Raw genomic sequence first — 72,089 nt, forward strand, 5'->3', positions numbered from 1 at the left:
ACCTGCCAAGAAGTTGGCCATTCAAGAGGGAGACACCTGCAGCACCTGGCTCATTGATAAGGAGTTTGACTAGGCCTTTGTAGTATTGGCCTCAGAGAGTTTTACATTTTTAAATTATTTGTCAACATTTAGAAATTGGGGGTTTTCCTATAAAAAGCCAAGATTCTTGCTTTCCTTGAAAAATTAGAAGAATCGGCAATATTTGGCCAGGGTCTGTCATGGTGACAGCAGGAGTGCAGTTGTCTCTTTAGATGGGGCACAGGCTCTCCAGTTCACCACGTTCCCACCCAGATTGACGTTACTCACTGGTGTCGCAGGCATGGGCTTGTTGGCGTTTTAGCTGACCATCCTGGTTCAGAGGATGCCCTGGAGAGGCCACCTTTGCTCCTTGTACCCTCCTTCTTCTCACTTCCGAGAGCCGATTACAGCCTCTGATTATGCCACCTTCAACAGGTGAAACCCAAGGGTGCCTGGCATAGGTGAACCACTGCATGTGAACAACAACAAAGACAGTATTTCTTGAGTGTTTCTTCTGGAATGACCTCTGTTTTTGGCATTTATCAAGGATTCCTTATTTAACCTTCACAACAATAATCTTATACAGTAGGAATTATTATGACACTTTAAAAAAGTTTATAGGAATATAGTTGATTTACAATTTTGTGTTAGTTTCAGGTGTACAGCAAAAGTGAATCAGTTATACATATACATAGATCCACTCTTTCCCCATATAATGCCACTCGCTTTTGAGAAGAGAAAATTGGAGCATAGAATGATTAGTATAACTTGTCCAAAATGATACAGTTAATAAGTAGAAGACCTGGGGTTTGAATAAGGGGAACATACTCTTAACCACTCTTAACCATACCTTTCATAAAACATTGTTTTATGTAAGTGACATAATTAAGTTTTAAAAAACATTTTATTGGGCTTCCCTGGTGGCGCAGTGGTTGAGAGTCCGCCTGCCGATGCAGGGGACACGGGTTCGTGCCCCGGTCCGGGAAGATCCCACATGCCGCAGAGCGGCTGGGCCCGTGAGCCATGGCTGCTGAGCCTGTGCGTCCGGAGCCTGTGCTCCTCAACGGGAGAGGCCACAACAGTGAGAGGTCTGCGTACCGCAAAAAGCAAACAAACAAAAAACCATTTTATTTTGTACTAACCTTAGACTTACGGAGAAGATGAAAAAAATACAAAGAATTTCCTTATATTCCTCACCCTGCTCCCCCTAATGTTAACATCTTAAATAACCACAGTACAATTATCAAGTACAGGAAATTAACATTGTTAACTACAGATCTTTTTCTAATTTTACCAGTTTTAACACAGGTGTTTTTCCCTGTTTGTTCCAAAGTCCTATTCATGATCTCACATTGTGTCTCCTTGTTATTTCTCCTTTGTCTTTTCTAGTTTATAACAGTTCTATAGTTTTTACTTGGCTTTCATGACCCTGACACTTTTGAGGATTACTGGTTAGCTATTTTGTAGAATGCCCCTCAATTTGGGTATGTCTGATATTTTCTCATGATTGGAATAAGACATGCATTATTTTGGCAAGAATACCAAAAAAGTGTGTGCTTCTCAGTGTATCATATCAAGGAGTTTATGATGTTGATTGTCTTATTGCTGGTAATGCACCTTCGTCACTGGGATAACTTGGTATCTGCTAGGTTTCTCTACCGTAAAGTTACTATTTTTCCCTTTGCAGTTGATAAGTTTCTTGGGGAAAATAATTTGAAATTACATAGACCCCTTTTCTCCTCAAACTTTTGTCCACTAATTTTGGCATCTTTTAGTTGATCTTATCTGCAATAATGTGCTTCTTTTGCTTTTAATAAAATAATTACAAAATAAATAGACAATATTGGAAGCTTATAGCAAGGATCATGATTTTAATGCAAAACGTTTGGAGGTGACTTCTCTGCTTAATAATCAATATTGCCTTTTGGTTTTATAATGGAGTTGATATCCTAACTTCACATGAGTGAATTTTGTGACTTTGAACAAGCCCTAACCATTCGGAATCTCAGTTTCCTTATTGTTAACAGGGACAACAAAGTGTTGTTGCATGGATAGAAAGTCATAAGAGTGGACGCTCTAGTCAGACTGGCTGGGCTAGAAGCCTGACACTGTTACTCATGAACTGTATGATTTTCAGTAGATTATATAACCTGGCTATGCCTCATTTCCTCCTAGAGCCAATGGAGGGTTAAATAAGATAATTGACGTCCAGCGCTCACTTATCACAGTGCCTGGCACATTGTAAGTGATCACTACATATTTGTTGAATTTGAATTTGGTATATTTAACCATTAACCTTAGAAGTAATACTTGTTAAGGATTGTACAGGGTCTAAGACTTTATTCAGCTTGCAAGCTAATACAGGTTACTCTGCCACAGCTTCATGGATGCTAACAAAAGTCACAATACTCCTGGATCAGAGATGAAGGACTTATTACTCACAATACAGCAAGCAGCATGATCTTTTTGTCTTCATTGGCTCCCCTTTACTTCCAAATCCCTTGGGGGTGATGTGGCATGACCCAGGTGGGTGCTGTACAGAGTGGGTTTGCTTCACAGCTGAGAAATCCTGAGTTCAGGGAACCTTTATCTTTTTTATCTTTTTTTTTTAACATCTTTATTGGAGTATAATTGCTTTACAATATTGTGTTAGTTTCTGCTGTATATCAAAGTGAATCAGCTTTATACTGGACAGCCAACAAACCTCTCGCTCCTGAGGGAGATACTATATTTTCTCAGGTTGTTTACTGTATAAATATCCTTGATAAGTTAGTTCAGAACAAAAGATGTCAGTGCCTCTGCTCAAAAGACGTGCAGAAATGGGAGAGACACGTGAGAACTGTCTCCCCAAAACACAGTAATAGTGCTTCCTTTGGAAAAGAGCAAATTGATCTATAGGGATTTTTACCAGGGTCCCAAAAATTAGTCTACCCAGTTAATTTCATAACTCCCCCTGGTTTCTTAAGATGCTTTATTTCTTTTACCACTGTCTTTCAGCTTCTGGAGAGCTTTCCAGCGTATAAATCCTAATTAATGCTTTTTTCCTTCTAAATAGGCAACATGAGATTCCAACCACTGATTCTTGTCTGATTCTTAATTGTGTCTCAGAGCAACCAGCTCCCGAATCAGTATTCTTTCCTGTGTATTTGGAGGAAAATGATCTTCTCTGTATAATTGGGATGGTGGGTGGCTATGAGCTTTCTCTCTAGTAAGGGCAGGGGGATGCCTGTGGAAGTACACTATGCCCTTCAACCATGCCCCGGCTGACTCCATCTTTGTCTCTTTTCTGCTTTTTACAGTGAAAGCTTTCTAAATGTCACATCTGTTTCTAATCATGTCCTTTGGTCTTTCACTGTATGATCAACTCAGCAACCTGACTTGTAAAGGGATCCAGACTATTTTGCAAGACAACCAACATATGTTAAAGAAAATTGGCCTTTTAATATTCCAATTGCAAAACAAACAAACACATAAGAAACGTTTTCTTCACTGTTTATATGAAAGAATGAACTGCTCTTTTATGACAAAGGGTTTACTGCCTGACTTAATCACAAAGAAAGATGTTTAAAGCAATATATTATGCCTTTTAGAAAGAAAATATTTTAAAAATTCTGAAACACTTTATGTAGAGAAAATCACCTAGCAGATACCTATTATCTCTGACAAAGATTAAACACATATTAACATTTTGACATATTTGTTTCGGCTCTCTCTTAAAAAAAAAAAAAAAAAAGGAAAGAAAGAAACATAGTTAACTCCAACCCTCTTCCTTCCTTTTTTTTCAAAGGGGTAATGTCTATTTTGTGTGTTTTTAAAATGATCATAATTGATATATTGGAAGTATCCTTTTGCTAAATGCTTTTAACATTCAGCATTATATTTTTGGCATTTACCTCTGAGGACTTTTTGATCTAGTTTATTCATTTTAAGTGATTTAATATCATCTTAGGAACTCAACTCTTATCAGATTTTCTGGGTTTAAAATCTGAGTCTACTATTAACTAAGCATATGAAGTTGAGCAGTTTACATAATCTTCAATTTATATAGTCTTCATTTCTCATATGTCATATGGGAATAATAACATCAATATCACTGAATTGTAATAAAGATTAAGGAGGTCATGCAGTTAGTGTATAGAATAGAATGGTATAATAAGTTTGCTAGAGCTGCCATAACAAAATACTACAGACTGTGTGATTTAAACAGTGGAAGTTTACTTTCCCACAATTATGGAAGCTGGAAGCCCAAGATCAAGATACCTGCAGGTTTGGTTTCTTATGAGGCAGGAGGCTGTCTTCTCTGTGTCCTCACATGGTCTTTTCTCTGTGCACAGGTATCCCTGGTGTCTCTTTGTGTGTCCAACTTTCTTCTTCCTGTAGGGACACCAGTCAGATTAGATTAAGGCCCAACCTAACAGGCTTATTCTAACTTAACCACCTCTTTAAAGGCCCTATGTCCAAATACAATCACATTCTGAGGTACTGGGTGTTAGGGCTTCAACATATGAATCTGAGAGGGATGAAATTCAGCCCATAACATATAGGTATTATTAGTGTTATTTTTTTTATTTTTTATTTTTTCGGGTATGTGGGCCTCTCACTGACGTGGCCTCTCCCATTGCGGAGCACAGGCTCCGGACACGCAGGCTCAGCGGCCATGGCTCACGGGCCCAGCCGCTCCGCAGCATGTGGGATCCTCCCAGACCAGGGCATGAACCCGTGTCCCCTGCATCGGCAGGTGGACTCCCAACCACTGCGCCACCAGGGAAGCCCTACTGTTATTATTTTATGTTACACAAATGCTCCTCCATTTGTATCCATCTCCCTACTGTCACCACTAAGAAAGAGTTGGGATTCCACTTTTGGACAATTCCAAAAAGTTCTGCAATAAACATCTTTGTACAAGTCTCTTTGGACATGTGTAAGATAGTTTTATTGTTGCTGTTGTTTTTGTTTTTTAGGATAGAAATCCAGAAGCAGAATTTCTCAGTTATAGAGTATATGAGTCTTTTTAACATGTATTGTCAAATAACTCTCCAAAGTGATGGTATTAATGAATGATTCTATCAATAAGGTTTAGGTATCTCTCTTCTCCAAATCCTTGCCAACATTAAGTGTTACCAGATTTATTAACTTTTGTAAATCTTAATACTCTAAATTAATATCTCATTGTTTTAATTTGTATTTTAAATTCATTTATTAAGGATTTTAAATCATTTATTAATTTTGTTAATCTGAATTCTAGTAAATAATATTTGAATGTCTATTATAAGCCTGTAATTCAGCTTCCCTGCTCCCTATGAGCCAAAAGTTTATATTCTTTGCCTATTTTTCTGTTGGATTGTCTTTATATAAATTTGTAAGATCTATTCATATATTCTGAATAATAATTATTGGTTAGTTATATGTGTTGTGAATATATGTTTTGAGTCCTTAGATTGATTTTTCATTTTATGGTGTCTTTTGTCATATGAAAGGTTTTAATCTAAACGCAGTGAATTTTCTTAATCTTCTCATTATGGTTTGCAGTTTTTTTTTGTCTTAAGAAATCTTTTCCTACCACAGTTCAGCAGGATGCTATCCAGTCTTTATATGCAGCTAAATGAATCCTACTTCATTATTTTCCTTCTTCCATTTTGTCTTAGTTACTTTGGCCATCTATTCTTCTGTATGAATTTTATGATCAGTTTGTTAAGTTCTCTGAAAATTCTTGTTTGGATTTTGATAATAGTGAAGTTTATGACTCTGAATGTATAGATTACTTAGAATGAAAGTTACTGTTTTATGTAGAATTTTTTCAAGGTTTGTATTTTCAAAAATGAGTTAGGGGGTCTTTTCAATTTTTTATTATTCTCTGGAATAGTTTATGAGATATAGCTTATTTGTTTCTTGAAAGCTCTATAGACATTATCTATAAAATAGATTCAGCTTGTTTGTTTATCTATTTTATTATAATTAGTTTTTTGATCTATTATATTAAGTTACTTTAAAGAAACTTCATTCATTTTTCTCAGTTTTGTTTGTTATATTCATCTAAGAAGTTGTCCAATATTTAAGTTTTAAAATGATTGGTATTACTCTGTTATGATTTTCAGAATCTGTATCAATAGCTACTTTTACTTTTATTCCTAATAATTTTTTTTAGTGCATTCTCTCTCTTTTTAAATAAACCTTGCCAAAAGTTTGTCTATTTTGTAAGTCCTTTAAAAAGAAGCTTTTGGTTTTGTTTTTAAATTACCTCTCATATGGGATATAAAGTTACATTTTGGTCCTATGACTTAGAACATATCAATAATAAAATTCTTGGCAAATAGTTAACCCTTTAACAGACTATATTATAAAGATTTGTTCAATGAATTTTAAGGACTATCCACCTTTGCTATGTTTTTACTCACAACATTTTTGACACCAAACATGTATGGGTTGTTGTCACACCAAACACTTCTCCAACTCTTCAGACACCAACTGGGTGTCCTACAATGCAATTCACTTCTGACACTAACTACCCAGAATTAGTATCCACTTCAGATGCCCGTGCCAAGTATTGGGCCACCAGCTTACTCACATTTCTGTCTTATTTGGTTACAAAGTTGTGGGTTATCACAGATCCCTCCTTCTTAGATTTGATAGTTTGCTAGAAAGGCTCACAGAACTCAGGAAAGTGCTTTACTTGCTATTACTAGGACTATAAAAGATACAGCTCAGGAACAGCCAAAGGGAAGATGCCTAGAGCAAAATATGGGGTTGGGGATCTTCCTTGTTCTCTTGAGGCACATCACCCTCTCAGCACCTCAATGTGTTTACCAACCTGGAAGCTCTCTGAACCCACCATTTAGGGATTTTTATGGAGGTTTCATTACGTAGGTGTGATTGGCCATTGGTGATTAACTTGGTCTTCAGCCTCTCTCTCCTCCCCAGAGGCTGGGAAATAGAGCTGAAAACTCCAACCCTATAGTCATCCCTTGGTCTTTCTGGCAGCTAGCCCATATCCTGAAGCCATCTAGGAGCCCCTAGCAACCAGTTACCTCATTAGCATAAATCCAGGAGGGGCTGAAAGGGGTTAATCATGAATAACAAAAGATTCTCCTCTTACCCTTATCACTCAAGAAACTCCAAGGGTCCCAGAAACTCTTGTGCCTGGACAAAGATTAAACATACATTTCTTATATCACACTATCTCACTATCATATGTTAAAAATTGGTCTAGGTATCAGGGCTTTGGGGAATTCGTGGTCTTGCCCTGATGGCTGATCATCTAATGGAGTGATAGTCACATATATTAATAATGGTAATATTATGTGAAAAATGCTGAAACAACTCTTGTTTCCCTCTTCCCCTAAAGTTCTCTGTGTCAGTGAATGGCATTGTAATCTGCTCCATTGCTCCGGCCAAAATACTTGAAGTGATCTTTGATCCTCCCTTTGACTCTCTCTTTCACACTTTGTATTTGTCCAGCAACAAATCTTATTATGTTCTATATTCAAAATATATTCTGAACCTGACCACTTCCTACCACTCCACTGCTATTACTCCCAAGCCACCATCATCTCTCCCCTGAACTATTGAAACAATTTCATAATTGGTCTTCCTGATTCCACACTTGCCATTGAAGTCTATTCCCAGTAGAGCAGCAGAGGGATTCTTTAAAAAAAAACAGATCATTAATTTCTTGATTAAACCCTTCCAGCTGCTTCCCTAAATATGTAGAATAAACTCAAAATCCTTACCATGCTCTATGAGGCCCATCTCAGTCTGTCTCTTGGCCTCTTCCCTGCCTTTACATCCCCTCACTCTTCCCCTTGCTCACTCCATTTCAGCTACATTCATCTACTTGTTCCTGAATACATCAAGCATGTTCCTTTATGGACTTGGCACTGGGGTTCTCTTTTATTAGAATAATCACTCTCTACTCAACCAGTCTTACCCCCTCAGTTTATTCAGATCTTCTCCAAGTGTCATAGAATCAAGAAGTCTTCCTTGACAACCCTATTGGGGGTATCCTGACCCCATTATGCCCTTACCCTGATTTAATTTTCTTCGTAGCATTTATCTGACATTAGGTGGATTGTTTGTTTGTTTGCTTGTTTTTTCTGTCATAGGAATGTAAGTGCCATAAGGGTAGGTCTTTGTCAGTTTTGTTGCTGTGGTGTTTGCATGCCTCATAATTTCCTATTTCAATCACTATCCTACTTTCTTAGGTAACAATTCTTTCTTTCTTTCTTTCTTTCTTTTCTTATTGAAGTATAATTGACTTACAATATTATATTGGTTTCAGGTGTGCAATATAGTGATTAGATATTTTTATACATTACAATATAAACACCACTTTAAGTCTGACAGGTTATCATCTGTCACCATACAAAGTTATTACAATATTATTGATTATATTCCATCTGCTATACATTACATCCCCATGACTTATTTACTTAATAGATGGAAATTTGGACCTCTTAATCTCCCTCACCTATTTCAGTCATTCTCCCAATTGCCTCCCCTATGGCAGTTTGTTCTCTGTATCTCTGAGTATGTTCCTGTTTTGTTACGTTATGTTTATTCATTTGTTTTATTTTTTAGATTCCACATATAAGTAAAATCATATGGTATTTGTCTTTCTCTGTCTGACTTATTTCACGTAACATAATATCCTCTAGGTCCATCCATGTTGTCATAAATGGCAATATTTCATTCTAGTCTTATGGCTGAGTAGTATTCCAATATATTATTATTATACTATATTATATATTATTCCTATATAATATGATCTTCCTATATACAGATAATCTTCTTTATCTAGAAGATATCTTCTTTATCTTTATCTTTTGATGAACACTTAGGTTCCCGCCGTATCTTAGTTATTATAAATAATGCTGCAAAGGACATATGGGTTCATATATCTTTTTGAATTAGCGTTTTTGTTTTCTTAGGATAAACACCCAAAATTTCAATTGCTGGATCTTATGGCAGTTCTAGTTTTAATTTTTTGAGGAACCTCCTTACTGTTTGCTTAGTTGCTGCCCCAATTTACATTCCAACCAACAGTGCACAGAGGTTCCCTTTTCTCCACATCCTTGCCAACATTTGTTTTTGTCTTTTTGATAAGAGTCATTCTGACAGTGTGAGGTGATAACTCATTGTGTTTTTTATTTGCACTTCCCTGATGATTAATAATGTTGAGCATCTTTTCATGTGCCTGTTGGCCATCTATATGTCTTTTTAGGGAAAATGTCTATTCAGGTCCTCTGTTTTTTAAAATTGGGTTGCTTATTTTTGGATGTTGAGTTGTATGAGTTCTTTGTTTATTTTGGATATTAACCCCTTATCAGATATATTGTTTGCAGATATCTTCACCCATTCAATAAGTAGGCAACCATTTCATTTGGTTCATAGTTTCCTTCCTGGAAAAAGTTTTTTTAGTTTGATGTAATCCCATTTGATCATTTATGCTTTTGTTTCCCTTGCCTGAGGAGACTATTCAAAAAAAGTTAAGACTGATGTCCAGTAGTTTACTGCCTATGTCTTCCTCTAGAAGTTTTATGATTTCAGGTCTTATGTTTAAGGTTTTAACCCATTTCGAGTTTATTTTGGTATATGATGTGAGAAAGTAGTCCAGTGTGATTCTTTTGCATGTAATTTTTCTAATACCATTTATTGAAGATGCTGTCTTTCCCCAATTGCATTCTCTTGCATCCTTTGATGCAGATTAATTGACACCTAAGTGTGACTTCATTTCTGGGATCTCTATTCTGTCCCACTGATCTGTTTTTGTACCAGTACCATACTGTTTTTTTTTTTTTTTTTTTTTTTTTTTTTGCTGTACGCGGGCCTCTCACTGCTGTGGCCTCTCCCGTTGCGGAGCACAGGCTCCGGACACACAGGCTCCGCGGCCATGGCTCGCGGGCCCAGCCGCTCCGCGGCACGTGGGATCTTCCGGGATCGGGGCGCGAACCCGTGTCCCCTGCATCGGCAGGCGGACTCTCAACCACTGCGCCACCAGGGAAGCCCACCATACTGTTTTGATTTCTATAGCTTTGTAGTGTACTTTGAAATCAGGGAGCATGATGTCTCCAGCTTTGTTCTTCTTTCTCAAGATTTTGACGATTTCATGCCTTTTGTGGTTCCATACAAATGTTAGAATTATTTGTTCCATTTCTGTGAAAAATGCCATTAGTATTTTGAATCTATAGATTGCCTTGGGTAGTATGGTAATTTTAACACAATTAATTCTTCCACTCTGTGAGCATCATATACATTTCCATTTGTTTATGTTGTCTTCAATTTCTTTCATCAGTTTCTTGTAGCTTTTAGAATACAGATCTTTTAACTCCTTAGTTAGATTTATCCCTAGGTATTTTATTCTTCTGATGCAATTGCAAATGGGATTGGTTTTCTGATTTATCTTTCTGATAGTTTGTTGTTAGTGTATAGAAATGAAACTGATATCTGTATATTAATTTTTTATCCTGCAGCTTTACTGAACTCATTTATTAGTTCTAATTGTTTTTCATCTTCAGGGTTTTTTATATATAGTATCATGTCACCTGAAAATAGTGACAGCTTTACTTCTTCCTTTCAAATGTGGATTCCATTTATTTCTTTTTCTTCTCTGATTGTTATGCCTAGTACTTTTCAATACTATGTTGAATAAAAGTAGTGAAAGTGGGCATGCTTGTCTCATTCCTGATCTTAGAGGAAAAATTTTCAGCTTTTCACTACTCAGTATGATGTTAGCTGTGTGTTTGTCATATATGGCCTTTATTATGTTGAGGTGTGATCCCTCCATGCACACTGTTGAGAATTTTTGTCATAAATTGATGTTGAATTTTGTCAAATGATTTTTCTGCCTCTATTTCAATTATCAAATAATTTTTATTTTTCAATTTGTTAATGTGGTATATCACATTGATTGATTGATGGTTCAAGAATATTGGACCACCCTTGCATCCTTGGAATAAATCCCAGTTAATCATGGTATATGATCCTTTTAATGTATTGTTGAATTGTTTGCTAATATTTTGTTGAGAATTTTTGCATCTATTTTCATCAGTGATATTTGCCTATTATTTTCTTTTTTTGTGTGTGTGGTGTCTTTGGTTTTGGTATCAGAGTGATGCTGGCCTGGTAGAATGAGTTTGGAAGTGTTTCTTCTTCTTCAATTTTTTGGAATAGTTTGAGAAGGATAGATGTTAACTTTTCTTTAAATGTTCGGTAGAATTCACCTGGGAAGCAAATAGTCCTGGACTTCTGTTTGTTGGGAGTTTTTAAATTGCTGATTCAATTTCCTTACTGGTAATTTGTCTATTCATATTTTCTATTTTTTTCTAATTTAGCCTTGGGAGATTGTACATTTCTAGGAATTTATCTGTTTCTTCTAGGTTGTCCATTTTATCAGTGTGTCATTGTTCATGGCAATCTCATATGATCCTTTGTATTTCTGTGGTATCAGTTGTAACTTGTCTTTCATTTCTCTTTTTATTTACTTGGGCTCTCTTTTTTCTGATGAGTATGGTGAAAGGTTTATCAAATTTATTTCTCTCTTCAAAGAAGCAGCTCGTAGTTTCATTCATCTTTTCTATTGTTTTATTAGTCTCTATTTCATTTATTTCCACTCTGATCTTTATTCCTTTTTTCCTTCTATTAATTTTGGGTTTTGTTCATTACTTTTACTAGTTCCTTTAGGTGTAAGGTTAGGTTTTATTTGAGATTTTTCTTGTACCCTGAGATTAGACTTTTACACTTTTATAGAAGCTGTAATTTCCTTTTTAAAACTTGTTAGCTTGGCCCAAAGATTTTGGATCATTGTATTTCCATTTGCATTTGTTTCCAGGTATTTTTTGATTTCTTCAGTGACTCATTGGTAGTTTAGTAGCATATTGTCTAGCCTCCATGTACTTGTGTTTTTTGTAGGTTTTTTCCTTGTAGTTGATTTCTAGTCTCATACCATTGTGGTTGAAAAAATGCTTGATATGATTTCAATCTTAAATTTAATTGAGACTTGTTTTGTGGCCTAGTATGTGATCTATCCTGGAGAATGTTCCATGTGCACTTGAAAAGAATGTGTATTCTGCTGCTTTTGGATGGAATGTTCTATATACATCTATTATGTTCATCTGGTCTCATGTGTCATTTAAGGCCAGTGGTTCCTTATTGATATTCTACCTTGACGATCTGTCCATTGATGTAAATGGAATGTTAAAGTCTCCTACTATTATTGTGTTACTGTTAATTTCTCCCTTTATTTCTGTTCATTTGCTTTATGTATTTAAGTCCTTCTGTATTGGGTACATATATATTTACAATTGTTATATCTTCTTGTTGGATTGATCTCTTTATCATTATGTAATATCTTTTTTGTCTTTAGCTAAAGTCATTGTTTGCAAGTCTGTCTTGTGTGATACAAGTACTGCTACCCTGGCTTTCTTTTCATTTTCATTTGTATTAAATACCTTTTTCCATCCCCTTACTTTTAGTCTGTGTGTGTTATCATTTCTGAAGTAAGTCTCTTGTAGGCAGCATATATATGGGTCTTGTTCTTGTATCCATTTAGCCACTCTATGTCTTTTTTTTTCACTTTTGATTGGTGCATTTAGCCCATTAACATTTAAAGTGGTTATTGATATGTATGTACTCATTGCCATTTTGTTGATTCTGCTCTGGTCATTTTTGTAGTTCTCTTCATTTCTTCTTCTTTTTCTCTTTTCTCTTGTGATTTGATGACTATCTTTAGCATTATGGTTAGATTCCTTTCTCTTATTTTGTGTACATACCTATTATATATTTGGGTTTGTGGTTACCTAAAGTTCATATATAACATTATTTTAGGTTCTTATATAACATATATATGATATTTTTAGGTTGCTGATCTCTTAAGTTCAAATGCATTCTAATAACCTTGTGTTTTTACTCCCCCCTCCCCTATGTTAATGTTTTTTACATCATATTTTACATCTTATTTGGTGTATCCCTTAACTACTTATTGTGTCTATATAGATTATTTTACTACTTTTGTATTTTAACCTTCCTACTAGCTTTATAAGTGGTTGATCTATTATCTTTATGTTTGCCTTTACTGATGAAAATTTCTTTTCATAATTTTCATATTTCTAGTTGTGGTCTTCTTTACTGCTTAGAGAAGTCTCTTTAACATTCCTTGTAAATCCTGTTTACTGGTGCTGAATTCTTTTACCTTGTGCTTGTCTGTAAACTCTGTATATCTCCTTCAAATCTGAATGATAGCTTTGCCCCATATTCTTAGGTGTAGGTTTTTTTCCTTTTATTACTTTGAATGTATCATGCCACTCTCTTCTGGCCTGAAAACTTTCTGCTGAAAAGTCAGTTAATGATTTTTTGGGTGTTCCCTTGTATATAAGTAGTTGCTTTTCTCTTGTTGCTTTTAAGATTCTCTTTTTATTCTTAATTTTTGTCATTTTAGTTATAATGTGTCTTGGTGTGGACCTCTTCGAGTTCATCTTGTCTGAGATTCTCTGTGCTTCCTAGACCTGGATGTCTGTTTCCTTTCCCAGGTTGGGGAAGTTTTCAGCTATTATTTCTTCAAATACATTCTCTGCCCCTTTCTCTCTCTCTTCTCCTTTTGGACTCCTATAAATGTGGATGTTAATATGCTCAATGTTGTCCCAGAGGTCTCTTAAATTATCCTGATTTTTAGATATTCTTTTTTCTGTTCACTTGAATAATTTATCCTACTCTGTCTTTCAGTTCACTGTTCTGTTCCTCTATATCATCCAACCTACTGTTGACTCCTCCTAGCATATTTTTTATTTCAGTTATAGTATTCTTCAGTTCTCTTTGGTTATCCTTTGTTAGAAAGAGTTCATCCATTTGTCCAAGTTCATTGAGCATCTTTATAATTATTACCTGGAATTCTTTTTTGGCTTATCTCCACTTTGCTTATCTCTTCTTCTTGGGTTTTGCCTTGTTCCTTCGTTTGGAACATATTTCTCTGTCTCCTCATTTTGCCTAAATCTCTGTGTTTATTTCTCTATATTAAGTAAGTTGGTTACATTTCCTGATCTTAGAGAAGTGGCTTTATGTAGGAGACATACAATGGGGCCCAGCATCCCACTCCTCTTGAGTCCCCAGAGTTATATGCTCCAGAGATGCCCTCTATGTGGGCTGTGTGGGCCCTTCTTTTGTGGCAGGGCTGACTACTGTGGGTGTACTGGTAGGCAGGACTGGTCCCCAGCCTGATTGGCTGCCTGGTTCTGTCTTGTGTGGTGGCTGCTGGGCCACTGGTGGGTGGGTTTTGGTTCCTGTGCAGCTGGCTGCTCAGTCCATGGGGTTCCAGGACTGGTGCTGACCCACTGGTGAGCAGGTAAGCCCTTGGCATTTATGGGCTAGAGGGAGGGCTCCAAAGTGGCCATTGTCAGTACCTGTGTCCTTGTGGTAGAATGGGCTAACCAAAATGGCTGCCTCAAGTGTCTGTGTTCCGAGGGGAAGTCCCACTTGCCTCCTGCCTCTCTGGGAGGCTCTCCAAGATCAGCAAATGGACAGGCCCAGGTTCCTTTCAAATTAGTGCATCTGTTCTGGGACTCAGAGTATGTGAACTTTTGTGCACACTCTTTAAGAGTGGATTCTCTGTTTCCTACAGCCCTCTGGCTCTCCTGTATGCAAGCCTGACTGGCTTTCAAGGGGCTCATCTTCTTATTGAAACCCCCGCTCCCCAAGTCTGGGGAAATCAATGTGGAGCTCAGACTCCTTGCTCCTTGGGGAGAAACTTTGTAATTGTGATTATCCTGCCATTTGTGGGTCACCTACCAGGATATTGGTCTTGACTATACCATGTCTCTGCCCCTCTTACCTATCTCATTGTAATTCCTTCTTTATATCTGGAGTTGTGAAAAGTATTTTCTGTTAGTCTTCAGGTCATTCTCATAGAAAGTTGCTCTGCAAGTAGAGTTGTAATTTTGGTGTGCTTGTTGGAAGAAGTGAGCTCAGGGTCTTCCTACTCTTACATCTTGACCATGCCTTCCTAGGTAAGAATTTCATGTAAGTTTTCTCTTTTCAAACCTGCAGCATATGTCTATCCTTTTCCCCCACTCTTTTCTTCATGACCTTGCTTCTAGTTTCATTGAGAAAGTAGAACTTTTGCATATTTTCACCATAGCATCTCCCATCCAGCCATACATTTTTTCCTTTAATATAGATGTACATTCATGATTTTCTCAAAGGTGAGCCCTTCTCCTTGTGCACTGGATCCATCCCCTTCTACCTACTCAGTGACTTGCCTCTAGGATTACACTCTCTCCTGAATCACTAATACATCTCCCTCCCCCTGACCTGGATCTTACTATCAGGATATAAACATGGTGTTAGATGTTTCATCTTAAAAAAATAATCCTCCCTTTACTCCACATCCCCCTCCAGCTACCTCCTCATTTCTTTGCTTCCCATATAGTAAAACTATATACTTGCTCCTAACTTTCTCTTCTTTGGAAAAGCAATTTGAAAATAAAACTAAGATATTCAGTTTTAGTGGATCTTGGGTGAACTCAGAAAATTGCACTGTATGTTTTTTTTTTTTTTTTTTTTTTTTGTGGTATGTGGGCCTTTCACTGTTGTGGCCTCTCCCATTGCGGAGCACAGGCTCCGGACACACAGGCTCAGCGGCCATGGCTCACGGGCCCAGCCACTCTACGGCATGTGGGATCTTCCTGGAGTGGGACATGAACCTGTGTCCCCTGCATCGGCAGGCGGGCTCTCAGCTACTGCACCACCAGGGAAGCCCACATTGTATGTTTTTAAGACTCCCTTGGTGAGTGTGTTCAGGATTGAGAACTATTAATTTAAGTTTTTGTGTTAGGAACTATTCCTAACTGAAGATGACTATAAATGAAAATTAAACTCTCCAATTTTACTGTCAGTAGAACAAAGCGTTTGATTTATAAGACATATAATTTACCAGAAACATGGTCATGATGGAAAAAGTAATATACCGGAAAAAGTAATATACCTTTCTATTATTTCCCTGTTTATTTGACTGTCATGGAAATCTGGGATGAGTAACAGGAAATCGTAACATTAATTTTGTCTCTATAGGCTTATGCTTGCCTTTTCTGGCCTTATTGATGTGGGAAGCAGGCAGCATATGATGTGGGAGGAAGAGGTGAAAAGGGTGTAGGAAAATTATGATTTTTCTACTCACTAACAGTATTTTCCAGACGTAGATGAATAAGAACCATACATATTCTAGTAAAATTTTCATAATATTTAACACCCTGCCTTTCATGTGGTAGTTGTTCAGCACATATGTATTGAATAAGTAAAAACAGGAAGTTGATCTTGTCCAGCTAAATCTCCGTGTTTGCTATTCTCGAGGCTCTTAGGAAGTCCATGACATCTAGCCAAAGATGGCTAAAACGCAAGATAAATCTTACACTCTAGTTCCTTAGTATAATTATTCATCCATTCATTCACTCACTCCAAAAATAGTTATTGAGTGCCTTTCACATACTGGGCACTGGGATTGGTGCTGTGGATGCAGATTTGGTGTCTACCCATAGACATTTAACTTAGTGTGATTATAGTCCAGGCAAATAGTTTGATGCCACTGGTCTCTGGCTATGTGGTTTTATGAAAATCATTTCCTTGGTCTGTGCCTCAGTGTCTCCATGAAAAAAGAATAGACGTTTCCATGGATTGTAATGAGGATTAAATGAAAAGTCATATAAAACATTGTTCATAAACCATGAAGGGTAGCATAAAGCTTTACTTATTACTGTAACAGTTCACACCCTACATTTTAAAAAAGTAAATTGGGAGAAGAGCAAATTTACAGTGAAGTTAAATTGTTTTGCTGTCAAATAAGGCTTGAAAACTGCTAGTTGTCACTCTTCCCCTGTCAGAGGGGTCTTTTTAGGCTTTCTGCTATTAAAACTGATTGTTGTGAATGAAAGGCCTACTTCCTACTTCAACCATCAAGTGCAAGGGCCCTTACCTGCTACTGATCAAGTCTGCCTTGCTGGGCTAACAGTGCTCTGGGAGCAGTGTGTTGTTTGTGGGGCTCTTCAAACCTCAGGTGCTCTGCTGGATGTGGATAGCTCCCAAGCACAATAAGCTGGCAATCAAACATTGTCTTTAATCACCAGATTTCTTTGGGTTGGGCCTCCTCTCTGGTGTCAAGCTCCCAGTGGCAAACTGCTTAATTAAACTCCCCCAGAAAATCAGAAACATTATGAACTGCTGTCTACCACAAAGGGACCATGTTTTTTAAATTTTTTATTTATTTAGTTTTTATCTATTTATTATTTTTTTTGCGGTATGCGGGCCTCTCACCATTGTGGCCTCTCCCATTGCAGAGCACAGGCTCTGGATGCACAAGCTCAGCGGCCATGGCTCACGGCCCCAGCCACTCTGTGGCATGTGGGATCCTCCCGGACCAGGGCACGAACCTGTGTCCCCTGCACCGGCAGGCGGACTCTCAACCACTGTGCCACCAGGGAAGCCCCCATGTTTTTTTTTAAAACAAACACTCTCGTATTGCCTTCAGAGAGGTTGATAACTTCAGAAATTAAAAGGATTATAGAGATATGGGATTCCTAAAGACCAGTTCTCAGCTTAGGCTTAGTCATGATGGCATTTACATCCATCTCATCAGCTGAATATCTTCATTTTAAAGGATTATCCTTTATTTTGTCATGAAATGACAGACTGATAGTGAGAATAGTATGGTAGCTTTCACACCACAGCCCCCAACACATATAATCTCTGAAATCACAGATTCTGGGAACCAGTTTCAAAGATGGGGCAAATGAAACTCTGTTGAAACTCAAGTGATATAATTTCCCTAAAATGACATAGTCCTTAAAGTACAAGTGTCAACCTTAGGTCTACTGATCAATAGTTTAGCGCAGGCTGAGGAAACAGAATTACATATAACAAGAAAAGTGGTTTTCACATGTTCGAGAAATCACTGCTTTCAGAGAAATTTGGCTAATGAAGAGCCAATGTGCCTTGCTGTAGTCTTGTATTTTGGCTGAAGGACAGTTTATGTAAGCCATCAGTGCCCATGCATTTTCCACTCATTCACCCTTAAAAAAAGCAAACAAACCAATATTGCCAGGAAAGGCTTTATAGCATATAGGGAAGGGAATTATAGATAAAGTTGGTACTTGTGACGTGTTAGGACTTGGACTCAATTCTGCTTTGTTATTGGCAATGTCAATGTCTTGAACAAGTCTCTATCTGTAAGCCCTTCTTGACCTGCTAAGCTTCATCCAAGGATAAAAAGAAAATATACAGATGAAAATGCTTGGTAAACTGTATTATGTTCTACAGATTGAAAAAGTGATTATTGATGGTAATAACTAAAAGTTTCTATCTTTCATTTGATAATAGGTCTAGCCTTGAAGAGGGTTAAAGAGACTCTGAAGTCATGTATGGATATATGTTGGCAGGAGAAAGAGCAGGCCACACTTGCATGGACCTCAGAGTGAGCACCTCCTTAAATTTTGCACCTTAGGCATCTTCTTGCCCACCCTGTTCCCAGCCCTGTGTTTCCTTGGGGGAGATGGCTCTCTGCAGCTGAGGGCAAGTCCCAGAGAAGGATTTAGCTCAGAGCTGTCAGCTGCCAACATTTCTAGAAGATGAGGGAATATGTGCTTTAGTCTTAGAAGGGGGAATCCGGGCAGCACACAGCAGCAGCACTAAACCACTGTGGTAAGGTTTTGGCAGTCTCTTGTAAAATTGAAACACACCTACCCCATGACCCTGTAAGTCCATTGTTAGGTATATTTCCATGAGCAATGAAAGTAAATGTCTGCAAAAATACTCGTACAAGAATATCCATAGCAGCTCCAAATTGGAAACAACCCTTTTGTCTAGACAGGTAAATGGAGTCTCAGCAATGAATGAATTTCATGGTTAAGAGTCTCAAAGACTATGCTAAGCCAAAAATGTGGGTAAAAAATAGTACATTATGTATAATTCAATTTATATGAAGTTCTAAAACAGGCAAAAACTAATTTATTAAAGAAACTAAATTTTAGAATGGCTCTCTCTGACATGGGAGATTGCCTGGTGAAAGGGCATGTGGGGTCTTGCTGGGCAATGGAAATGTTCTATATTTTGATAGAAATGTCAGTTATACAGGTGTACACATTTGTCAAAACTCACCCTATTATGCATTTAGTATTGTACATTTACTAAATATAAATCAAACCTAAAAAGGAACCCTCATTTATTTTTGTCTACTTGGGAAAATGCAAATTTTTAAGGCTTAGGAGCTGGTCAAGATGTTACTATTCACATGAAGATAATTTTAAAGCATTTCTCACACTATTAGAGCATAGGCATCACAGAGAGCTACTGACTTCAGATAAAAATAAATATTGACTACAGAGAGAATAGGGCACATAGACCAGAAGGAAATGATATTGCAGGACCAGGAAATAAAGAAGGATACTGTCCCTAGGGTAAGTAACCAGTGTTAGACATTTTAGAGGATGTCTCTGTATGGCACCTTATCTCCTAAAGTACATTGATACCAATTTGGTAGTTAAACTTTGAGCAATTGTAGATGATCACAGAAATTAGAAGTCTGCTTAAATAGTAGTAAAGGTCTTGATACCAAAAGTGACACCTTGGTGCAATAAAGTGCTGTAGAACTTGGTCAATGCATATAAAGGAATTCAGAACAGGTTGGATGATGGACTCTTTGGCTCTAAGTCAGGTCGTTTTTAAACCAATTCAATTATTACTTTCGTTTGTAATATGTCATATGTATCGATAATTGTTCTTAAATTAACTGCATAGAAAACAACATATAGTTCTATTCAATAATGTAATTTGGTCACTCTCAAAGAAATCCACTTCAGGGAGTAATCCCAGGAATGTCACTGATAAATAAACCCTATTGATTGTTTTAATAAAGTTGGAGGACAAAATCACATAAACAGATTCCCTTATAGAATATCATTTAACATGGCCTATTTATGCCTGAATGTATTCATTGGTATTGCCTTGTGTTTTAAAATTTTAATTTAATAAAGTCAAAACCAACCAAAATGAGAATGTTATATAAAATGTCCCAAATTTCATCGAGTTCTCATCCCACAGATTGTCCTAGTTTATTTCCTGCTGTTAGTGCCTCTGAGAGTTCTTCTCACAGTAACCATGACTGTTTGTATTTTCTATGGCTAATTTGGGTGAGGGAAGGGAGAGGGAGATGATTTGTCTAAAAGCTTCGTACAAAAATATGCCCCAACTTTAATAAGCATCAGAGTTCTGATTGCTCAACGGTCTGCTCCATTTGAAAAAAATCACCCTTTCATAATTTTTTTTTCTTGCTAATTATGTCAGAAATTTTGATTTTCTTTCCCTTCATTAATTCATTCAAACTTTAATACTTGAAACACTTATTGAGAATCTATTACAGGCCAACATATCAGTATTTGATGCTGGTATGATATAAAGAAAAATAAGTCATCATTGATTGAATTCAAGGCCTTTACATCCTATTAGAGGAGAGAAATCCAAACACAAGGAAGTTAACACAATGTTAATTTATTTGAACACATTTTTGCTAAGGTTACTTTGGAAAATAATGTTGAAGTGGAAAGCACAAAAAGTAAATTTTGGTGTAAGTTGGAAATGGCCTGATGTAAAGCTTAACACCCACATCATTCATTCTTTCATTTCAATCTCCAGTTAATTAGTAGCATGGATTATTTATGATTTAACATTTACCCCTCTTTCACCCTCAATCTTTTCTTGCAGCTCTCCTAACTAGTTCTGAAAAATAGAACACATACTCAAATCAAAGGATTTTGCTACTAAGTTTGATGAACTGGAAACACTGTTATTTTCATGTTTGGCCCATAAAGTTGGCAAAATCTTTTATCCACATGTCATGAAATCTCAGATTACCTGTGGCTCTCCACCCAATTTATGGAGAGTGACACTGAGGGCATTTTCCCATCAATCTTCATCTATGCTAGAGTTACTTTCTTGATACAGAGATCCCATCATTTCTGGTGCTCCATCTTCTGTCTTTAAGGAATCCAGTTTCTTTATCAGTAGCTGCTGGTCTGCCTTTCATTGCCTGAGTGTGCCTGTATTACTTATTCTGAAATTCTCAGGTTGCATACTCTGAGACTCTCCCTTACTTAACCAGAGAGGGAAAGTTTATTTCTTTAAGCTCTCAATTTTCATTGTTCTTTCTTTCTCTTGGATGTCTCCCAGTTTATGCCTTTACTTTCAGGCATAGTGTTATTATTAGCCTCCAGTGGAGGCATTTCTTTCACCCCAGTCTGCTGATTTATTGTACCTTCAATTCTTTCCATAGCATATATGATAAAAATAATAATTGCAATCAATCAGGTTCAGGCTATGTGCCAGGAATTGGCCAGTTGTTCTACATACAATATATGTAGCTTTACCAGTAATCCTGCAAAGTAGGCATAACATTATCCTGCTCTAACAGTAAGGAAATGAGACTCAGAGAGGTTTAAATAACTTGTCACAAAGTGAGCAAATAGTGAACCTAGACTGAAACCCAGATCTCTTGACTCCAGATGTTAGACTTTTTCCCAGGTTACCATTCTGCTTTTTCCTGGGGAACAGTGCCAGGAACTTGTTAGGTATTTAATAGCTGTTTGTTACATTAATGCATAAAAGAACATGTGGAATTACCTATATACTTTTTTGCTAGAATGAAATGCTAAAAGTATTTATAATTAGTATAATAGACTAGTTCACTGGTCATAAGCAACTAGAGAAACTGAACAATATACGTGATTCTTCTGCTTTCAGACATTGGACAACATGGAATTGTGCTTCATGAGAGAAGATAAACAAATGAGGTTAACCCCACAATCATTTCAGCTTTCAGACTGGAGGCATTCTCTGAAATGTGGGACAGGGAGGGGAACCCAAGCAAAGCTTCACAGGTTCATTGAATTGAAGAAACAGATAGATGTTTGAGGGAGGGCTAAGTGACTTGAATTGCAGGGCTGAGTACCATAGAGGAGGGAAGTAAGCCCAGAAAGAGATCCAGTAAAATGCACAGGGGTCCTTTTGAGTCTGGCTGAATACTATCCTGTGCATGTGTAGAGTGAGACTCTCTGAGATCAAGCAAAGAAAAAGTATCTGGCAAAAACTATGTACCAAGGAGGTATAAGCCAAACAATTCATAGAGCCCTCAAAGGGCTGGGAGTTCTAAATGCCAGAGTGCAGAGACCTTATTGAATATCTAGGCCATTCTGTAGAGACCCAAGAAGGTTTATGCCGTAGTAACTGAGTACTCTTCACTTGCCCTAACAAAGTTTAAAAATAAAGTTTGAAAGTGTCAAGTTGATTCACAAACAAATTAAATGCCTGACAACACAAACTTTCACACTCTTTAAAGGGGGACAATAAGAGCCAAATATTTAATAATGTAAGGCTTATAGTGTCCAGCATCCAATACAATTTTAATAGATGTGCAAAGTAACAAAAAATGGCACCCATAACTGGAAGAAAAGTCAATCTGTAGAAATAAGCCCAGAAGTTAAAGAAATGATGGAATTAGCAGACAAAGACTCTAAAACTATTATAAATATTTTCAAGGGTTTAAAGAATAATAGAAATATGCAAGTCAAGAAATAAAAGATATAAAGAGAATTAAGTGGAAATTTGAGAGATGAAAAATGAAATATTGTAAATAAAATATCTAATGAATGGGCTTAATAACAGAATAAGAGATTAGCAAGCCTGAAACTATTCAAGTGAGAGAACATAGAGAAAAGAGCCATAAGAAATAAAATAAACAGAGATTCAGTGACATTGAGAAAGCATAAAGTAATTTAATACTCATGTAACTAGGGACCCTGACAATATGGTAAGTGGTGGTGGAAATATTATTTAAAGAAATAAATGTCGAAATTTTTCCAATAATTTCAACAGGGTAAACACACATGAATGGAAAAACCACCAAGGCACATGCTAGTCAAATTGCTGAAAACTGGCAATAAAGAGAAAATAAAAGCAGCCAGAGGAAAAGACACATTATATACAAAAATAGAATGACTATCAAATTCTTGTCAGGAACAATGCAAGACAGAAGACAATGGAACAATTTCTTTAATATGCTAAAAGAAAAAAAAAGTTGTCAAACTAAATTTCTATATCCAGGAAAAAAATATCCTCATAAATGGAAAGCAATGAGACTTCTGGTACCTGGTCTGATATGTAAAGATCTTGAAAGTCATTACTCCCATTTTATAAGAAAAAAGCTGAACAAACTGAAAATCAACAACTTGTCTTAGACTGATGAGAGAATTGAGGTCACAAGGTAAGCTGCCACCCTGAAAATTTGGAGAGATAGGTGAATACAAATAATCCAGCTTACTGGGAGAAGCAGCCCAGGAGCAGAAGCCTGTTGCTGGAGCCTGTACCACTTACCACCATGTTAATTGGGCTACTGTGTAATAAAAGAGGATTACAGCTAAAAGAATTGCAAGCCTCAGACCCTATTTAAGAAGGAGTCTCTGAGGAAATCCAAAACAAGGGAGACAGAAACAGACATCAGAGGAAATTTTAGCCTTTGATATCTACAGCTACAACAAATATTAAACACAGTCTAACTCCTAGCCAGATACACATTAAACCTCACACTGAAGGCCTACTTATTTCATTTCTTTTTACTTGATCCATCATGTCTGGTTATCAACAAAAAATTAGAAGAGACATTAAAAGGCAAAAAACACAGTAAGAAGAGAAAAAGCAAATACCAGAACCAGACTCAGCTATGGCAGAGATTTTCAAATGATCAGATTGGAAATTTAAAAATAATTATGATTAAAATATTACGGGCTCTAATGGAGAGAGTAAACAACTTGCAAAATTGAAAAGCAAAATAAATTTATTTATTTATTTATTTTTGGCTGCCTTGGGTCTTCATTACTGTGTGCAGGCTTTCTCTAGTTGTGGTGAGCGGGGGCTACTCTTTGTTGCCATGCACAGACTTATTGCAGTGGCTTCTCTTTGTTGCAGAGCACAGGCTCTAGGCGCATGGGCTTCTGTAGTTGTGGCATGTGGGCCCAGTAGTTGTGGCTCACGGCTGTAGAGTGCAAGCTCAGTAGTTGTGGCACAGGGGCTTAGTTGCTCCACGGCATGTGGGATCTTCCTGGACCAGGGCTTGAACCCATGTCCCCTGCATTGGCAGGCAGATTCTTAACCACTGCGCCACCAGGGAAGCCCCCATTCTTTTTTTTTTAAAGTTTATTTATTTATTTTTTTATTGGGTTATAGTTGCTTTACAATGTTGTGTTAGTTTCTGCTGAACAACGAAGTGAATCAGTTATATGTATATATATATCTCCTCCCTCTTGGACATTCCCCCATGCCACCCATCTAGGTCATCACAGAGCACTGAGCTGAGCTCCCTGTGCTACACAGAAGGTTCCCACTAGCTACCTATTTACCCATGGTAGTGTATATATGTCAATCCTAGTCTCCCAATTCATCCCACCCTCTCCTTCCAGTCCTGTGTCTACATGTCCATTCTCTATGTTTACATCTCTATTCCTGCCCTGGAAATAGGTTCATCTGTACCATTTTTTTAGATTCCACATATACGTGTTAATATATGATATTTGTTTTTCTCTTTCTGACTTATTCACTCTATATGACAGACTCTAGGTCCATCCACATCTTTACAAATGACCCAATTTCATTCCTTTTTATGGCTAAGTAATATTCCATTGTATGTATGTACCACATCTTTATCTATTCCTCTGTTGATGGACATTTAGGTTGTTTCCATGTCCTGACTATTGTAAATAAAGCTGTAATGAACACTGGGGTACATGACTCTTTTTGAATTATGGTTTTCTCAGGGTATATGCCCAGCAGTGGGATTGCTGGGTCATATGGTAGTTCTATTTTTAGTTTTTTAAGGAATCTCCATACTGTTCTCCATAGTGGCTGTATCAATTTACATTCCCACCAACAGTGCAGGAGGGTTCCCATTTTACCACACCCTCTCCAGCATTTATTGTTTGTGGATTTTTTGATGATGGCCATTCTGACTGGTATGAGTTGATACCTCATTGTAGTTTTGATTTGCATTTCTCTAATGATTAGTGATGTTGAGCATCTTTTCATGTGCCTCTTGGCCATCTGCATGTCTTCTTTGGAGAAATGTCTATTTAGGTCTTCCACCCATTTTTTGATTGGGCGTTTTTTTGTTTGTTTGTTTTTGATATTGAACTGCATGAGCTGCTTGTATATTTTGGAGATTAATCCTTTGTCAATTGCTTCATTTGCAAATAGTTTCTCCCATTCTGAGGGTTGTCTTTTTGTCTTGTTTACAGTTTCCTTTGCTGTGCAAAAGCTTTTAAGTTTCATTAGGTCCCATTTGTTTATTTTTTTCCATTTGTTTATTTTTGTTTTTATTTTCATTACTGTAGGAGGTGGGTCAAAAAATCTTGCTGTGATTTATGTCAAAGAGTGTTTTTCCTAAGTTTTCCTTTGAGAGTTTTATAGTGTCCAGTCTTACATTTAGGTCTTTAATCCATTTTGAGTTTATTTTTGTGTGTGGTGTTAGGGAGTGTTCTAATTTCATTCTTTTCCATGTAGCTGTCCAGTTTTCCCAACACCACTTATTGAAGAGACTGTCTTTTCTCCATTGTATATTCTTTCCTCCTTTGTCATAGATTAGGTGACCATAGGTGCGTGGGTTTATCTCTGGGCTTTCTATCCTGTACCATTGATCTATATTTCTGTTTTTGTGCCAGTACCATACTGTCTTGATTACTGTAGCTTTGTAGTATAGTCTGAAGTCAGGGAGCCTGATTCCTCCAGCTCCATTTTTCTTTCTTAGGATTGCTTTGGCTCTTTGGGGTCATTTGTGTTTCCATACAAATTGTAAAATTTTTGTTCTAATTATTTGAAAAATTCCATTGTAATTTGATAGGGATTATATTGAATCTGTATATTTATTTGGGTGGTATAGTCATTTTCACGATATTGATTCTTCCAATCCAGGAACATGGTATATGTCTCCATCTGTTTCCATCATTTTTGATTTCTTTCATCAGTGTTTTATAGTTTTCTGTGTACAGGTCTTTTGCCTCCTTAGGTAGGTTTATTCTTAGGTATTTTATTCTTTTTGTTGCAATGGTAAATGGGATTGTTTCCTTAATTTCTCTTTCTGATCTTTCATTGTTAGTGTACAGGAATGCAAGAGATTTCTGTGTATTAATTTTGTATCCTGCAACTTTAGCAAATTCATTGATTTTCATATGACAGAATATGTTACTTGCAGGCCTGCATGATGAAAAATGTTAGAGGGAGTTCAGTCTGAAGGCAGATGATATCAGATGGAAACGGAGGCCTACAAGATGAAAGAACAGCATTGGAAATGCTGGGTAAGTAGAAAATATTTTTTTCCCATTAAAAAAATCATCTTTAAGAGAACACTGATTATTTAAAATAAAAAATGTAATAGTGTATTGTGAAGTTTTAATGTATGCAAAGGTAAAATATGAGTATCACAAAATAAGGGAGAAGGAGAAGTGAAAATACAGTTGACCCCTGAATAACACAGGCTTGAACTGTGCAGGTCCACTTATAAACAAATTGTTTTCAATAGTAAATACTGTGGTACTGCATGATCTACTGTTGACTGAATCCATGAATGCAGAATAGTAGATATGGAGGAACCAAGGATACGTAGTTTATAAAGTCATATATTTATTGAATGTCAAAGTCACAGTTATCTAAATTGAGGATAGTGTTTACCATTTCCTCTCATTTTTCAGGGCTAGTTCTAGAAGGTGCTACACCAAGATTTAGGAGGGCTGACCATGATGGGAAATAACAATATGTGAGCTTTGAGTCTCTCCATTGGAGTGCTTGTCAAGAGCAAAGGAATGGAGATAAATATCAAACATGAAATAAATGACCCATTATAGAAGCAAAGATTGAAGCAGCTTTATCTATGTTTTTTCTTGCATTTGATGTGTGTTTGTGTGTATGTGTGTGTTTGTGTGTGTATATACCAATTCTTTCTCTTTTTTTTTGTTTTTCCCTTACTTTTAATATTTTATAATGTTTTATATGATGAGTATCGGTGGTAGTTGCCTTTCTATTTAGTTTTGACGTTACTGAATTTCCATGGAACTGACTCATGAATATGGTAGTTGACAAGGCTTTTACTTGTCTGTTTTTTGAAAAAGATGAGAGGGTATTTGTATTAGAAAGAGGTTCATCATATTAGGTAGAATCATGATTCTGCTATTGATGGAAGTTGAATATGACTAAAAGGGTGAGAGTGGATCTGGGTGGCTGAAGGGTTGAATTAAGCTGATCATTTGCCTTTTGCTGTCACCTCCCTCCCACATTTCTCATGCCCAGGTTTGTACCACAGCAGACCAGACTTCTGCAAGTTACACTTGACCAACTCCCTTGATGGCTGGCTTCCCTGTCTATTTAACCAGTGGGAGGAATTAGACTGTAAAACAGGGGTAGAAATGGAGAAAGGAGGAAGGTATGGAGGAAGGTCATTGTTCTCCTGTTTCTGTTTCTGGTGTTCTCTCTGGGAGAAATGGGTGTCTATGTCCTGCAGCGGCCTTTAGTAGATCTAGCAGAAGTAGATCTGGTGGGTGATTGCCGGTGACTGCCAGAGGTGAGGGGCTTCAGGGGTATAGGCATCAGGTGATCGGGTAGCGGCAGCTGTAGCAGCAGGAGCAGTGGCTGCCGGCTTGCTCAGCAGCTGCTCAGTCTGCAGTGAGTGCTCCTAGGCTCTGCTAATATCACCTCCTTCCTTCTGTGTCTCCAGCTCTGTAGGTGGTTGAAAGTAACCTCTGTCGTTATTTATCACTGCCCCCCACCCCGTGACTTCCTTTGCCTTCAAATGCTTTTGCAATGAGGTGCTTGTGTTACTCCCACCCTCTACCCATCACCCACTATTTGAAATCACTGGTATGGTTTTGATATTCCTGAGGAGACCCTGACTGATACAGGGGACATGAGACGTTTAAGCAGCATAGATCAACTCTAAAGAGTTTCCTAATATCTCCACAGCAGCATAGATCTACTACTCTGTGAGGTACTTAGCACACCCCTGTCTTTTTGGCCACACCTCCCCTACTCCAGCTTCCTCCCTCCCAGGTCTTTGAGTGGGTTCAAACAGATAACACATGCCTAGCATTGGGATGCATTTATTAGGTACTGAGATAGTTTATATAACATTAAACGTCCCTTCTAATCCTAATATTTTAGAACAGTGGTTTCCACCCTGTGGATCACTGTGAGAGGCTATAGATTTTTTTGAAAGGGACTCATGAGCACAAGAATCTGTATGCTAAAAAAATGTCTAACATCTCAAAGTATTATTTTTTTATGGAAGTGTATTATACTGTTAGGATGAATAAATCACAAATTATACACGAGTGAATACACAGCTACTTTTATAACCATAGGTTTTAAAATTAACATAAACTAATATCACTACTTTTCTCATTATGGCAGGGGGTAGATCCACAAATTATTTTATGTTTAAAAAGGGACACTTTTACCTGAAAGGGTTGGAATCCATGAGACTTGAGCTCTGACTTTCAAACATGGCATAGTTTCAAATTCAAGTGCTTCCATTTCGAGGTTCTAAAGCCTGCAGTGTTTGGAGGAGAATTTTCTGGGACCTATCTTTGATTAACAAGATTTTACTTATTTAAACTATAGTATTACTAAGTAACTCAGATTTAATGTGCCTAAGTCATTTGGGAATTCCATAACAAATGGGCTTTTTTTGGCAAGACAATTAATTTTATGAACAAGTGTAGTTTTTGTTTCCTACTCAAAAGGAAAGTTTAATTCTACCCTAAGAACTGGGAGAAAGCTTTGAGATTAGCAGTCAAATATGACTATAAGATGAGTTTAAGGTATAGTTCTTTTTTTTTCCACTATCAATACAAATGCTGCCGTTTTGTGTTAGATTAACTAATACGGTTATTTCTTTTTTCTTCTTTTTTTTTTTTTTTTTGCGGTACGTGGGCCTCTTACTGTTGTGGCCTCTCCCATTGTGGAGTACAGGCTCCGGACGCGCAGGCTCAGCGGCCATGGCTCACGGGCCCAGCCGCTCTGCGGCATGTGGGAACTTCCCGGACTGGGGCACGAACCCACGTCCCCTGCATCGGCAGGCAGACTCTCAACCACTGCGCCACCATGGAAGCCCAGTAATATGGTTATTTCTGTCATAAAAATGTCTAGTGACAATGTATTATGGTTGAAACAGGGGGAAATAATGTTTACTGGTGACCTACAAAGACTATGATGTGGAACCAGGCCACACACACACAAATACATACACACACACAGATACAAACACATAATTTTGTTTAACAGAGGGTCCAACAATGCAGTAATTTGGCCAGGGCTAGACAGTTAATTGCAGAGGTGAGATTTAAATAGATGTTTGTTTGGTTAAGAGCTAGATTCGACACAGGATGTCTAGGTTTGGTCCACCAATAATTACCTGTGTGACCTTGATTTAATCATTTTCTCTGGCCTCAGTTTCCTCATCTGTAAAATGGAAACAGTGATACTGCCTCTATCATGGGGTGCTTTGAGAATTAAATATGATAATGCATATAATGTACATAGCATAGTGTCTGACACATAGTGACCACTCTAAATATTAGTTCCTACTATTTTTATCCTACTCCATTTTCCTTAAAATGAGTATTAGTAAAATTGATGTTCAACCTAATTCTGTCACTAACAACAAAAGTTGTGCAAATCTGAGGAAGCCATTTTCAAGCTCTGACCTTTAGCTTTTTTCATCTGTGAAACGGAGATAATAATTCTTTCCCAGACTCTTTTGCAGGTTGTTTTGAAAAGAATTAAGTGAGATTAAGAGGTCAAAAATACTCTGTGCTAAATGTGATATATATATGCTTCACATTCCTAAGAATTCATCTGTTTTGGGATTAAGGTATTGTCTTGTTTAAAGTTTTGATTTATTTACACGTCTTCTTATATAATTTTAAGTGTCTCCAGGAAAGGGTGTGCAAGTGCTGTTTGAAACTCATCACTGCTTTCAGTGTTTCCTCTTTTTCCTAGTGAAACACTCAACTTAGCAGTAGAGCAAACTGGACACTTTCTCACCATTTGTTTCTCCAGACAAAGGAAGGGACAGTAACTTGGAGTCTTGAGCTGACGTAGAGGATGTTTCTTGATATCTTCAACCTGAACTTGTCTCATTTGACAAGAGAGGCTGACTTCTGCTTCCAGATCAGTTCTTTCAGTAAGGATCCACTTGTCAGAGACTGCATTTCATTTAGTGATCTTCCAGGCACCTCAAATCCTTTGTGGAAAGAGCTTGATCATGGTTATAAATATAAAGAGACAAAAATAGCAACTTTCCTTGTGGTTGAGTACAACAAGTTAATTCAGCATAGCCAGAATGAATTGAGTTTGTGGAAGTTATCCCACCATATTATGATTTAAATGATTAATTGAAAGCCAGAGGATACATTACCCTTGCAAAAGAATTCTGAAATTTCTCTTTAGTTTACCCTTTTTTCTCTACCCTCTGGATTCATCCTTTTTCACCCAGGCTATCACTGCAGTCTCTTAAATACACCCTCTCTAAATATCTAGACATTTTACGATCCAGTGTCCATGTGGTTGCCTGAGAGGGACATTTTTTCTGTTACAGATCTGAGCATATTACTCTTTCAATTTCTCCCCATTACCTATGGGACAAAAATGCACACCTTGTGTATAACAGTGCTCACAAGAAATATTAGCTTTCTACATCCCTTCATTGCTTAGCATGACACTGTAGGCTTTCAGTCTAGCTCTGCATGCTCTGACATTTCATATTCCTTGATCTTTTCCACGTTTACAAATTCCCAGCCATCCAAAATGTTTTGATATTCCCCAAAGAAGGAATACCATAAACTTAAACTTCCATACTTCCATGCCTTTTTTCCATTTTTTTCTCTCTTCCCTGCCTGTCAAATTTGTCTCCATCTTCCCAGAATCAGCTTCTTGTGCGGCAATTTTGTGAAGACTTACTTGCCTGCCCTCCTCCCACTGGGCAGGTTCGGCTCCCCTACCTCTTGCTTTCAGAGCACCTGGTACGCAGGTATCTCTAAGATTGTCTTGAGGATTAGCCTGCAGTGTTTGTGCTCGTCTGCCTCTCCCTCTGGACTGTGAGTTCCTTGAGGGTAGAGACTGCCTATCCTCTTTTATTATTTGAGTCATTAGTGCCAAAAATATTTCCTGGCACGGAGTGTTAGACCATAATGGCTCAGTGCTTAAACTACGATTCAGACAGGCTTGGGTGGGAAGTCCAACGTCATTACTCACTAGTTGTGTAATCTTGGGAAATTTACCTAATTCCACTTGATGTTAGCTTTCTCATCCGTAAAATGTAGACAAAATACCTATCGCACAAGGACGTTCTCAAAATCAAATAAGTTAATATACGTGTTAACTTTTAGAACAGCATCTGGCACGGTGACTCTGAACTCACTATTAGCAATTATTATTTATCATTTTTATTATTATTGCTAGCTCTCACAATTGTTGGCAAGGTTGCAAAAGACTGCTCATACCTAGGAAGTGTTTGGTATAGTAACTGGCATAGAGTACATGTTCAATGTAGATTAGATGTTTTCATCATTATTGCTTTTATTATTAAAAATTGTCGAAGAGATGAATTTCCTGTTTTCTTAGCTATTGCCCATCAGAAACCATTCATGGAAGTTGTGCTAGCTCCAAAACTCAGTATGTCCAAAATTTATCATAATATTTCCCTTAAAACCAGCTGATGTGAAAATGCTTGGTTGAGTAGCCACTTAAATAGTTTCTTCTTCCCTTTCTCCCTCCCTTCATGACTCCTTCCCCCTTCCCTTTCTCCCTCCCTTCATGACTCCTTCCCCCTTTCCTCTCTCCTTCCTCTTCCGATTTCTTCCCCAATTATCCCATTTTAGTCACCTTTCTCTTGGTGTTTTGGGCTACAATCCCTGAAATTACTTTAAACTTTGCCTCTCCTTTCCCTAGACATGATCTTTCACTGATTTCCATGATTTCAGGCTTTGAAATATGTCTGGGATACATATATTTGTTTCCTTTCCTATAGCCATTTCTTTGTTGAGGTTCACATCACCTCCACCTGGATCACTTCCTGTTATTCTGCAGCCCCTCCAGGGTAGGGACCCAGCATCACTACAGTGCTGGGCACATAATCAGGCATCAAAACCAGAACTGCCAAAGGGGCACACAGGAACATTAATGAATGAAGCCAACCAGGGAGCCATGGTGACCATGACATATGTGGTCATGTCTTATCTATAGGAAAATGTCACTATACAGGAAAGTGCCTGCCCATTGCTTCCATGTGGTAATGCTGGTGTTGCTGGACCTTCTGATATTTTAGGAAAAACTGCTAATCTGTACATGTAATCTACTGATTTGTAAATGATGGCAACTACTTCAAATTTTAAAATCCCATTGTTTGGGCTGGACAAGCCAGGTCAGTTCTGGCATACAGCTAGAAAGGTCATGATGTCTAAGAAGGTGCTCAAGAGATGTTTACAAGAACAAATGGATCCAGGACACATCCCTCTCCTAGGCCTTTGCTCAATCTCTTTCTGCCTCCTGGATTTCCCCCTCTTAATTAATCCTATCTCAGAGTCCTGTGTATGTTTCTCTTTCTTCACACCTTTCATGACAATTGCTCATACCAATTGAGAACCTACTGTGTTCCAAGCACTAAAGGTGAATTGATAATAAGGAAACATTATCCCTGAAACATTTGACAGGATCACAGACAAAGCCAGGCCGCTTATGGTAGTGTCAGATAGAAAAAATAATGCTCCAACTATTTTGAAAAATCTAGCTCTCTTTTCTTTGGTACCATTGTCCTTGGAGGATAATTGTAAGTTAAATTGGATGTCCATGATTGAACTATAAGTATTTCACATTTTACTAGTGTTTAATCAGATTGTAGGTTCCTCAATGGCAAGGAACTCACGTTAAACATGATTTATATTCAGAGCTCCTATAGATCAGCAGATAGGCAGGTATATAAATAACAACAAATAATTACCTACAAGTCAGTTAGGACAGGGAGTTGGTTAGTTATTAGATTTAGTTAGGAGGGGAATCATATTAATGCAAAATTCACATGACAGTCTTTCAAAGTAGGGCCGTGGGTCCACTGATTAGAGTCACAGTTGACTATCTTGAATGGGTGTGCTCATAAGCACTAATATTTTCAATTTCTTTAAAGTGAAGCAGGATATAAAGGACATTTTGAAGAAACTTGAATGTGTAGGCCTTCTAGATTTTTATAATTTTCTTCTAGTTGTTTTTTTTTTGCTTTTAGCCTCTTAATTCCTTCTTCTTCTTTTTTTTTTTAATAACAAATTTAATCAGTTATACATATACATATGTTTCCATATCCCCTCCCTTTTGCGTCTCCCTCCCACCCTCCCTATCCCACCCCTCCAGGCTGTCACAAAGCACCGAGCTGATCTCCCTGTGCTATGCGGCTGCTTCCCACTAGCTATCTACCTTACGTTTGGTAGTGTATATATGTCCATGCCGCTCTTTCACTTTGTCACAGCTTACCCTTCCCCCTCCCCATATCCTCAAGTCCATTCTCTAGTAGGTCTCTGTCTTTATTCCTGTCTTACCCCTATGTTCTTCATGACATTTTTTTTTTCTTAAATTCCATATATATGTGTTAGCATACAGTATTTATCTTACTCTTTCTGACTTACTTCACTCTGTATGACAGACTCTTCTTCTAGTTTTTTACAATGGTTTTGCTTGCTACTAATTTGACGATAGTGTCTTTTACCACATTGTCTTTAAACAGTTGTTATATAGCAATCATCTGTATTTTATATAAACAACAAATATCTGTATAAAAACATATTTTTTTTGTTTACATGATATTTAATTAATTTTTATAATGGCTTTCAGAAATACAATTAGAATAAATAGTATGGGAACAAATATCATTGACTTTTGATCAGCATATCACTGAACTGGGGGGAGATTGGTTCCTGATATGCTAGAGACCAATCCACTAGCATCGGACATCCTCTGTACTATGGTGTGACTCCATCTTTTACAAAATCAATGGAAACTATTGATTCTATCAAGTCAGTTAAGCGAAGGTTTAGTTAAGACTACTCGATTACTACTGATTGGATTCAGGTAGCATTTGTTGGATTCTTTGTAATAATAAAAGTAAATAATAATAATTATTATTTCTCACCTATTTATATGGTCAGTGGTACTTCCAAGGTGCATTTACTTATATTATCGTACTCTCATGGAATCCCTATGAGTAAGCCATTTTTCCCTTTTGACAGATGAGGAATATAATTTTCAGACAGGTTGAAATGACTTCCCTAAGAGCTCATAGCTTGAAAATAACAAGAGTGGAGGCTAGAACCCTGTCCCAGTCTGACCAAGCCCAGGGCTCTTCTTGCTCCCCTAGAACTAACTCTTCAAACCAGGCTAAATGAACTCCAAAGACCCTTTCAGCTCTAACAGGCTCTGATTCTGTGATATATTTGCAATATCCTGTGTACATCATCCATTCCACTGCTAAGAGCTAGCTGGCCCTGTACAGCTCTGTGGCCACTGGCTTGACAAGGAGGGGAGAAAGAGATTAAGTAGAGGGACCAATTAGTTTCAGATTGGTTGGGTAAATGTTTCACAACATCTTTGAGTTTGTCCCTCTATCCTTTGATGAATGACTCTTGCCTCTTTTTGACTGATTGATCTTGAGTGCTGAGTATTTTTCTCTCACCACATTAGCTGCCAGGTTTTTAGGCTATCCCCCCCAACAGGAACGAGATGAGGTGAGACGTTAAGTTGTTTGTACATATGACCTGACTGAGCAATTCAACCAGGCTGAATATTCAGAAAGCCCTTCTGTGCTTGGAGCCTTCTTTCATGTCTTGGAAATCCTGATTTGTTTCAGGGTAGGGAAAATCCAAGCCGGCTTGCAGAGTGGAAATTAAAAGCTTAAAACTATGTATGAAAATCAAATATTCCAAATGGCCTGGTTTAAACATCACCCTCCGTCGCTGATCAAATGTAAAAGTTCTTGAAAAGAAGCAGGGGGATTTATGACTAGGTGTAGGACTCGGGAAAGCTTGGCGAATATTTATGGGTAACTTCAAGGAATTCCACTGACTGTGCTTTAGTCTGATTTTGTACCCTCAAGTTTCTGCTTTGGCAATTTCAAGCCTGCAAATACTTATGGATTGAAAAATATTTTGGTTTGGCTGTATTCTGTTAACTTCTGAATTTGGTGGGGGGGTGGGAGAGACACTATATATATTTATTTGGACACATTTATCGTGCTGTGTGTGAGTATGTGTGCATATGTTTTTATTCCTCTAGATTTATGTCTGTGACTTTCCTGAGGACAGGACCTTTGCTTTAACTACCTCTATGCCCTCAGACTAATATAGTCTCTGGAAAATAGGAGGCAACCCACAAATGGCCTACCAATTCATATTGTTTAGTTAACTTTTGTTGAGCACCTTTTTATGTTAGGTCCTGTGCTGGCTGCTAAGGGGTTATATAGACAAATGGAGAGAATGGGATTTTCAAAATAAACTGTACTTTAAAATGTAAAGGAATATAATTAAAAAGGCCAAGCCTAAAAACAGCTAGCCTTATACATTACAGTTGATTCCTGAACAACTCGGGGCACTGACCCTCTGTGCAGTTGAAAGTCCATATATAACTTATAGTCGGCCCTCTGTATCCACGGTTCCTCCATATCTGTGGTTCTGTGTCCAGAGATTCAGCCAGCTGGGGATCTCATCGTGTAGCACTGTAATATTCACCATCGAAAAAAACCTCTATAAGTGGCTCATGCAGTTCAAAAACATATTGTTCAAGGGTCAGCGGTAATTCCCTTTTTTGCAGCCTTCAGTAACTAGCCCTGCAGGGGTTCATCATTCCATTTACGTATCTCAGATGTATTAGGAAGAGGCAGGGAAGCCAATCAGTTTTATTCTTGATTGATGAAGAATCAGATAGATAGATGTACATGTACAACACTGGCTGTTGGACGGGTTGGTGACAATGGTGTAAACACCATCAGCAAATTCCAAAGCACAAATACCAAAGTTTTAGGTATTTCCATGTAAATTATCTTACTTAATCCTCTCAAATGCTTTGCAGGACTGGCATTATTATATATATTTTTAAAATGCTGTTCCTATTCCTAGAAGATCTGTCTTCCCTTTTCAATCTGTTAAGCACACCTCATCTTTCAGGAGCCAACCCCAGTGACACCCCTTCTGTCATTCCTTTTCCTCTAATTCCAGCCAGATTCATAGGCTCCTTCCTTTCTGCTTCTGTAAGACTTTGTGTATACCTCAAGCATGGTACTCAAGCAATTGAAGTCCTTTCTGCATGTTGGACCATGAGCTCCTCAAAGCAGCTTCCCCATCATTTTCCCCATCACATAAATAGCACTTCTACCCACCCAGTTGCTCAACCTGGAACTCTAGGAGCTTTTCTTGCCACCTTCTCTACCCTTTCATTCCACATCAATAAGTCACCAAACCCTCTGCATTTTAACTCTAAATAAACTCCTCTCCAAACTTCTCTCATCTGCACTGCCCTCACTTTAGTTCTCGTCAACCTCTCTCATCTCTTCAGACTGTGGTGACAGCCTCCTAATGGGTCTTATTGCTTCCACTCTCATGGCTCATGTGGTTCCCTTGCTCAAGGTGGTCCAGTAAATTTCCATTGCAGCTAAACTAAAACCCAAAGATCTTAACATCGCATTTGGTATCCTGTGTGATCTGGCTTCTCCCCACCTCTCCAGCCCCATCTTACTGCTCTCTAAAATAGTTTGGCCTCTTCTTTGCCAAGTGCTTTTCTACCTCATGCTGTTCCCTCTGCCTAGAATGCTCTTTCTGTCACTCTTCACCAAGCCATCTCTTGCTTACTCTTCAGATCTTAGCTCAAATGTTGCTTTCACAGAGTGGGCTTTACTAAGTTCCTGGGGTCCTCTTTAGAGAATTCTATTCTTTTTCTTTATAGCATCAATCAAAACTTGTATGCATGCATGTGTGTATGTATTTGCTTATGTCTGTCTCCACCACTGGAATGCAAGATTTGTTGGGGAAGAGATGTATCCGTTTGTTGTTTTTTCACTATTACACATCAGTACTAAGTTAATGCATGAGTGTACAGTGGGAACTAACCAAATATTTATACAAATTAAATGATCGAATTATAAAAAATAAATTCTTCATATATGATTATCACACCAATACTATTGAATGCGTCCCTTATTTTTGTTTAGAGTGTTTCTCCGTGGTAAATGTAACCTAAATATCTTTTGTTAAATATCCATTGGCTGTCAGTTTCCTTTGAGCCCCAACTTCCCCTCCCCAAACAGCATTTGGAAGGTGCCAGTTGCCCCATTTATGAGAAGCACCCATCCGAAAATGTCCCTCTCCTGCCCATGCACCTGTAAGTGGTCCATCCTTGCACTCACCTGCCCCCAAACCCCCAGTGAAGACGGGTCTCTTCACTTCGGCGAAGGCTGTTTAACAAGCCATTTTAGCCCCATTTCATAAGGAGGAAACTGAGGCAAACAAGATGTGAAGTGACTCGGCTGAGGTAGAGCAAGGTCCCTGGGCCGCCTGTCAAAGAAGATGAATGGAACAGCAAGGGAAAGTGGAGAGGAATTCAAGCCACATGCTTGGCTCAGACTGGTAGCAAGGCCTACTGCAGGTGACCACACGTACGCCCCTGTACTTGATCTGAAGTGCCCTGGTGTTCAGAGCAGGGAGCCCAAACACAGCCAACTTGTTGCCAGCAGAGAAATTCTTACACTGCATATTTCCCAGACAACATTTTTATTGAACGAAACCTAGCCAAATGAAAACACACACACAGTGGTTTCTTCTCATGCGTTTCCCTGCCTGTATATACATATATATTTTTCTCTTTTGTGTTCCTGACCACCCTGACATTATAGTTTTTACTTTGAGGAGATTTAAAAATAATTTCCCTGTAACTCATTCATCTTCCTGTCCTGAGGTAGAATACATTTTCACATTTTCCAGCCAGTCTTAATGTAGCAGAAACAATCAGAGGTGCTGCTATGTCTCTAGGTGCTGGAGGAGAGGGCAGAGTTGGAGCAGGTGGGCTGAGCCAATAAAAAGAGCTGGGAAACAGGAAACTGGAGAGGAATTCCCCAGGTTGCCCTGTGCTGGAGCCCGGCCATGCTCCCTTGTGAAACCTAGCCAGGCACTGGTTTCCTACCCGATTCCTTCCTGGGCTTAAGATGTTGTTCCCCTCTTGGATCTTCCTTGCTCCCTGTCGCAGCCCCTCCACCCATTCCCACACTGATCACTGCCCCCCATGTGTAAGACAGTATTGTCATCAAGCTCATTCCTGCTTCTTGCCCCAGATGCTGGCATGTTGGTTAGGCTGATGGCAAAGCGAACATCAAATTTACAAAGATGCATCCTCCCCATCCCCACCAGTTTGCTCACTTTTGCAAGTAACCCAGGAGAGAGCTCCCTCTGAACATAAAACAAAACAAAAAACAAAACCAATAAACAAACCCCCACATCCTTTGTTGGTCCTAAAGAATACAGGATAACTTATTCCAACTTGTTTTCTCTTTATTTCATCGTTCCAATCATGAGTCCATGCAATCCACCGGTAACTTGAGTTCCAGATTATCTTCCTGAAGTTTATCTCTGAGAATATCCTTCAGACTACTTCTGTGGTTTCCTCTGGGCCTTTGCTGAATGCTCTTCCGTTTGCCTTGAATGACCTTCCCTAGGATTTTCCTGCCATTACCGAATCCTCTACACTTAAATCTAATTCTGCCTCCTCCACCATAAAGCTTTCTCTGAGGACATTAGGGCTAGAGTCCATGCTCCAACACTGGAGTTTCTGGGTTTGAACCCCAAGTTACTCATGTGCTAAGCTGTGCAATGTAGAACTATTTGCTTAATCTGTACTCTAATTGCCATATCTGTACAAAGAGAATAATGTTAGTATGTATTTCATAAGACTGTTGAGAAGATTAACTGAGTTAAAACGAAGGGGTTAGAATAGTTAAGTACTCAATATCATCCTCTCTACACAATCAAGCTGGACTTCCAGAAAAATTAGTAGAGTTTTCATTCACTCCTTAAATATTTTTCAGGGTTATTAATGTCCTAGGTACTTGGTTAGGCACTGGAAAGAAGGTGCTCACAGCTGAGGATGCTGGTCTGCAGTAATGTATGTTTGCCTCCTGTTCTCGCTCTCAGGTTGTAAAGGCTATGAAGGTAGAAACTTTCATTCCTTTCTGAAGACCCCACATAGTAGTTTCTTAGTGAATGTACGCTAGATTGAATTATGTTTTTCTATGGATTAAAGAAATATCATAGAGATGGGCCCTGAAGGATCCATATTTTACCATCTAATTGTCCCTGATCTCAGAAGATATGGCTTTAAGGATAACATATGAAACTCATATTGCATGTAATAGGATAATGTACTAATGATATAACCACTGCCACCACCACTGGCATTGGTATCACCACCACCCTCACCCTCATGTATGCTGCCACCATCATCAGCATCATCATTACCACCCCAAATTCCATCATGACAGCCATAACCATTATATACACTATATACCATTATATACATTATATATATATATCATCACCATCACCACTATCATTATCACCACCACCATGGCCACCGCTATCACCACAAGCTCCACCATCATCATCACCATAAATATATATAGTAATGATTATTATACTACTGACAAAACAAGTTAACAGACATTGCTGACTTTCGAGATTACCCAATAACTATATCAGGTAGGAATTACTTTTATCTGCATTTGATGGGTGAGAAAGTGAGTTTCAAATGCAATCAATTTCTTAATTTATACATTTTTCCATTTTAGAAATAAAATGATACAATGATTTTGTGGAGTATGTTCTCTTTGTCCCTCCAGATCCACTTTTCATCCTTCTCCTTACCTGCTCCATACCCCAAGAGGCTGACCTCAACAGACTGCATCATCTAGGTTCCCTTATTCTCTATCATTCAGCCAGGTTCAGCCAATGGAAGCCACTAGCAGGAGACTGGAAGGAGGGAGACGAGAGATGCAAATATTTATTCCCTTTAATTCTACAGTTTTATAGAGGCTGTTCTTCCTATGGGACAGCTTTCTCCTCCAGCTCCAGTTTTCTCCTGGTTCCAGAAGCTGCTCCCTCCTCATTCTTCTGACTTAGGAATAGTAACAACTTCTAGTTGTTGCTAGACACCAGGTATTTTGTTGCTTCTCCTTAACCCTGCTCACACCTCTGAGAGTAGTCCTGTAATTAAATACTTTTCAATGATCTCTTTGAGTATGCCACCTGTTTCCTGCCTGAACCCTGAATGATGCAATATAATATACAGTACAAAATATAATATACAATCTTAAAAACAGGAAGGAAGGAGAATAAGGGAAAGAAGGAAAGAGGAAGGAAGGAAGGAAGGAAAGAGGAAGGAGGAAGGAAAGGAAATACAATCAAATTTCTACCACCAAAATAAAATCACTATTATAATTTTAGTGTGTTTATCTGTAGTTTTTGCTTTCTATGCATTTTTAATGTAGTTGTTACTGTGGCATGCATGCATTTATGTTTCCTAGTTTTTTCACTTCATTAAGTTGTCCAGTCATTTTTTAACATTGCCTGGTCTTCATAACCATAATTTTTAATGACTGAATAATATTCTGTTGAGAGTTCTTTTAAATTTTTTGGTTATAAATGATGCTTTTTCCATATTTCAGTTTTACTTATGATAGGTTCCCTGAAGTATGATTTTGGGGATCAAAGGAAATGAATATATTTTTACTCTCAATCTTATCCCCAAACTTCAAATGAAGGGATTTTATTTTAGAAGTTAATATCAGTCTCATTCTTTAAAGGGGAGATTTAAAACATGTATGATTATTCTCATAATTGTTTTGTTTCATATGGCTTTTGCTTCCTATGTATTTTTTCTTGGTATTTTCTCCATCTTTTGTTTTCTAGACTCAGTGCTAAGGTTGCTTTCATGATTTGTAAGGTAAACATTCTTGTGTTTTACTCCAAATTGTGACTTTCTTAAAGTTTTTTTGCAGTTTAAATACATTTGTAAACTAATAATTAAAAGTAATATCATACCAAAGCTTTGATATTTTGTGCACCATGGGGTTTTTTTGCATCAGTTTTTATTTTCAAAAATATTGCTTTATAAAATAATTTTTATCTCGATAATTGAGTTTTGGGGGCATCCCCTTAAATTTTACTCCTGAGGCAAGTGTCTCACTTGCCTCACCCTAATCCTGGCCCTGAGCCTCATCTCTTATTCATTTTGACACCTCCAGTCCTTAGCATGGGTTTAGCACCTAGAAGGCATATGGTAACTCCTGTTTGCTTGTTGAAGAGATTTATTATGCTACATCTTACATATGGAGCATTTTGAAAGAGAGACTCTCTAGCTGATTGGAATGAATCACTTCCCTGTCCATAGAAACAGACTTTCCCTTGCCCTCCACTGCCCACTATCTGAGTAAATGAAGCATTTCTGAGGCAAAGGCTTTTGTAAATGTGCCTTAGAGCACTCTGTTTGATTATCCATTTTATTATGATTGCCTTCCCTTACACAAATACTATCTAAATATTATGACAAGAAATAAAAACAAAACAAAAATACTGAAAGATGAAAAAGGAGAACCAACAATCCATTCTTCTTTCTCCAGGATTAAACGTTGAGCAAAAGTATAAAACAATTACGGATTCACCTAATTGACTGCAACTGTGCAAATAAATGAGCACACTGGGAGATTGGTGTCCCCCCATCCTACCCCAGGAGCATCTTGATATCTGGATTTGTTTCACTTTGCCCGAGGCAAGGTGTGTGTAGGAAGAATGAAACCAGGCTCACTGGTTGAGAGGGGAAGGGATATATCCTTTCATAACAGTCGAACTGGAGCTTGAGCCCATGGGATTTGATTATTTTGAGGTTCCAATCTCCAGGACTCCCTTGTAAGCAGAAAAGGACCATCAGGTGTCAGAATAGGCTAGTGAAGGTCAGAGCAGTGGTCTGCTTTCTGGGCTTCATCTTATATGGGAATTTTATGGATTTTGGTTAAAGTATTTCAGAAATTTTACCATTGTTGTGCTCTGGTTTTATCCTTAGAAGTATGTGTGGTTATCCTCATTCTATAGGTGAGGAGATGGGGGTTTAGAATGGTTGATGGCTGAAGGTTAAACAACTTCTCTGACTAGTGGTGTGGAATTTGGGGTTTGGAACTTCATTGCTTGACTCTGAAATCCATGGTCTTTCTATGATATCATGCTCCACGACCAGTATTATCTTCAGGGTAGAGGAATGCAGCCTCTATCTTTTCCACTTACTTCTATCTCCTACCTACTTTCTAGACCTCCAACCTTGCCTCCACTCTCCTGCATACAACTGCCACATTGTCTTATCCTTATTATCTGCCTCTTTCAGCAGAGGTTTCCCTTGTGGTCTGAAATCCTTTTTAGAGCCATGGAGGTTTAAGGCTGAAAGGGGTCACCAGGAAGGGCCTCCACAAAGGGAGGAGCCAATGAGTCTTGTTGGTTTTTGGAAGATCTCTAGCACTCTAGAAGAGCACTTGGTATATAAAAAGGTGCCAAATACCTGTGTATTAAATAAAATTTTAAAATACACACACAAGGACCTTGATTTTTACAATTTTATTTGATGATTATTATAGTGATTTCATAAATTAAATTTTTACCAAAATCTTTGTTAGTGTTTTCTCAGATCCCAGCATGATATATTACACTTAAGATTTCCTAGTTGAATTTTAGCTAACAGAATCTTGGGTCTTCACCTGCCACAGTGTGTATTAAAAAAATACAATCAGGAACATTAAAAATAGAACTACCATATGATCTGGCGATTCTACTGCTGGGTAATTTATCTGTAGGAAATGAAAAAACTAACTAGAAAAACTACCTGCACCCATTACAGCATTATTCACAATAGCTAAGACATGGAAACAATCTAAATGTCCATCCATATGAATGGATAAAGAAAATGTGGTACATATATAAAACAGAATATTATACAGCCATAAAAAAGAAAAAATTTCTGCCATTCACAGCACATGGATAGGCCTTGAGAGCATTATGCTAAGTGGAATAAGTCAAACAGAGAAAGACAAATACCATTTGATCTCACTTATATATGGAATCTAAGGGGGAAAAAAAACAACAACCACCAACAAAAAAAGCAACAAACAAAACTGAGCTCATAGATACAGAGAACAGATTGGTGGTTACCAGAGGTGGGGAATGGGTGGTGGGAAAAATGTGTGAAGGGGGTCAAAAGATACAAACCTGCAGTTACAAAATAAATAAGTCCTGGGGATGTAATGTACAGCATGGTGACTATAGTTAATAATACTGTATTTTATATTTGAAAGTTGCTAAGAGAGTAGACCTTAAAAGTTCTCATCACACACAAAAAAATGTAACTATCTGTGGTGATGGATGTTAACTAAGCTTATTATGTGATCATTCACAATATGTATATGTATTGAATCATTATGTTGGTACACCTGAAACCAACACAATGTTATATGCCAGTTATATCTTAATTTAAAAAAAGCCCCTCCCTGATGGGATTATGGGCAAGGGGAGAAGCCCCAGAGTGACTGTGATAACAGTACTTTTATACTGGCAGGGGGCAGTGCTCGCTCCATAGGAACTGTGGAGCATCCCTATTTGGCTTCTCCTGGAAGCAGCTCTGGGAGATCCCGGGAACAACAGGCTTGTGGAGAAAAGGATAGAGAAACAAATTTCTTTTTAATGAAAGAAAGAGCTTTCCAGGAACTAGAGCTGCCCAAAGGTGGAATGGGCCACTACGGAGAGCAGTGAGCTCCCTGTCTTCAATATTATTTAAGGAGAGCCCACATAGAGATCTGTTGGGGAGCTTGGAGCAGGAGTTTCTACTGAAACCTTGAAGTCCCTAACTTGTGGGTTCAAAGAATGACACCCCCCCTTAAAAAAATATAAGAAAAGTAGACAATGCAAATAAAGAAAGCTTTAAAAAATAATTGGTCCGGGCTTCCCTGGTGGCACAGTGGTTGAGAGTCTGCCTGCCGATGCAGGGGACACGGGTTCGTGCCCCGGTCCAGGAGGATCCCACATGCCGCGGAGCGGCTGGGCCCGTGAGCCATGGCTGCTGGGCCTGCACGTCCGGAGCCTGTGCTCCGCAACGGGAGAGGCCACAGCAGTGAGGGGCCCGTGTACCGCAAAAAAAAAAAAAAAAAAAAAAAAATATTGGTCTGGAATAAGCCAGGAAGGTTAAAGCATGAAAATATATCTTGTCTATATTGGACTTAGCATCTGTGCCAGGTCAGGGCATGAGGCACTGAGTCCAAAGCTCTGAACTTGGAATCAGAAGTTCTGGCTTTTGTGAAACACTGATCAGCAATTTGACCTTGGACCAGTCCCTTGTCCTCTCTCAGCCTACATTTTCTCTTATTTTAAAATGAGATGATTGAGACACCTGATAGATATCTCAGGTTCCACTCAACTCTAAAAGCATTGATTCTGAGGTAGTGTGTGCTCATTATTAGGAAGAGTTTATACTCTCAGAGATGGCATATGTCAGCTTTGGAAGATAGTAATGTAAAATGATCTCCTGCAAACTGATTCCCTTCACACACATCCTAGAGCTGGGTCAGTAGTGGTGGTGGCTGTTATCACCCTTTCATATCCCAGAAACCCCTTGAATAGTGCCTTACATACTCAGTCCTAGGGACATGTTTGTATGGAAACATGACTTACAGGTTTTGAACCAAACCCAACAAAATGTTTCAGGCTTGCTCTTGGCAAAGTCCTTCTTTCCCTGCTCCCTAATAAAGGATTGGAAAGCCAAGAGAGGTCTCACATGGCTCTTCTTGGCTGTTGCCTCCCTCTTTAAACAATGGCTGGATGCGTTCTGTAGGAAGAAAAGGAAACATATGGATTGAATTTCCCCCAAGTGCACTGTGGCCTAGGAGTGGATTGGGGGATGGGTGTGGGGGAGAGTAGAGAGGAAGGCTTTGGCACAGCACACCGGGGAACTTAGTGAAACCTGGGTCCCATGAGAAGTAGTGGGGTGAGGGCAGAGGGTTAATGACTAGCCATGGCCAGGTGTGCTCTGAACTGGCTGCAGTGGGACAGACCTTTACAGCAGACCCTTGGAAATGGAGGAATATGTAGAGTGATGTTGTAATGGGAAACAGGGAGAAGATGCAGTTGTCAAGTCAGGCAGAGGCAACCAAAATTTCTGAAGAGTCCTCAGCGGTCTGAATGTTGAGGGATCCTTCCTGAGAAAGGCAGGTCTGACTCCATTCTGTGCCTTGTGCAATGGGATTGGAAATTTGAAATTTCATTAAGTTTAATCAGAGCACCATTAAACAATGTGTGTTAATCCTACATCTGTTGCCAAATTACTCAGGGCTCATTAAATGCAGAGTCATAATGGAGTCTCTCATTGGCATTGCAGATACATCTGCAGATGGCAACTTGGAGGGCAAGAAAGAGAGAGGTGGGATTATTTGAGAGTTACAAGTACATCTTTGTGCTTCCACCCACAAAGCCCTCTCATACTTCTCTGTCTTCGTGACCAATGTTGCCTTCCCCTTTGATGTCTGAGTTTCCTGCCATGGTGCCCATGCTAGCAAGATCATGATCCCCCAGGATTGACAAGTCATATAAAGCTCCCTTGTCACATGTACATGAGATTTGGGAATAATCTGTAGCTTCATATGTACATCCCTTATTCCAGTCACTCCTGAGCTTGGGGTTGCTGCTTCTTATTTCTGATCCTGGGTGCTTATTTCTGTCCTACTGGTCCAGAGTGAAATACTAAAAGCTGAGAAGTTGGCTGTTGGCCTGACTCCATCCCGGTACTCATTGGCCCTTTCCTCTGGGGAAATTTGTACCTGACTTCCGTCATCTCCTTTAGAATGAATCTTTTTAGTTTACGTGTAGCACCAAGAACAGTAAATGTCTAGAAGCCCGAATGACACGCCTTGCCTCATTTCTTTGTATCGGATTCTTCCTGGTCCTGGACTAGATTGAATCTTGTCCATCTCCTTTGGACCTCGTTTTGAATCGCCAGTTCTAATGGGAAAGGGGCCGACTCTGCTGACCACCGTCCTCTTCCCCAGCTCCTAAATATTTTATGGTCTGGCTTTATCCCTTCACAGAGATGGGAGCTCCCAACATACCATGTCATCAATGAGCTCATCATTTAAGACTTATCCTAATGTTACTTGTTCTGTGAAGTCTGTCTTTCCTCATTCAGGAAAAATTAATGGCTTTGTTTCATGTGCTTCATACATCTATTTTGTGTTTATTATTATTGTATTATAATTACCTATGAACTACTTCCCAGAGCAGTGACTAGAATGGTTTATAACTGAATGATTATAGTGACACAGTTCTATTTTCATTCCTTGTAATCTGCCAGAGGGTATGTCAAGACAAAGGAAATCAATTAAAACTTCTTGAGTGGATGAAATATTTAATGCAATGCCCTACTCTTACAGATGAGAAAACCGACCCTCAAAGGAGTTCAATGACTTAAACAGACCCTCAGTGAAATCTTTTAGGAGAAAGACCATGTCTGATTTATCTTTGCACTTGCGATGCCCAGCACAGCATCTGGCACACATTAGACAATCAATATACGTATTGTATTGAGTTGAAACAGAATTCTGGAAACCACAAATCTAGTTAGTGGCAAGGCTAGGGCTGTAAACAGGTATCTTGACTCTTAAACTCTTGGCCTGTAGTCCAATTAAATCATAACTAAGATGCTCAAGGCACTACAAAAAAAAAAAAGTGACACGACACATCTCTTAAATTTTAGTCTTGGCAGATAGTTCTTATCTATTGTTTCCTTTTAACCGGATATCCCTCTTTATTGTCCTGTACAAATCATGCAACACTTAAAATATGTGGTTGGCTTAACACTGAGAAAACCATTTCCTTTCCTTTTGATAAATATTCCAGATTTTGAAAAACACCTTCAAGTACCAAGTCTCTAATGAGGTTTATTCAAGAAAGGACATCTATAAAAAGTAAAGGTTTTTTCATAGCCCTCCGGATAACTATTTCTGAAAATACTAGGTGCACACAGGTGCTGAGAAATGTCTCAAGTGAGCAGAGTTAAATACAATGGTTAGAGGGGCTAGAACTACAAGAGGATGTCAAAAAGGAACAATGAATTATTTTGCTATATTTCCTCCTGTACACTAGAGGGCTCTGTGCCAATTATGGCTGCCTGTTTTCTTCCTGGAGATCAAAGGTCTAATTAAGCAAATTTTTCTGTAAAGGGCCAGTAAATATCTTAGGCTTTGCCAGCCATATGATCTATCTTGCAACTACTGATTATAGCAAGAAAGTAGCCATAGACTATGTAAATGAATAAGCATGGCTGTGTTCCAATAAAACTGTTTTTATGGACAATGCCATTTGATTTCACACAATTTTCATGTATCACAAAATAATATTGTTTTTTAATTTTTTTAAACCATTAAAAATGTAAAAATCATTCTTATCTCACAGGCTATACAAAAACGGGCAGTTCAGATTTGGTTTGGGGGCTATAGTTTGTCGACCCCAGGTCCAGTTAATAATACTACTAATGATGATGATGATGATGATAATGGTAATAATAACTTCCATTTACTGATTTCCTATTTTGTGGCAAGCACTATATCAATTTTCCCACCTGTTTTTCCAAATAAACCTTATATTTTAGAGCAATCCATTTTTCAAATGAGGAAACAAACAAAGAGGTTAATTTGGCCAATGTCACAAACTTATTAAGTAGAAGAGCTGAGAATGAAGTCCAGATATGTTAGTCTTAGAAGCTATGCTCCTCACCATTATGCCATGTTGCTTCTTATTTTAAAATATGCAGTTTTAGACAGCTCTTTTACTAATAAAACTGTGGTTTAGATTTGCAGTCTTCGGTGGTGAGAATACTCTACTGGGAATTAAGATACTGAGTCTTGGTACCATCCATGCCAATAACTCCCCATGTATCCTTGACAACACTCTTGAATTTTCTGAGTGTTAGTTTCCTCATCTGTAAGATAAGAGTTAGAGAATGGCAGTTGTTTTCAAAAGCAGTGTTGATTTTGTCCCCCAGGGACATCTGACAACATCTGGATACATTTTTACCTCTATTTTGCCTCACATGACTGGCATCTAGTGGGCAGGGGCCAGGGGTGCTGTTGAAAGTCATACAATGCACAAGACTGAGCACCCCACCCCGTGGCAAACACTTAACCAATTCAAAATGTCAGTAGTGTCAAGGTTGAAAAACCCTGGATTGGGGGACCAATACAACTTCTATTTCTGAGAATCTGATTTGTTATTTATTTCATTGAAGTATAGTTGACCCTTGAACAACATGGGGGTTAGGGGCACTGACTCCGACTCCCGCACAGTAGAAGATCCACGTACTGCTATCTCTGCCTCAAAAACAAAGGGACTGATAAATGACTCACCCAAGGGCAAGAATCTGAAACAGTTTGGGTAGAATCAGGACTCAAACCGTACTTCTTTTGATTCCACGTATTGTGATCTCTAATCGAACACAAACATTCCCCCACAGTTAAAGATCTATAAAATGAAAATAAAGGTATATGTTTATTTGAGAAAAAAAAAAAACCTGTGTATAAGTGGAACTGCGCAGTTCAAACCTGTGTTGTCCAAGGGTCAACTGTATTTTTAGTTAAAATCCAAGTCACTTCTCTCTGAATCACAGATTCTTCTTTTGTAAAACAAGAGAATTACACCATATAATCTCTGAGATTCTTTCCAGCTTTCAAATGCTCAAGCCTATGATTAACAGGGAAATTTAAAAAATAAATGTTATGCTATTAAATCCAAGATAATACAAATCATTTTATATTTTTGTCTCAAGAATCAGAGCTGCCCAACTCCCTCATCCTCACAGGGCAAAGGTTGCAAACTTGCAGTCTATGGGCTGAACCCAGGCTGCAGATGTGTTTTGTTTGGCCTATAGAGTGTATTAGATCTTTGTGAATTAGTGGCCAACGTGGATACTTCCAGTAAACGTCCACATTTCTGGCTTCTCTTGAAGAATCATAAGACTGAGCAATACCGGGCTTGATGTTTGCATAGTGATGGTGAGTCAACGCTGATGAGAATCTGTCCCTTCCGATGGGACTGAGTTCTTCAGCTCACCAGGTTTCCCCACTCGCAGGTTTGAATTAGACCTGCCCACTTTCACTTATTTACCTTACCTCCCTCCTTACCTTCCTTGTCCCTATAGGTGGTTGAGTTTGCTATTCCTGCCCTAGAATTCTCAGTCTACACATGGAGTACCCAGAAATATACAGGGTTGGCCACTCAGAATTGTTGGCCACTTAGAATAAATGAAATAAATATTAAGCTCTGTAACTGGGTCTAAATAAACAAGCAGATGAGAACAGGATGGAGAGAAAAGTCTTCGCAGCAGCTTTTGAAAAAAGCCGTAAGAGTTTTAATGGATAGTATCAGGCAATGGTGTTTTGTGCCTGCCAACTAACTAATGTGATCCCTGGCTGCATTATTAGGAGTTCAGCATTCTGATGGGGATGAGGTAGTCCTGTTCTTCTCTCTCCTGCTCAGATGCATCTGAATCATCATGTTCATTTCTTGGCATTACACTCTAAGTGTGATTTTTAACCAGGCGTTGAGCAATGAATTAATGAGATGACTCGGAATGTCTTTCTGTGAGTGAGATTGGCAAGAGTTGGGACCATCGATTCTGGAAAAGGACTCAGGAAGCACAGGACAGATCTTTCCGAATATCACACAGTCATCCTGAGGAGGAGAGTCAGATCAACTCCATGACATCCCAGACATACCTCAGACCCCTCACTAAGCTTCAGTTTTCTCAATTTTATAAGAAATCCTTTCTACAAAGGAAAATTAATCTTGAAACAAACAATGTAAATATGTAAAGTAAATCAATTCAAATTTGATTTGATTATTTGAGTCAAGTAAACCAAATCAAATCAATACTCTGGTTGGGTGAGTGCAGAATTACCAGAGCCCCAGCTGTTTAGCTCTTCCCTTCAGCCCTCTAAGACCACATTGGAGAGCGCTTTACAGAGCCTCTGGGATCCCATGCAGTGGGAAAAAAGCCTGATCTAGATTTCTAAGATCCTACTAACTCCAAAACCTTCATTTCCTGTAGCCTATGTTTTCTGGCTCTGAAACATCAGCACAGACTTTGGAAATTAGCTTGAGGATAAGATGGGCCATCAGAGATGGGGGAGAGATGGTCCCAGTGGAAGGAATAGTAAGAGCCAAGGAGACCTGGACAGTGTGTCTGCAACACACTTCATCTGAAGTGAATCAAGACCTCATGACAGCTGTCTAGTAAGAAATGCAGATGGCAGCTTGGTCTTTGTTTCTTTAGGAACTCTTGAAGACTGTCTCTTTTAGACACTGGGGTTTTCTCTTTAACATCATTTGCCTTTTTAGTCCACTTCCATTTTGCAGTAGCCATGCAGTTTGAGGATTATCCCAGGGCTGGACCTGGTCCCTGGTTGCTTTAAACAGTTGTGATGATCCCTCCTTCTTGACAGTGATTGGTCCAGGGACCCAGGTATCAACGAATCAATGTTCATTAGGCTCCTGTAATCGGCATTGTTAAGGAATGGATGCATCGTCCAACTTGGGCAATGAGAAATTCAGGGAGTGTTTACTGAAGGGCCCTTTAGGAAAAGTTTCTTTGTTTATAAGAGAGACCCAAATGGAGAGACAGTTTATTTCTTTCTCTGTATATTTGGATGTGGTGATATGTGGTTGAGAGACCTATAGTTACTGCTGTCATCTTACTACTAGCAGTCGTTTCACTACTTTCCTTCTTTCCTTAGTATTTTAGGTAGTTCCCTTTGTGTTGTCTGCCTCTTCCAGCTTAATGACTCCTAGATGTTATGTTGGGTCATTCAAGCTGGAAAAAGTTCCTTCCAGTGACAGAGGAGCATGTTGAAGAGTATATTAGATGCATCTTATGTCCAACCTCAGATTCTCTTGGTTAGATCTTTTTCTTGAACTTCTGACTACCTGCTCCATCACAGCTGCTTCAGCTCTCTCTGTGCTGACGTACAGAGTTAAACTACCTGAGGCCGACCAACAACATGCCTGAAAGCATTTATGTCTCACAACACTTCTGGACTCAGATGAAGACCAAGCTGCAGGCATGAGAGTGGCTTCCTGAGCAGCTGCTACAGGGGCTGAGTAATGCAACCCAGGAGTGTGGAGTTAAATCCCTGAAAGGCAAACTTAGAGCAATGGAACTCAGAAGATGTGAGGGATCTGGCAAATAAATTTACTCTCGTTTCCTCCCTCCAATAGACTGAACCAAGGAATGGTTTCCCCCATGAATGACCCATTTGGAGACATCTCATAAGCTGCCTCATATAGATGCTTTGCTGGAATGTATCACCTTGCATTATTTCCTATCCTTCTCTGCCTCACTTCCCTTTTTGCTCATTTTTTAAATTTTTTATTAGTTTCTGCTTTATAACAAAGTGAATCAGTCATACATATACATCTGTTCCCACATCCCTTCCCTCTTGCGTCTCCCTCCCTCCCACCATCCCTATCCCACCCCTCCCGGCGGTCACAAAGCACCGAGCTGATCTCCCTGTGCTTTTTGCTCATTTTTGCAGCTGTAGTATTGTACCTCCTAAATAAAGCATTAGCATGTAGTCCTTGCCTTGGGCTCTGTTTTCTAGGAGAAGCCACTAAGTTAGAAAGGAAAACGCCAAAGAAGAAAAAATTGGTGGAGAGTTTGTGCTACTGGCTTGTGTAGTTTTAATATTTAGAAAATCTGATCTTTTTTGAAAATCAACAATCCAGGTACAATGCACATCCTATAGTATAGTGGTTAAGAGCTCAGACATACATGTATTTAAGCCCTAACTCTGCCCTTTACTAATTGTGTGATCTTGTTCATGTTACTTAACTCCTCCGAGCTTCACTTTCCTCTTTCGTAAATAATGAAGATCTTACTGACCTAATTGGGGTATTGTAAAGATTAAAGGAGATGATGTATTTAAAAATACTAATTTTAAAAAAATACTAATTTACAGGGTTTACAACCTCAGCACTATAGACGTGTTGGGCTAGATAATTTGTTGCTGTGGGGGCTGTCCTGTGCACTGTAGCATGTTTACCAACATCAGGGGCCTCTAACCACCAGATGCAAGTAACTCCCACCCAGTTGTGACAATCAAAAATGTGAAAATATAAAAACAAACAAAAAAACTGAGCCGTTCAAACACCATCAGAGGAACCAGACAGCCAAAACAAAATTGTGAGAAATCATAAATCACTGTTATTTTCATCCACAAAACCTTGGATGATTTGTTATGCAGCAATAGGAAACTGAAACAAATTGGTAACTAGAAGTGTAATACTACCATAACAAAACCTCAGCGATGTGGCACTGGCTTTGGAACCAGGTGGTGGGTGGAGGCTGGAAAGAGAACAGAGAAGAGAGGCTAGAGGAGCAGAAAGGAAATGGTTACTGAAGACAAAGAAAGAAAGGGCAATCCTTGGTATATAGTGGCAGAACTGTAGTAACTTGGAAGATAGAAATGTACTCAGTAAATTTATTGAATCTGGCTAAGGAGATATTAAGGCAGAAGATAAAAATACCAAATAGTGTCTTAAACTGCATATTATAACATATGAGAAGGGAGATGAGCTAATGAGTGAACTGCAGAGTTTGCAAGCATAATTTAAAGAAAATATAAAAGAACAAGGACTTGCTGGTTTGGAAAACAAAACTGCTTTATATTTTCTGTGTCTGCAGCTCGCAAAAGATTACCAAAGTAAAACACAACTTCAGGGCAAATATCAGATCAAAGGTATGGCTGTAATACCTTTTGTTATGATTTCATAAGATTTAAGGTCCCCAGTTATTCCTCTTCTCTATAAAAAGGGGCTTCTAATAATCTCAATGGCATTGTCCCAAAGAAGCTTAATTTTCTAAAGTGTAAAGAGGTATACCTCAAAAAGAATTATGGATTTGGTTTTTAGGAGCTTGGAGTGACTGCTGAGAAGATTGATGGGAAACCCACAAAGATTTTAAGAAAATTATATTTCTAATCATGTTCATAACTTAAACTTTGGTGATTTGAATCGGGAGAGAGGGAGATAGTTCAAATGAAAAGAGGCTTGTAAGAAGCAAGAAGTACAAGCTCCTGGAGAAAGCTACTCAAATATAAGCACAAATAAAGAAAAGCCTTTTAGAATGCTAGACCAAGAGCTCAGAAAGTAGAGTGAAGAGCTGAGGAGAACAGTGACACCATTCCCTGGGAGTAGAATCTGTCCTAATCAAGGAACATTTCCCACCCCCAGGGTAGGGAGCCTGACCACATGTGACATCTGGATTTCAGAAATGCTATTGATCAATGACTCCTATGTGTCTACTGCTATCTCATTATCCCATTATGATTGAGATTTTCTACTATACATAATTTTTCCCTATTTCTGTACTGTATGTTAAATGTGTCTGGGGAAGATATATTGTCTTTTTAGTTCACAAATCTCTGGAGATGCTGCTGTTCAAGAGTTCCTGTACCTGAAAACCACACTTAAGGAGACTCACTTACATGTAGGCTGAGGCAGGTCCTGAAATTCTGGACTTTAAGCTTGATACCATAATTGATGTGGTAGCCAGCCTCCAAAATGACCCCTGATGACCTTGTATAGTTTCCTCCTATACTGAATGGGACTGGCCTGGGTAATGAATGAGATATTATAGAAATAACTATGTTTATTTCCCATGGCAAGGTTGCAAATGACCTCTCTTAAGACCTTCACTCTGGAGAAAACCAACTCCCATGTTGTGAGAACACTTAAGCAGTCTTATGGGGAGGTCTGTGTAGTGAGGAATGGAAGACTCTTATCCACAGGTGTGTGAGTGAACTATCTTAAAAGTGAATCTTCCAGTCTCATTCAAGCCTTCAAATGGGACTATGACTGACGGACATTTTGACTGAACCCACAAGAGAGACACTGAGACACAAGTATCCACCTAACATCCTGAATTTTTTACCAAAAAATTGTGTGAGGTAACAAATGCTCATTGTTGTTTTAGCCAGCTAAGCTTGTGGCTAATTTGTTATGAAGCAATAGATAACTAAAATAATTGCGATGGGACCTTTGGAGGTCTTAGTTTGGAGGTGACCACATTTTACACGTAGGAGGAATATGAATAATTTATGGCAAGAGGGCACACTCTAATAGATTGTTTAATGGTCCCATCCCAGAATTTGTGCCCCTTTTTGCAAGGTGGCTTTGCTGCAACTCCCATCAAGAGGTGGAATAGATAGATGATAGATAGATAGATAGATAAATATAGACATAGATAGATATAGATATAGATATAGATAGATATTCTTGAATCTGAATAACTTAGTGACTTGCTTTTACTAATAGAATACGGCAGAAGTGAAGTTATGTGACTTCTGAAGCTAAGCCTCATAAGACATTGCTGCTTCTGCATTTGCCCTTGAGAATACTGCCCTGAGATGTCACCTAGGGAAAATTAGCCCAGTCTCCTAGAGGATGAGAGGCCACATGGAGGAGAACAGAGACACCACAACCCATAGCCTCCACCAGCTTTGAGTTTTGTAAGTGAGGCTATCTTGGACCTTCCAGCACAGCTAGATCTCTGGCTGATTGCAGCTGCATGAGAGAGCCTGGGCAAATCTATCTGAGGAATCGTCAAGCCAACCTACAAAATTAGTTGCCATTGTTTTGGGGTTGTAAGTTAAGTAGCAAAGGATAACTAAGAAAAACTTTATTACAGGAATTTATCATAGAGTATTGGTTTGAGCTCATTGTTTCTCAACAATATCAAAAACTTAATATCAAGAAATGGTTGACGGCGGGGGAGGGGTGGTCACTGACATAAATCCATGGCCTCAGGTATGGATCTGGGGTGCAGATGCCTGTCAAGCTCAGGCGGAGTCCCTGGCATGCTGGGTGGTGTGGGTGGCGCATATGGCCCAGCTCTGACTCTGAGGAGACTAGGCCACCCTGTACACCTCAGGCCACCGCCCTACCCCTCCAGCAGTTCTGGGTTCCCATCGCCAGGCACCAGCCAGGTGGTTCTAGGGATTCGGATGTCTGTGTCTTTGGGGGACGATTACTTCACCTGCCACATGGATCTTGGTGCTCTGGCGGAGTGTCAGGCCTGAGCTTCTGAGGTGGGAGAGCCAAGATCAAACACTGGGCCACAAGAGACCTCCTGGCCCCATGTAATATCAATTGGTGATAGCTCTCCCAGAGATCTCCATCTCATCGCTAAGACCCAGCTCCACTCAACGACCAGCAAGCTCCAGTGCTGGACACCCCATGCCAAACAACAAGCAAGACAGGAACACAATCCCACTCATTAGCAGAGAGGCTGCCTAAAATCATAATAGGGTCACAGACACCCCAAAACACACCACCAGAAGCAGTCCTACCCACCAGAAAGACAAGACTCAGCCTCATCCACCAGAACACAGGCACCATTCCCCTCCATAGGAAGCCTACACAACCCAAATGAACCAACCTTACCCACTAGGGGAAGGCACCAAAAACAACAGGAACTACAAACCTGCAGCCTGCGAAAAGGAGACCCCTAACACAGTAAGTTAAGCAAAATGAGAAGACCAAGAAATATGCAGCAGATGAAGGGAAGGTAAAAACCCACCAGACCAAACAAATGAAGAGGAACTAGGCAGTCTACCTGAAAAAGAATTCAGAGTAATGATAGTAAAGATGATCCAAAATCTTGGAAATAGAATAGAGAAAATATGAGAAATGTTTAACAAGGAGCTAGAAGAACTAAAGAGCAAACAAACAATGATGAACAGCACAATAAATGAAAATAAAAATTCTCTAGAAGGAATCAATAGCAGAATAATGGAGGCAGAAGAATGGATAAGTGACCTGGAAGATAAAATAGTGGAATTAACTACTGCAGAGCAGAATAAAGAAAAAAGAATGAAAAGAATTGAGGACAGTCTCAGAGACCGCTGGGACAACATTAAACACACCAACATTCGAATTATAGGGGTCCCAGAAGAAGAAGCGAAAAAGAAAGGGACTGAGAAAATATTTGCAGAGATTATAGTTGAAAACTTCCCTAATATGGGAAAGGAAATAGTTAATGAAGTCCAGGAAGCACAGAGAGTCTGATACAGGATAAATCCAAGGAGAAACATGCCAAAACACATACACACACACACACACACACATATTTTTACATCTTTATTGGAGTATAATTGCTTTACAATGGTGTGTTAGTTTCTGCTTTATAACAAAGTTAATCAGTTATACATATACATATGTTCCCATATCTCTTTCCTCTTGCGTCTCCCACCCTCCCACCCTCCCTATCCCACCCCTCTAGGTGGTCACAGAGCACTGAGCTGATCTCCCTGTGCTATGCGGATGCTTCCCACTAGCTATCTGTTTTATGTTTGGTAGCGTATATATGTCCATGCCATTCTCTCACTTTGTCACATCTTACCAATCCCCCTCCCCATATCCTCAAGTCCATTCTCTAGTAGGTCTGTGTCTTTATTCCTGTCATACCCCTAGGTTCTTCATGACATTTTTTTGATTCCATATACATGTGTTAGCATACGGTATTTGTCCTTCTCTTTCTGACTTACTTCACACTGTATGACAGACTCTAGGTCCATCCACCTCACCACAAATAACTCAATTTCGTTTCTCTTCATGGCTGAGTAATATTCCATTGTATACATGTGCCACATCTTCTTTATCCATTCATCTGATGATGGACACTTAGGTTGTTTCCATCTCCAGGCTATTGTAAATAGAGCTGCAATGAATATTTTGGTACATGACTCTTTTTGAATTATGGTTTTCTCAGGGTATATGCCCAGTAGTGGGATTGCTGGGTCATATGGTAGTTCTATTTGTAGTTTTTTAAGGAACCTCCATACTGTTCTCCATAGTGGCTGTACCAATTCACATTCCCACCAGCAGTGCAAGAGTGTTCCCTTTTCTCCACACCCTCTCCGGCATTTATTGTTTCTAGATTTTTTGATGATGGCCATTCTGACCGGTTTGAGAAGATATCTCATTGTAGTTTTTATTTGCATTTCTCTAATGATTAATGATGTTGAGCATTCTTTCATGTGTTTGTTGGCAGTCTGTATATCTTCTTTGGAGAAATGTCTATTTAGGTCTTCGGCCCATTTTTGGATTGGGTTGTTTGTGTTTTTGTTATTGAGCTGCATGAGCTACTTGTAAATTTTGGAGATTAATCCTTTGTCAGTTGCTTCATTTGCAAATATTTTCTCCCATTCTGAGGGTTGTCTTTTGGTCTTGTTTATGGTATCCTTTGCTGTGCAAAAGCTTTTAAGTTTCATTAGGTCTCATTTGTTTATTTTGGTTTTTCTTTCCATTTCTCTAGGAGGTGGGTCAAAAAGGATCTTGCTGTGATTTATGTCATAGACTGTTCTGCCTATGTTTTCCTCTAAGAATTTGATAGTTTCTTGCCTTACATTTAGGTCTTTAATCCATTTTGAGCTTATTTTTGTGTATGGTGTTAGGCAGTTTTCTAATCTCATACTTTTACATGTCCCTGTCCAGTTTTCCCAGCACCACTTATTGAAGAGGCTGTCCTTTCTCCACTGTATATTCCTGCCTCCTTTATCAAAGATAAGGTGACAATATGGGTGTAGGTTTATCTCTGGGCTTTCTATCCTGTTCCATTGATCTATATTTCTGTTTTTGTGCCAGTACCACACTGTCTTGATTGCTGTAGCTTTGTAGTATAATCCAAAGTCAGGGAGCCTGATTCCTCCAGCTCCATTTTTCGTTCTCAAGATTGCTTTGGCGATTTGGGATCTTTTGTGTTTCCATACAAATTGTGAAATTTTTTATTCTAGTTTTGTGAAAAATGCCACTGGTAGTTTGATAGGGATTGCACTGAATCTGTAGATTGCTTTGGGTAGTATAGTCATTTTCACAATGTTGATTCTTCCAATCCAGTAACATGGTATATCTCTCCATCTATTTGTATCATCTTTAATTTCTTTCATCAGTGTCTTATAATTTTCTGCATACAGGTCTTTTGTCTCCTTAGGTAGGTTTATAACTAGAGATTTTATTCTTTTTGCTGCAATTGTAAATAGGAGTTTTTTCTTGATTTCACTTTCAGATTTTTCATCATTAGTGTAAAGGAATGCCAGAGATTTCTGTGCATGAATTTTGTATCCTGCTACTTTACCAAATTCATTGATTAGCTCTACTAGTTTTCTGGTAGCATCTTTACGATTCTCTATGTATAGTATCATGTCATCTGCAAACAGTGATAGCTTTACTTCTTTTCTGATTTGGATTCCTTTTATTTCCTTTTCTTCTCTGATTGCTGTGGCTAAAACTTCCAAAACTATGTTGAATAAGAGTGGTGAGAGTGGGCAACCTTGTCTTGTTCCTGGTCTTAGTGGAAATGGTTTCAGTTTTTCACCATTGAGGACGATGTTGGCTGTGGGTTTGTCATATATGGCCTTTGTTATGTTCAGGAAAGCTCCCTCTATGCCTACTTTCTGGAGGGTTTTTATCATAAATCGGTGTTGAATTTTGTTGAAAGCTTTCTCTGCATCTATTGAGATGACCATATGGTTTTTATCCTTCAATTTGTTAATATGGTGTATCACATTGATTGATTTGTGTATATTGCAAATCCTTGCAATCCTGGGATAAACCCCACTTGATCATGGTGTACAATCCTTTTAATGTGCTGTTGGATTCCGTTTGCTAGTGTTTTGTTGAGGATTTTTGCATTTCTGTTCATCAGTGATATTGGCCAATAGTTTTCTGTCTTTGTGACATCCTTGTCTGGTTTTGGCATCAGGGTGATGGTGGCCTCGTAGAATGAGTTTGGGAGTGTTCCTCCCTCTGCTGTATTTTGGAAGAATTTGAGAAGGATAGGTGTTAGCTCTTCTCTAAATGTTTGATAGAATTCATCTGTGAAGCCATTTGGTCCTGGGCTTTTGTTTGTTGGAAGATTTTTAATCACAGTTTCAATTTCAGTGCTTGTGATTGGTCTGTTCATATTTTCTATTTCTTCCTGATTCAGTCTTGGCAGGTTGTTCATTTCTAAAACTTTGTCCATTTTTTCCAGGTTGTCCATTTTATTGGCATAGAGTTGCTTGTAGTAATCTCTCATGATCTTTTGTATTTCTACAGTGTCAGTTGTCATTTATCCTTTTTAATTTCTAATTCTATTGATTTCAGTCTTCTCCCTTTTTTTGTTGATGAGTCTGGCTAATGGTTTATCAATTTTGTTTATCTTCTCAAAGAACCAGCTTTTATTTTTATTGATCTTTGCTATCATTTACTTCATTTCTTTTTCATTTATTTCTGATCTGATCTTTATGATTTCTTTCCTTTTGCTAACTTTGGGGTTTTTTCTTCTTCTTTCACTAATTGCTTTAGGTACAAGGTTAGGTTGTTTATTTGAGATGTTTCCTGTTTCTTAAAGTAGGATTGTATTGCTATAAAGTTCCCTCTTACAACTACTTTTGCTGCATCCCATAGGTTTTCGGTCATCGTGTCTCCATTGTCATTTGTTTCTAGGGATTTTTTAATTTTCTCTTTGATTTCTTCAGTGATCACTTCGTTATTAAGTAGTGTATTGTTTAGCCTCCATGTGTTTGTATTTTTTACAGCTCTTTTCCTGTAATTGATATCTAGTCTCATCGCATTGGGGCCCAAAAGATACTTGATATGATTTCAATTTTCTTTTTTTTTTTTTTTTGATAGGGGAAAGTTTTTTTTTTTACTTTTTATTTTATATTGGAGTATAGCCGATTAACAATGTTGTGATAGTTTCAGATGCACAGCAAAGGGACTCGGCTATACATATGCATGTACCCATTCTCCCCCAAACTCCCCTCCCATCCAGGCTGCCACATAACATTGAGCAGAGTCCCCTGTGCTATATAGTAGGTCCACTGGTTATCCATTTTTTTTTAAGTTTATTTATTTATTTTTTTAATTAGTTTCTGCTTTATAACAAAGTGAATCAGTCATACATATACATCTGTTCCCACATCCCTTCCCTCATGCATCTCCCTCCCTCCCACCCTCCCCATCCCACCCCTCCAGGCGGTCACAAAGCACCGAGCTGATCTCCCTGTGCTCTGCGGCTGCTTCCCACTATCTATCTACCTTACGTTTGGTAGTGTATACACGTCCATGCCTCTCTTTCGCCTTGTCACAGCCCACCCTTCCCCCTCCCCATATCCTCAAGTCCATTCTCAAGTAGGTCTGCGTCTTCATTCCCGTTTTGCCCCTAGGTTCTTCATGACATTTTTTTTTTAAATTCCGTATATATGTGTTAGCATACGGTATTTGTCTTTCTCTTTCTGACTAACTTCACTCTGTATGACAGACTCTAGGTCTATCCACCTCATTACAAATAGCTCAGTTTCGTTTCTTTTTATGGCTGAGTAATATTCCATTGTATATATGTGCCACATCTTCTTTATCCATTCATCCGATGATGGACACTTAGGTTGTTTCCAGCTCCGGGCTATTGTGAATAGAGCTGCAATGAACATTTTGGTACATGTCTCTTTTTGAATTATGGTTTTCTCAGGGTATATGCCCAGTAGTGGGATTGCTGGGTCATATGGTAGTTCTATTTGTAGTTTTTTAAGGAACCTCCATACCGTTCTCCATAGTGGCTGTACCAATTCACATTCCCACCAGCAGTGCAAGAGTGTTCCCTTTTCTCCACACCCTCTCCAGCATTTATTGTTTCTAGATTCCTTGATGATGGCCATTCTGACTGGTGTGAGATGATATCTCATTGTAGTTTTGATTTGCATTTCTCTAATGATTAATGATGTTGAGCATTCTTTCATGTGTTTGTTGGCAGTCTGTATATCTTCTTTGGAGAAATGCCTATTTAAGTCTTCTGCCCATTTTTGGATTGGGTTGTCTGTTTTTTTGCTATTGAGCTGCATGAGCTGTTTATAAATTTTGGAGATTAATCCTTTGTCAGTTGCTTCATTTGCAAATATTTTCTCCCATTCTGAGGGTTGTCTTTTGGTCTTCTTTATGGTTTCCTTTGCTGTGCAAAAGCTTTGAAGTTTCATTAGGTCCCATTTGTTTATCTTTGTTTTTATTTCCATTTCTCTAGGAGGTGGGTCCAAAAGGATCTTGCTGTGATTTATGTCATAGAGTGTTCTACCTATGTTTTCCTCTAAGAGTTTGATAGTTTCTGGCCTTACATTTAAGTCTTTAATCCATTTTGAGCTTATTTTTGTGTATGGTGCTAGGGAATGATCTAATCTCAAACTTTTACATGTCCCTGTCCAGTTTTCCCAGCACCACTTATTGAAGAGGCTGTCGTTTCTCCACTGTACATTCCTGCCTCCTTTATCAAAGATAAGTTGGCCATATGTGCGTGGGTTTATCTCTGGGCTTTCTATCCTGATCCACTGATCTATCTTTCTGTTTTTATGCCAGTACCAGACTGTCTTAATTACTGTAGCTTTGTAGTATAGTCTGAAGTCAGGGAGCCTGATTCCTCCAGCTCCGTTTTTCGTTCTCAAGATTGCTTTAGCTATTCGGGGCCTTTTGTTTTTCCAAACAAATTGTTAAATTTTTTGTTCTAGTTCTGTGAAAAATGCCATTGGTAGTTTGATAGGGATTGCATTGAATCTGTAGATTGCTTTCGGTAGTAGAGTCATTTTCACAATATTGATTCTTCCAATCCAGGAGCATGGTATATCTCTCCATCTATTTGTATCATCTTTAATTTCTTTCATCAGTGTCTTATAGTTTTCTGCATACAGGTCTTTTGTCTCCTTAGGTAGGTTTATTCCTAGATATTTTATTCTTTTTGTTGCGATGGTAAATGGGAGTGTTTTCTTGATTTCATTTTCAGATTTTTCATCATTAGTGTATAGGAATGCCAGAGATTTCTGTACATTAATTTTATATCCTGCTACTTTACCAAATTCATTGATTAGCTCTAGTAGTTTTTCGGTAGCATCTTTAGGATTCTCTATGTATAGTATCATGTCATCTGCAAACAGTGACAGCTTTACTTCTTCTTTTCCAATTTGGATTCCTTTTATTTCCTTTTCTTCTCTGATTGCTGTGGCTAAAACTTCCAAAACTATGTTGAATAAGAGTGGTGAGAGTGGGCAGCCTTGTCTTGTTCCTGATCTTAGTGGAAATGGTTTCAGTTTTTCACCATTGAGGACAATGTTGGCTGTGGGTTTGTCATATATGGCCTTTATTATGTTGAGGAAAGATCCCTCTATACCTACTTTCTGCAGGGTTTTTATCATAAATGGGTGTTGAATTTTGTCGAAAGCTTTCTCTGCATCTATTGAGATGATCATATGGTTTTTCTCCTTCAACTTGTTAATATGGTGTATTACATTGATTGATTTGCGTATATTGAAGAATCCTTGCATTCCTGGGATAAACCCCACTTGATCATGGTGTATGATCCTTTTAATGTGCTGTTGGATTCTGTTTGCTAGTATTTTGTTGAGGATTTTTGCATCTATGTTCATCAGTGATATTGGCCTGTAGTTTTCTTTCTTTGTGACATCCTTGCCTGGTTTTGGTATCAAGGTGATGTCGGCCTCGTAGAATGAGTTTGGGAGTGTTCCTCCCTCTGCTATATTTTGGAAGAGTTTGAGAAGGATAGGTGTTAGCTCTTCTCTAAATGTTTGATAGAATTCACCTGTGAAGCCATCTGGTCCTGGGCTTTTGTTTGATGGAAGATTTTTAATCACAGTTTCAATTTCAGTGCTTGTGATTGGTCTATTCATATTTTCTATTTCTTCCTGAGTCAGTCTTGGCAGGTTGTGCATTTCTAAGAATGTGTCCATTTCTTCCAGGTTGTCCATTTTATTGGAATAGAGTTGCTTATAGTAATCTCTCATAATCTTTTGTATTTCTGCAGTGTCAGTTGTTACTTCTCCTTTTTCATTTCTAATTCTATTGATTTGAGTCTTCTCCCTTTTTTTCTTGATGAGTCTGGCTAATGGTTTGTCAATTTTGTTTATCTTCTCAAAGAACCAGCTTTTAGTTTGGTTGATCTTTGCTATCGTTTCCTTCATTTCTTTTTCATTTATTTCTGATCTGATCTTTATGATTTCTTTCCTTCTGCTAGCTTTGGGGTATTTTTGTTCTTCTTTCTCTAATTGCTTTAGGTGCAGGGTCAGGTTGTTTACTCGAAATGCTTCCTGTTTCTTAAGGTGGGATTGTATTGCTATAAACTTCCCCCTTAGAACTGCTTTTGCTGCGTCCCATAGGTTTTGGGTCGTCGTGTCTCCATTGTCATTTGTTTCTAGGTATTTTTTAATTTCCTCTTTGATTTCTTCAGTGATCACTTCGTTATTAAGTAGTGTATTGTTTAGCCTCCATGTGTTTGTATTTTTTACAGCTCTTTTCCTGTAATTGATATCTAGTCTCATCGCATTGGGGCCCAAATGATACTTGATATGATTTCAATTTTCTTAAAGTTACCAAGGCTTGATTTGTGACCCAATATATGATCTATCCTGGAGAATATTCCATGAGCACTTGAGAAAAATGTGTATTCTGTTGTTTTTGGATGGAATGTCCTATAAATATCAATTAAGTCCATCTTGTTTAATGTATCATTTAAAGCTTGTGTTTCCTTATTTATTTTCATTTTGGATGATCTGTCCATTAGTGAAAGTGGGGTGTTAAAGTCCCCTACTATGAATGTGTTACAGTCGATTTCCCCTTTTATGTCTGTTAGTATTTGCCTTATGTATTGAGGTGCTCCTAGGTTGGGTGCATAAATATTTACAATTCTTATATCTTCTTCTTGGATTGATCCCTTGATCACTATGTAGTGTCCTTCTTTGTCTCTTCCAATAGTCCTTATTTTAAAGTCTATTTTTTCTGATATGAGAATTACTACTCCAGCTTTCTTTTGGTTTACATTTGCACAGAATATCTTTTTCTATCTCCTCACTTTCAGTCTGTATGTGTCTCTAGGTCTGAAGTGGGTCTCTTGTAGACAGCATATATATGGGTCTTGTTTTTGTATCCATTCAGCCAGTCTGTGTCTTTCGGTGGGAGCATTTACTCCATTTACATTTAAGGTAATTATCGATATGTATGTTCCTATTCCCATTTTCCTAATTGTTTCGAGTTTGTTATTGTGGGTCTTTTCCTTCTCTTGTGTTTCTTGCCTAGAGAAGATCCTTTAGCATTTGTTGTAATGCTGGTTTGGTGGTGCTGAACTCTCAGCTTTTGCTTGTCTGTAAAGGTTTTAATTTCTCCATCAAATCTGAATGAGATCCTTGCTGGTTAGAGTAATCTTAGTTGTAGGTTTTTCTCCTTCATCACTTTAAATATGCACTGCCAGTCCCTTCTGGCTTGCAGAGTTTCTGCTCAAAGTTCAGCTGTTAACCTTATGGGGATTCCCTTGTGTGTTATTTGTTGTTTTTCCCTTGCTGCTTTTAAAATGTTTTCTTTGTATTTAATTTTTGACAGTTTGATTAATATGTTTCTTGTCATGTTTCTCCTTGGATTTATCCTGTATGGTACTCTCTGTGCTTCCTGGACTTGATTAACTATTTCCTTTCCCATATTAGGGAAGTTTTCAAGTATAATCTCTTCAAATATTTTCTCAGTCCCTTTCTTTTTCTCTTCTTCTTCTAGAACCTATATAATTCGAATGTTGCTGCATTTAATGTTGTCCCAGAGGTCCCTGAGACTGTCCTCAATTCTTCTCATTCTTTTTTCTTTACTCTGCTCTGCAGTATTTATTTCCACTATTTTATCTTCCAGGTCACTTATCCATTCTTCTGCCTCAGTTATTCTGCTATTGATCCCTTCTAGAGTATTTGTAATTTCATTTTTTGTGTTGTTCATCGTTGCTTGTTTCATCTTTACTTCTTCTAGATCCTTGTTAATTGTTTCTTGCATTTTGTCTATTCTATTTCCAACATTTTGAATCATGTTTATTATCATTATTCTGAATTCTTTTTCAGGTAGACTGCCTATTTCCTCTTCATTTGTTAGGTCTGGTGGGTTTTTATCTTACTCCTTCATCTGCTATGTGTTTTTCTGTGTTCTCATTTTGCTTATCTTACTGTGTTTGGGGTCTTCTTTTTTCAGGCTGCAGGTTCATAGTTCCCGTTGTTTTTGGTGTCTGTCCCCAGTGGCTAAAGTTGGTTCAGTGGGTTTTGTAAGCTTCCTGGTGGAGGGGACTAGTGCCTGTGTTCTGATGGATGAGGCTGGATCTTGTCTTTCTGGTGAGCAGGTCCACGTCTGGTGGTGTGTTTTGGGGTGTCTGTGGATTTATGATGATTTTAGGCAGCCTCTCAGCTAATGGGTGGGGTTGTGTTACTGTCTTGCTAGTTGTTTGGCATAGGATGTGCAGCACTGTAGTTTGCTGGTCATTGAGTGAAGCTGGGTGTTGGCGTTGAGATGGAGATCTCTGGGAGGTTTTTGCCGTTTGTTATCACATGGAGCTGGGAGGTCTCTTGTGGACCAGTGTCCTGAAGTTGGCTTTCCCACCTCAGAGGCACAGCACTGACTCCTGGCTGCAACACCAAGAAACTTTCATCCACATGGCTCAGAATAAACGGGAGAAAAAGTAGAAAGAAAGAAAGAAAGAGGATAAAATAAAAATAAATATAATAAAACAAAGTAAGATAAAATAAAATAAAGTTATTAAAATAAAAAAGAATTATTAAGAAACAAAAAAATTTTTAAAGTAAAAAAACAAACAAACAAACAAAAAAACGGATGGATAGAACCCTAGGACAAATGGTGAAAGCAAAGCTACACAGACAAAATCTCACACAGAATAATACACATACACACTCACAAAAAGAGGAAAAGGAGAAAAATAATAAATCTTGCTCTCAAAGTCCACGTCCTCAATTTGGGATGATTCGTTGTCTATTTAGGTATTCTCCAGATGCAGGGTACATCAAGTTGATTGTGGAGAATTAATCCACTGCTCCTGAGGCTGCTGGGAGAGAGTTCCCTCTCTCTTCTTTGTTCGCACAGCTCCCGGAGCTCAGCTTTGGATTTGGCCCAGCCTCTGCATGTAGGTTGCCGGAGGGCATCTGTTCTTCGCTCACAGAGGACAGGGTTAAAGTAGCAGCTGACTCGGGGGCTCTGGCTCACTCAGGCCGGGGGGAAGGAGGGGTAGGGAGTGTGGGGCAAGCCTGTTGTGGCAGAGGCCAGGGTGACATTGCACCAGCCTGAGGTGCGCTGTGCGTTCTCTCGGGGAAGTTGTCCCTGGATCCCGTGACCCTGGCAGTGGCGGGCTGCACAGGCTCCCCAGAAGGGAGGTTTGGATAGTGACCTGTGCTGGCAAACAGGCTTTTTTGTGGCAGCAGCAGCGGCCTTAGCATCTCATGCCCGTCTCTGGGGTCCGCGCTGTTAGCTGCGGCTCGTGCCTGTCTCTGGAACTCCTTTAAGCAGTGCTCTTAATCCCCTCTCCTCGCGCACTAGGAAACAAAGAGGGAAGTAAAAGTCTCTTGCCTCTTCGGCAGGTCCAGACTTTGCCCTGGACTCCCTTCCGGCTAGACATGATGCACTAACCCCCTGCAGGCTGTGTTCACGCCACCAACCCCAGTCCTCTCCCTACGCTCCGACCTAACCCCGAGCTTCAACTCCCAGCCCTGGCCACCCCGGCCGGTGAGCAGACAAGCCTCTCGGGCTGGTGAGTGCCGGTCAGCACTGATCCTATGTGTGGAAATCTCTCCACTTTGCCCTCTGCACCCCTGTGGCTGTGCTCTCCTCCGCGGCTCCGAAGCTTCCCCCCTCCACCACCTGCAGTCTCTGCCTGCGAAGGGGCTTCCTAGTGTGTGGAAACTTTTCCTCCTTCACAGCTCCCTCCCACTGGTGCAGGTCCCGTCCCTATTCTTCTGTCTCTGTTTATTCTTTTTTCTTTTGCCCTACCCAGGTACGTGGGGAGTTTCTTGCCTTTGGGGAGGCCTGAGGTCTTCTGCCAGCATTCAGTAGGTGATCTGTAGGAGGTGTTCCATGTGTAGATGTATTTCTGATGTATCTGTGGGGAGGAAGGTGATCTCCGCATCTTACTCTTCCACCATCTTCCCGCTCTCCAGTCCAAAACATATGAATCAAACTATCAAAAATTAAATACAAAGAAAAAATATTAAAAGCAACAAGGGAGAAGCAACAAATAACATACAAGGTAATCCTGATAAGGTTAACAGCTTATCTTTCAGCTGAAACTCTGCAAACCAGAAGGGAGTGGCAGGACATAGTTAAAGTGATGAGAGCTTCCCTGGTGGTGCAGTCGTTGAGAATGAGCCTGCCAATGCAGGGGACATGGGTTCGAGCCCTGGTCTGGGAAGATCACACATGCCATGGAGCAACTAGGCCCGTGACCCACAACTACTGAGCCTGTGCATCTGGGACTTGTGCTCCGCAACAAGAGAGGCTGTGACAGTGAGAGGCCCATGCATCGTGATGAAGAGTGGCCCCTGCTCACAACAACAAAAGAAAGCCCACGCACAGAAACGAAGACCCAACACAGCCAAAAATAAATAAATAAATAAATAAACGTTAAAAAAAAATAAAGAAAGAATAAAGTGTTGAAAAGGAAAAACCTACAGCCAAGATTACTCTAGCCAGCAAGGATCTCATTCACATTTGACAGAGAAATTAAAACCTATACATACAAGCAAAAGCTAAAAGAATTCAGCCAGCTCTACAACAAATGCTAAAGGAACTTCTCTAGACAGGAAACACAAGAGAAGGAAAAACCTACAGTAACAAGGACAAAACAACTAAGAAAACAGTAAAGGAACATACATATGATAATTACCTTAGATGTAAATGGATTAAATGCCCCAACCAAAAGACATAGTTTTGCTGAGTGCATACAAAAACAAGACCCATACATATGCTGTCTAAAACAGACGCACTTCAGACCTAGGGACACATACAGACTGAAAGTGAGAGCATGGGAAAAGATATTCCATGCAAATGGAAATCAAAAGAAAGCTGGAGTAGCAATTCTCATATCAGACAAAATAGACTTTAAAATAAAGACTATTAGAAGAGACAAGGACACTACATAATGATCAATCAAAGAAGAAGATATAAAAATTGTAAATACTTATACATCCAACATAGGAGCACCTCAGTACATAAGGCAACTGCTAACAGCCATAAAACGGGAAATTGACAGTAACACAGTAATAGTAGGGGACTTTAACACCCCACTTTTACCAATGGACATATCAAACAAAAGAAAAATAAATAAGGAATCACAAGCTTTAAATGACACATTAAACAAGATGAACTTAGTTGATATTTATAGGACATTCCCTCCAAAAACAACAGAATACACTTTCTACTCAAGTGCTCATGGAACATTCTCCAGGATAGATCCTATCTTGGGTCACAAATCAAGCCTTGGTAACTTTAAGAAAACTGAAGTCGTATCAAGTATCTTTTCTGACCACAGTGCTATGAGACTAGATATGAATTACAGGAAAAAAGTGTAAAAAATATTAACACATGGAAGCTAAGCAACACGCTATTAAATAACCAAGAGATCACTGAAAAAATCAAAGAGGAAATCAAAAAATACCTAGAAACAAATGACAATTAAAACATGATAACCCAGGCTTCCCTGGTGGCGCAGTGGTTGGGAGTCCGCCTGCCGATGCAGGGGACACGGGTTCGTGCCCCGGTCCGGGAAGATCCCATATGCCGCAGAGCGGCTGGGCCTGTGAGCCATGGCTGCTGAACCTGCGCATCCGGAGCCTGTGCTCTGCAACGGGAGAGGCCACAGCAGTGAGAGGCCCGGGTACTGCAAAACAAACAAACAAACAAAAAAACATGATAACCCAAAACGTATGGGATGCAGCAAAAGCAGTTCTAAGAGGAAAATTTATAGCAATACAATCCTACCTCAAGAAACAGGAAAAACTTAAATAAACAACATAACCTTACACCTAAAGCAATTAGAGAAAGAAGAACAACAACAACAAAAAAAAACTCCCGAAGTTAGCTGAAGGAAAGAAATCATAAAGATCAGATCAGAAATAAATGAAAAAGAAATTAAGGAAACGATAGCAAAGATCAATAAAAGTAAAAGCTGGTTCTTTCAGAAGATAAACAAAATTCATAAACCATTAGCCAGAGTCATCAAGAAAAAAAGGGAGAAAACTCAAATCAACAGAATTAGAAATGAAAAAGGAGAAGAAACAACTGGCACTGTAGAAATACAAAGGACCATGAGAGATTAACTACAAGCAACTATATGCCAATAAAATGGACAGCCTGGAAGAAATGGGCACATTCGTAGAAAATCACAACCTTCTGAGACTGAACCAGGAAGATATAGAAAATACAAACAGGCCAGTCACAAGCACTGGAATTGAGACTGTGATTAAAAATCTTCCAGCAAACAAAAACCCAGGACCAGATGGCTTCACAGGTGAATTCTATTAAACATTTAGAGAAGAGCTAATACCTATCCCTCTCAAACTCTTCCAAAATATAGCAGAGGGAGGAACACTCCCAAACTCATTCTATGAGGCCACCATCCCCCTGTTACAAAAAACCAGACAATGATGTCACAGAAAAAGAAAACTACAGGATAATAACACAGATGAACATAGATGCAAAAATCCTCCACAAAACACTAGCAAACAGAATCCAACAGCACATTAAATGGATTATACACCATGACCAAGTGGGGTTTATCCCAGGAATACAAGACTTCTTCAATATACGCAAATCAATCAAGGTGATACACCATACTAACAACTAAAGGATAAAAACCATATGATCATCTCAATAGATGCAGAAAAAGCTTTTGACAAAATTCTAAACCCATATTTGGTAAAAACTCTCCAGAAAGTAGGAATCAAGGGAAGTTACCTCAACATAATAAAGGCCATATATGACAAACCACAGCCAAAATTGTTCTCAATAGTGAAAAAGAGAAACCATTTCCATTAAGATCAAGAACAAGACAATGTTGCCCATTCTCACCACTATTATACAACACAGTTTTGGACGTTTTAGCCACAGAAATCAGAGAAGAAAAAGAAATAAAAGGAATCCAAATTGGAAAAGAAGAAGTAAAACTGTCACTGTTTGCAGATGACAGGATACTATATATAAAGAATCCTAAAGATGCTACCAGAAAACTAATATAGCTAATCAATGAATTTGTTAAGTAGCAGGATACAAAATTAATGCACAGAAATCTCTTAGATTCCTATACACTAATGATGAAAAATCTGAAAGAGAAATTAAGGAAACACTCCCATTTACCATTGCTACACAAAGAATAAAACACCTAGGAATAAACCTACCTAAGACGACAAAAGACCTGTATGCAGAAAACTATAAGACTCTGATAATAGATATCAAAGATGATACAAACAGATGGAGAGATATACCATGTTCTTGGATTGGAAGAATCAACATTGTGAAAATGACTATACTCCCCAAAGCAATCTACAGACTCACTGCAATCCCTATCAAACTACCAATGGCATTTTTCACAGAACTAGGATGAAAAATTTCACAATTTGTATGGAAACACAAGAGACCTTGAATAGCCAAAGCCATCTTGAAAAAGAAAAACGGAACAGGACTAACCAGGATCCCTGGCTTTACTCTATACTACAAAGCTACAGTAATCAAGACAGTATGGTACTGGAACAAAAGCAGAAATACAGATCAATGGAACAGGATAGAAAGCCCATGACATAAACCCACACACATATGGTCACCTTATCTTTGATAAAGGAGGCAAGAGTATACAATGGAGAAAAGACAGCCTTTTCAATAAGTGGTGCTGGGAAAACTGGATAGCTACATGTAGAAGAATGAAATTAGAACACTCCCTAACACCATACACAAAAATAAACTCAAAATGGATTAAAGATCTAAATGTAAGGCCGTACACTATAAAACTCTTAGAGGAAAACATAGGCAGAACACTCTATGACATAAATCACAGCAAGATCCTTTGTGACCCACCTCCTAGAGAAATGGAAATAAAAACAAAAATTAAAAAATTGGACCTAATGAAACTTAAAAGTTTTGCACAGCAAAGGAAACTGTAAACAAGACAAAAAACAACCCTCAGAATGGGACAAAATATTTGCAAACGAAGCAACTGACAAACGATTAATGTACAAAATATACAAGCAGCTCATGCAGCTCAATATCAAAAAAACAAATAATCCAATCCAAAAATGGGCAGAAGACCTAAATAGACATTTCTCCAAAGATGATATACAGATTGCCAACAAACACATGAAAGGATGTTCAACATCACTAATCATTAGAGAAATGCAAATCAAAACCACAATGAGATACCACCTCACACTGGTCAGAATGGCCATCATCAAAAAATCTGCAAACAATATATACTGGAGAGGGTGTGGAAAAAAGGGAACCCTCTTGCACTGTTTGTGGGAACGTAAATTGATACAGCCACTTGGAGAACAGTATGGAGATTCCTTAAAAAACTAAAAATAAAACTACCATACAACCCAGCAATCCCACTACTGCACATATATCCTGAGAAAACCATAATTCAAAAAGAGTCATGTACCACAATGTTCACTGCACCTCTGTTTACAATAGCCAGGACATGGAAGCAACCTAAGTGTCCACTGACAGATGAATGGATAAGGAAGATGTGGCAGATACATACAATGGAATATTACTCAGCCATATAAAGAAATGAAATTGAGTTATTTGTTGTGAGGTGGATGGACCTAGAGTCTGTCATACAGAGTGAAGTAAGTCAGAAAGAGAATAACAAATACCATATGCTAACACATATATGGAATCTGAGAAAAATAAAATGATTCTGAAGAACCTAGGGGCAGGACAGAAATAAAGACACAGACATAGAGAATGGGCTTGAGGACACTGGGAGGGGGATTGGTAAGCTGGGATGAAGTGAGAGAGTGGCATTGA

The sequence above is a fragment of the Mesoplodon bidens genome (genome assembly GCF_964165515.1).
Source record: "Mesoplodon bidens genome assembly, chromosome: 2".
Classification (NCBI taxonomy): Eukaryota; Metazoa; Chordata; class Mammalia; order Artiodactyla; family Ziphiidae; genus Mesoplodon; species Mesoplodon bidens.